This window comes from Rousettus aegyptiacus, unplaced genomic scaffold (assembly GCF_014176215.1).
Source record: "Rousettus aegyptiacus isolate mRouAeg1 unplaced genomic scaffold, mRouAeg1.p scaffold_m13_p_3, whole genome shotgun sequence".
Taxonomy (NCBI): domain Eukaryota; kingdom Metazoa; phylum Chordata; class Mammalia; order Chiroptera; family Pteropodidae; genus Rousettus; species Rousettus aegyptiacus.
In genome coordinates, this window is record NW_023416306.1 from 61,852,467 (window position 1) to 61,924,555 (window position 72,089).

General features: G+C 39.2%; 3 protein-coding genes across 3 annotated transcripts; 1 reads left to right on the forward strand and 2 right to left on the reverse strand.

Annotated features, from left to right (window-relative positions):
* Nucleotides 1-7,618: 7,618 nt before the first annotated feature.
* On the reverse strand, nt 7,619-8,188 carry LOC107518587 (interferon alpha-4-like). Its single transcript, XM_016160415.1, has one exon. It carries the CDS (start codon nt 8,186-8,188, stop codon nt 7,619-7,621), a length of 570 nt encoding a protein of 189 aa, XP_016015901.1.
* Nucleotides 8,189-21,551: 13,363 nt separating this feature from the next.
* KLHL9 (kelch like family member 9) lies at nt 21,552-25,861 on the reverse strand. Its single transcript, XM_016160433.2, has one exon. The coding sequence runs from the start codon at nt 25,344-25,346 to the stop codon at nt 23,493-23,495; it is 1,854 nt and encodes a 617-aa protein (XP_016015919.1). The 5' UTR covers nt 25,347-25,861; the 3' UTR covers nt 21,552-23,492.
* A 41,499-nt stretch (nt 25,862-67,360) lies between these two features.
* LOC107518592 (interferon omega-1-like) lies at nt 67,361-67,918 on the forward strand. The gene has a single exon (XM_016160420.1). The coding sequence runs from the start codon at nt 67,361-67,363 to the stop codon at nt 67,916-67,918; it is 558 nt and encodes a 185-aa protein (XP_016015906.1).
* The last annotated feature ends 4,171 nt before the right edge of the window (nt 67,919-72,089 follow it).

Consider the following 72,089-nt stretch of genomic DNA (forward strand, 5'->3'; position numbering starts at 1 on the left):
CCCGGGGGCCCCTAGCCCAAGTCTTCCCCGGCCAGACCAATAAGGTCTTGGACGACTGGCTCAGGTTGGTATTTTCCTTTACGAAGTTGATCGAACTTCGTCAGCCCTTCAGATGTCCTCCCGCAGTGGGGACACTCGTTTTTCCAATGGCCGGTCTCTTTGCAGTAGGCACATTGTGGCATAACGGTGGTCTCCTTTTGGTCTCTCCCTTCCATGGGGGAGCAGTCTGTTATACCAGGCATGGGTTTCCTGACGCGGCTGCCAGCAGGGACACCATTTGTTTGTTTCATCCGCTTATCAGCTATCTTTTGGGCCTCCCAGTCAAGGTTCACAAACACCGTGTTAGTGACCTCCAGCAGCTAGGTGGTGTTCATCCCAGCAAAGCCCTCTAATTTCTGAAGCTTGCAGCAGATGTCAGTGTAAGATTGACTCACAAATGCCGTGTTGACCATGCGTTGGTTTTCTCATGCTTCAGGGTCTAAAGGGGTATACACCCAGAACGCTTCGCATAGTCTCTCATAGAACTCCGGGTAACTCACCTGGTTTCCGGCGTACCTCTGCCGTTTTGGACATGTTTGTCGGCTTTCTGGCCCCAGCTTTCACCCCCTGCAGTATGGTCTGCCAGCACCTGTAGAGACACTCTCTTCTGTTTGGGACATTGAAGTCCCAGTTGGACCTGGTGTCCTTTACGAAGGCCATCCTACCTTGAAGGCAGGCCATTCAAACTCATAAAGAGTACAAAGTTTTCCTGGGGTCAGTTTGACCTCATAATCCCCTGGGAAATATTTCTTAAAATTTTTCAACATACAATTTAAGACAGTTGGCTTAGAGGACTCTCCATCCATATTGCCTTAGGGAGCTTCCTAATGGAAGGGGAAAATAGATCTTAAAATTTCAAGAAAATAATTTGACAGAGGGCTTCTATGTCAAAAAGGCCATTTGGAGATAGACAATTCTTAAGCCAATTCAGTGATTAATTGTCCTCCATCTCTGTGTATCTCACCCTGTGTTGGTGGCACAAAGACAAACAAGGGTAGGCGCCTCCTCTAAAGAGGAGACCACTCGGGTGCTCGTCTGGCCACGTCTTGAAAGGGTTTAGGTAGCGCTTGGCCTTAGGGTACTCAGCTTTGACTTACAATCTAACACTAGTCTAATGCCACCCTCGACTGTATGTTCTACATCACAGAATCGCAGAGGAGCCCACTCAGACACCATAGCCTTTAGGGGACCTTATGGGTGCCCCTCCTTGGTCACACCTGACCAAGTCAAACTGGCTAGGCCGCTCATTCACTCACACATTCACACACCGGAGGTTAAAACATTGCCTTCCCCCTTCTGGAAGGCCCTGACCATTGTCTTCCTCCACTGGGAATATCCTGATGTCTTCCCCCATTGGGAAGACCCTGGCTTCTGTCTTCGAACTGAACACTTTAGGAGGTGATCAAGCTCCTCTTCCGTCTGAAGACAGAATCTGACTGGGATGCTGAGACACGGGGCCTTACCTTATCCTGTGGCTGTTCCTGGTGAGTTAGTCCGTCCCTCCTTTGAGACCAGTCGGGGCTTGGCCTTCTAGAAAGTCGAAGTGCCGGTCCGAAAGAGAACCCGGAATACCATCAGGTGGCGCAAATCCTCGTTTGTCTCAGAGCCCCTCCATCCCGGCCTGGCTGAGGCACCAGTCCAGTGGATCAAAGGACTGGCATGGTTGGAATCTCACTGGGGCCTCCAGAAATGTCACAGAAAAATCAGACCGACCAGAAACCAAGCGCCACTCAGAGAGTTGGAGAACTCAGGTTAACTACACCAGCAATCCCAGAAGACCTGGCGCTCTGAAAATCTGCGCCCCAAACTCAGCGGTAACCTTATTTTTATAGGGCTTAACAAGCAAAGGCAATACATTTGTTATCTAGACAGAACAAGGAAAGGGGAAGGTGAGTCTTCAGTTGATCTCCAGGACACCTTGCCCTTCAGCAGGCTATGTGGCAAGCATGTCTACAGAAACAGAACAAAGAGCTGATTACAAGGTTAGCCATTTGAGTGGAAAATTCCTCTTCAGAAAAACTGCCAACTTACTATTAAGAACAATTTGTCCTTCAAAGAGGACATATTTCCTGATTTATCTTGTTTCTCCTCATTTATCCAGAAAGACAGGCTTTATAGCTCCAAGTGACCTACAAGGACAATAAAGGGACACATGATTCAGGAGGCTCTGGTCAGCTGAGCAGCCTGGAGGCAAGAAACACACACATTCTGACCCTTTCTCTCCATATGGCTGCTGTTTTCCCACAGAGGTCATGCCCTGTCTGAAACAGGGGGGATTTTCTCTCCCCAAGATCCAAACACTAAGGAAGTGAGCTTTGCCAACTATCTTTCAGAACTCGGTTCTTTCCAGGACAGAGTCTCTCTGTAGCTCTGAAGAAGTGAGTAAAAGGGCTCAGCCTTTTTTCCCAGGACGGGAAGAAGCCTGCTCTCTGCAGACTTGGTGGATGTCTTTGTCCACTTTGGCCAATAGGTGGCGCGCTTCCTCTGTAAATGTTTCCATAGTTCCCACAGTAAAGGATCCATCCCACTTTTAGTTCCTTCACTACAGCTACTATTACATCATTGTAACAAGGAAATGTCTCATTTCCAAAAACACTCATCAGAGGGGAAAAATTGTCTCTAAAGCAGGAGTTTCTGACAACCTGAAACTCTCACTTAACTTTTGCTCTTAATCGGTGGCTTCGTGCTCTTAAAGGGAAACTGGTGGCCAGATACCACAGAGGAGCAGCATAGGCCTCTGTAAATGGGCAGAGCAGATGAAGGCCTGAGTGAGGAGAGCACGCTGGGAATTTCTACCTTGGCAAAGAAAGAAACGATGTCATATGGGAATAGCAGATTATGATTTAGAAAAGCAATGAAAGAAGGCCGAAGTGCGCCAGGAAGTATTAAGATGTAGGATATATGTTTCACTTCCGTCTAGAAGACCAACTGCTCCTCCAGATATTTCAGCAAACCACCATTTCCTAATTGAATATACAAATGAGACTTTTCTTCCTTGTGAATAGCGACAATAGTCTGCACAACACTTCCCAGGCTTTCATTTTGTAGCTGTCATGTTTTTGCAGTGCCTCACTGAGAGGTGGAAGAGTTTGCTGTTCTCATATACATATCGATATAAAAAGATGAAGAAAAGTTGCCAGATTTAAGCCCTACTTCTGTGGGACTCTTTTAAGTGTTTTAATATGTTTTAGTTTGTTGAACATTGACACTAACTCTAGAAGTATTTCCACCTTGTTTTAACTTTGAGAATGCTGTGGCTCAGAGAGAAAGGTACGTGAATTTCTTGAGATCACACAATTGCTGGAAATCAATATTTAAACAATAATCTTATATTGCATATTAGAGGTAATCGGAAAGTTTCATATATTAGAAATTAGAATACAATTAGGTTTTAAAATAGACTTTGATCCGCAAATTAAATTCCCTTGTCTTCTTTTTATTGCTGCATGCTATTATTTTGCTTTGTTTTACTGATTTTTACCTATTGTTTATCTTAGATGTTCTGGATGAGAGATTCCTTGATCCACTTTCACCATTCAACCTGGTGAAGGAATTGTCCCAGGCTATTCTATTCTGGCCATTTGGTTATGTGTGCATGCCCAAGAGCCTGTGGTTTTGGTGAAAGGGATGCTCTCCACATTCTGGATGAAGTACACTTAATCGGAAGAAATGCAAATGGTGTTGGACAGTAGAGGAATTCTTGGCACATGTGTCTCATCTAAAAAAGGATGTGAGATTATAGTAGCAATACTAAAAGAGTGTGATAAAGGGAGAAATTGAGTAAACAAATTATTAAAGCATGTGTTTTACTATCTGAAATTGTATTATCTGTATTAATGAAAGTAAAGGATATGTCTGGTACAAATATGATGGAAAGAAGTTTTCAACAAATAGTTAAAGGATGATTAGCCAGCTAGAAGAAATCAATATAAAAAATCTGTTCAAATGTAGGCAGGGCTCTGACCAAGCCCAAGCTGGAGAGGAGCAAATCCAAATCGTGGTATGTAAGGAAAGGATGTGACACCTCTCCACATTTGGAGGCCTCCCTGTGCCATCAGCAATTCACACACTTCCTGGTGAAATACCTCAATGAAAAGATTGTGCTAATTATAGAAATTCCTCTCAAATTATACCAAAATGGATAAATAAATAAAATGTCACTAGCGCTCAGATAACAATGACACTATTTATTCACCTTCCTTAGCTTGTATCAGACCTCTGTTTTGCTACCCATGCAGAGGTTTTACTACAGTGTGAAAGAGGTGTCAAGATCTTTATTCCACGTGATGATGAGAATACACTACTAGTTAATAATGGTTGAAGTTAGATATTAGGAAAGAATCTGTGAGACTAAAATGGCACTATTGAGAGTTATTGAATTAATGTTAACAAGATTTTCCTGCTTACCATTGAGTTCCATTCCCAGATTGGCAGCTCTACCTGCCCCTAGAGTCCCGTAGCACGTGGAAGGTGTGATTCATAGGGAGGCTGTGGTCTGCCTCCACAGAATAGGACGTGAAGAGGAAACACATCTTTCTCTGTCCCTTTCATTGCTGGAACCTGTAGAGTCCTGAAGGTGGACACTTGGAGACTCTTTGTCTTTGTAATAGACAAGGGGTTAGGAAACAGGCCGTTGACATCATCTGAATCTACTGTTGCCAAGAAGTAGCCTTATTTGTAGCATGAAGGGACATCCCCAGGCTTGACAAGATTTCTGCCTAGAGCAGCAGCCAGCCCTCCAGTCTTGGTAACCGCCCTTGTCCCACGTGTCCACCAGGGGGCTGTGTACCCTGAGAGGAGTTGCTTGGCCCACCCAAAGTTGTATCCGCTTTCAGTTTCCTTTGAGCTGTAGCTACTATTACATCATGCTCCAGGGACTTTAAGGAGAGTCCCTCCTGCAGATGTTTCTGCAAAACCTAGAAATCTTATTTAACTCTGGCTTTCTACTTGTGATTTTCTGCTTTTTAGAAAAATCTTCTAAGCTGAAACCACAAGAGAGCAGGAAGCAGTTAGTCACGTGAATGGGCAGAGAGGTAAAGAGAATGAATGACTCTGTGGGGCTTTCTGCCTTGGAGAGAAAGGAAACTACTGTGATATGAAAATGTATCCTGGCTTGCTAGGAGGGAGGGAGAGCAGAGGTGTGCCAGAGGCTAGAATCCCTTTAACTAGCATGTTCTTTTGCCCTTTAGCTAGATGTTTATTTCCCTCTCTCAGATATTAATACAGGCCACCGTTTCTTCACTGAAAAACTAAGACACTTCTCTGAATGAGGAACTATTTGTGAGTCTTTCCTTGAATTCCTGACAGAATTCTGATTTTTTAGGCTGTGTCCTTTGGAAGTCAGTTACTGAAAAGTACAATATAGGGCCTAAGAATCTTATAGAAAGATGCAAATCCCATTCTCATATTTAGCTGTCTGAAGAAAAACAGGAAAATGCCTACCATATTTTAAGTCCTTTCTCTATGGAAAATGTGATACTAAGTGCCTTAAAATGCACGTGTTCATTTAACAGTCCTAAAATCTATATAAATATTTTGATTCCATATTATTGATGGAAAAACTATGGCTTAGAAAGATAAAGTGGGTTGCTCAACATCATACTTTATGTCCAAGCAGAATGGAATTGCAATGAAAAATCCTTTCTTGTGAGTTAAGGGTGACTTGTGTCTTTTCCCTTCTGGATTTCTGCTATAATTGTAAAATCTATTTATAGTCCCGAATTCTGTACAAGTCTCTCTTGCTCTACGGATTTCCATTGTTCATTTTATAGTTTCATTTGATTTTGGCCATTTTTTTTACCTTAATTATTGAGAAAGACATTACGTGATCCAGCTTCTCACCTTCTTTTTGTAGGAAGTCTGTTTGTCTTAATGTCCAAGATAATTTGCTTATCTTAGAATTCACATGCATTGTCATATTCATAAAATTAAGAAAAATTGCTAGTCATATTAAAAATAGCATATCATACATAGATTTTCAGAAATAAGATGTATTATAAAGTTACTGTAGTTAACCAATGTCACATGATGTAAGTTAAGTAACTTCGCTAATAAAGACAATAATTGCAGGAATCATTGTTTTCACAGCAGTAATTAGATATTTTGATGAAGGATTGAAAGAGTTATCTATTTCTGCCTAACAAATTAACAAAAACTAAGCAGCTCACTTATATACAAAGTAATATTACTAAGACATGATAAATTATCATTGTAGGAATTCAATAAATCATGATTTAAAGTAAATACAATATTAAACACATTAATATGATTTACTAATACATCCATTACACGAAATCATCCAGAAACTAATATACAACCCAAAAGGGAAAACAGATCACAGAAAGACATACCCACATTTTTTCCATTTCCCACACTCTTGCCTTTCCACATCAGATTCACTGTCTTTTCTTTTTTTCTTTACACTTTCATCGACTTCAGAAATGTTTTCTCCATCAAACCATTAAGGACACCAATGCCTTCCTTTTCCTGATGTGTTGGGCAGTTTCAATTTTCAGCTTCCATGAATCCACTGATGTTCTTCTAAGTATATCTATTTTCTTAAATGTACCCTTACCACCTTTCTGTCTTGTCCTTCTAATGTGCAGTTGACCTTCCTCTGTTCCTATATAGCTCTTCCCTCCTCTCCTATTAAAGGTTGATGGGCCTCAGAATTAAGTTTAAGTCTTCGTCTCACTCTACACTGTCCCCATACCCACACACATGACCACATGCATTTCTGGCTTTCTCTCATCACATATGGACCTCCAGCCATGGCCTTGTAAATTGAAACGTAGCTATCCAACTGTCAATGGACATTCGCACTTATATCGTTTACCAGTCAACTCTAGAGGATATCTACTGCTTTCATTTTTATTTCCTGGCATTTGTCACTCTAACTGTTGGCGAGAGAATGCATTTGTTTTTTTCTTTTTCTCACTGTAGCATTGAACAAAACTGATATTATTTTGATTATTGTTCTTAGGCTTCTTCCCCCACAAAAATGAAAGATATAAGAGAGCAGGAAATATATTTGTTTTGTTTACCTCTCTATCCTGAGGGCATCACACAGAATTGGCTTAGAGAAAGTCAATCATTATTTATCATTTGAATGTAAAATAATGAGTAAATGAATTGTGCCATCCATTCTTCAAATACAGCGACACAAGCAATCTTGGTGCTTCTTTTTAGAATAAACAAATGCAAGAAGTCCACAGTGGTAAATTTTTAATAAACACAAAAATAACAAAACGACTAAATAAAAAGAACATATTATATCATCACAATGTAAAGATGTACATGCATATTATATGAAAAAAATAATTTAAATATAATAAATGATAAATATATACATACATAAATAAATAAATAGCTATTTAAATAGATAGCAAAATAGATAAATCATCATGGACATCTATAGAGTTGAACATGACATCGATTGATGTTCCTGAAAACTTTTGACAAATTGATTCCCTTCATGTCATGATTACAGCAGGAACAAAACAAGAAGGTCTCTGACATGGCAAAGCAAGAGGAAGTGTGTCATTTAGTCAGTGAGCACCACGTCCATGCTGAACCGCTGTCAATCCTTACTCCTTGATCTTTCCTTCAAGTGTGTTGATAAAGCATAGGACCTCATGATCTCGGCTCTGACAATCTCCCAGGCACAAGGGCTGTGTTTCTTCTCCTGCAGATAGAGGGTGATTCTCTGGAAGTATCTCCTCACAGCCAGTGTGGAGTCCTCATCCAGCAGGGGAGTCTCCTCCACCCCCACCTCCCGCGTCTGACAGGCTTCCAGGTGGTTCAGCTGCTGATAGAGTCCAGTGCAGAATCTGCCTAGCAGGGTCTCATCCCAAGCTGTGGACGAGGCCTCTGTGCAGAAGAGGAGGAAGGTCTGTTGGGTCACCTCATGGACGACAGTGATGGCTTGAGCCTGCTGGAACTGGTTGCCACGAAACACCCCCTGGGGGAATCCAAAGTCTTCTCTGTCCTTGAGGCAGGAGAAAGGGGAGATTCTCCTCATTTGTCCCAGGAGCATCAGCGCCCTCTTGTTGACCAGGCTGTGGGTCTGAGGCAGGTCACAGCCCAGAGAGCAGATGGAGTAGCAACTGAGCACCACCACAGCCACCAGGAAGGAAAAAGGCAGGGCCATTGGGGATCTCGCAGGTGATGCCAGCTTGGCTGCACTGGATGAGACTGCCAACCTTGGCCTCTAGTCTCTGAAGACCTTCATGTGTCATATATAGGGAACATGTGAATTTTCGATTTCTGAAAGTTTCCCTTACTTTCTACTTCTGCTTTTGTTTTCCTTTATGCACTTTCTAAATGGGTTTAGAACACTGCTTCTCGATCATTTTTTTTTTTTCATGATTGGTCCTTACCCATGGAGTTTTTCAGATGTTTTCCTAATTGAACCATTAGGAACCTTAACACAGATATATGGTATAAGTATTTATGTAATGTATTTTTATCTATACTTTATACATAATAAACAAATTGTAAAGTTTACTCTCTTTATTTAGTGAAGAATTAAACATAACAAAACTTTTACGCTACAACGTAAATTTAAAAAGGTTGGCATTTAATGTAATATAATTTAAATGTCCATTTAATTAACATTTGACTTAACTTTAAATAAAGTAATTTACTTTACTCTTATAACTAAGTTTGCAGAATAGTAAGGTATCCCATTGCATGTGCAAATAAAAATGTATATAATCCTATAAAATAATACCCATGTATAGATATATCTTAAAATCATTCAAAATTGCTCAACATCATTGAAAAATTAAATTATTTTCTTAACATTTACTTTAGGTAAGTACTTAACTTTCAATATTGCTTCATATCAGAAAGTAATTTTTAACTTCACTGGCTGCTAGATATTTATCTGCGTATGTCAACAGTTGTTTCTGTTTAGACTTTGACATAATTATTGATGTGTTGACTGGCTTTAGGAGAGCTAAATAATAAAATATCAACTGCGTTGAATTCTCACTGTGCACGTCACAATGAGGCTCAAACATAAGCAACGTCCAGAAGGCAACCAATGGCTATTCATAAGTAAGCAAAAGCCACTTCTCACAAGAGGACTTTGAGATAGAGCACATGATGGAAGGAAAGATTCCAGTGAGCCATCAAGTCACCACAGGTTTGCACCATTGATCTTGCATACATTTTCTCTGTCTCCCTTGAACTCAATGTCAGTGCTTCTCATATGATACACAAGAAAACCCAAACCAAAAAATATATATTAAGGAAGACGATTCTGTTGGATAGGGTTGAGCTTTGGAGCACCACAAAACATCGTAATATCTAAGATTTGTTCACACTCATAAAAAATAATTTTGTACCCTTAGGAGCAACATTATACCCAACATGAATTCAAGATTCTGACAATACTATTTAGTTGAACCTTTCTTTGTATTTCAAATTTCCTAAAGTACTTTCAAGTTTCCAGTGAAGTCTATTCTTCTGAAACAAAAGAAAACTATCATTGGAAATGATCGAACTGCATAAATAGTAATTATTATTATGTAAAAACTTAACTTTCAGCTTTGATCCCAAAGTCTTTTTATTTTTATGAGAAGTTATGTTGTCTCAGCCCTCCAGATTCTTACTCCTTAAATGGTAGGTACGAGACCATCCTTGCTAAGTCAGCTCTCTAGTCACTGGACCCTGTTGGATTCACTGTGTCATGCTTGGCACCAGACCCAGGGCGATCACTCATGAAGTAAATTTCACTGAAGCAATTCCTCAGATTTTCTCTTTCTACTGGAAGCACTGGTGAAAAAATCAGCTATTTTGTTGCATCATGTCCATTTTTGCTATGATCGTAATAGACCATGGCTAGTATTTCCACTCTAGTCATACAGGTATCAATATCTACTGAGTTTCTTACTAAAGCCATGAGGATTCTAACTTTTAAGATGCATATGGCACTGGGCATTTAAATTGTTGGAACAGCAGCATAATGTGCAGTCTTTGCCTAGCACTGTATAATTCACAAATATGACTTCAACTTTAATTTGCTCTCTACTTTGTCGTGATATAAAAATAACCTGTGGGTATCACATAAAAGTCACCAATCTTTGGAGACCCCTCACAAAGATTGATAAAGATGATACGCTTTCTGTTATCTCCATCAATCACCTTGGACTACTGGGCTCCACTTCTTGATTTTCAATAATTCTGCATGTATAATAGGAACATTAGTTGGTCAAAAAACAAGAGTTTGGATTCTGAGTCCACAGTCTACGTTTTGTTTACCAATCTGCTCATTCTTCTTTATTGTCTACACATGGCTATATTCTCTCTTTGAGATACCAGGCATGTAGGCTTCGGTTACCTGCTATGGTCTGAATGTGTATGTGCCCACCAAATTTATATGCTGAAGTCTCAAGCCCCAAGTGATGGTATCATGTGGTGCGGCCCTTGGGAAATAATGACAGGTGAGGGTGGAGCCTCCTGAATGGAATTAGTGGCCTTATCAAAAATACCTGAGATATATTTGTCCCCTTCCTGCCATTTGAGGATACAGAAGAAGTCAGTAGAATGCAACCAGGAAGCAGGCTCTCACCAGAACCCAACCTTGCTGACACCCTGCTTTGAATTCCAGCCTCTAGAATGTGAGCAGGGAATGTCTGCTCCTTACAAGCTACTCAGTCTGTGTTATGTTGTTAATGGAGTTTGAATGGTCTAAGATATGACCTGACCCGTTTTCTCTTATAGTACATCCAGGAGTCTGGAAAATACCTAAAGAGAGGAAAATCCTTTTACCCAACTGTGTATACTAGGTATATAATCCAGTCCTTGTCATTTCAGGAGCTCATTCAACATTTATGAAGAGTATAATCAAGGTAATGGTAGAGGAAAGAACAACACCAACATCTATTAGATAGTTATGAATCGAGAGAAAAGTAGATCTAAAGATACCTTGTAAACTATTTCTAATCCTACGAAGGAAGTTATGATTGTATATTGTGTAGAGTAGTACTTAAAAACATTTTTGGTTGCAGATATATTTTCTTCAAGTTTCTATTTTCAATATTTGGGATATCAGGATGAGAATCATAGGCCTGGTCATAAATGGAAGACTTGCCCTCCACTTTGAGATCAGTGATCCTCAAGGGCCTGCAAAGAGCAACTTGACCATACTTCCTTGTCTCCATCAGTGTGTTGTGAGACATAGTCTCAACATTTGTGGAGCCACTTTTCAACTTTTTAGCCTGTGCCTTTGGGAATCCACCTGAATGCTTCCTTCAAAAGATCAATGATGTTGTGAATTCTAACTAGTTACACTCATGTTATCTCCTGCAAAGTTTAATTTCTGAGAAAAGACTTTTGGTACTTGTTTTTGGGGTTGTTGATAAAGACACACACTGTTTTTGTTTTGTTTTGTTTTGTTTTATTTTTTTCTTTTATCACCTAAAAGAGCAATGGTACAAATAGCATAAAAATAAAGAGTGGTCTTGTTCAGTGAACTTGTCTCTTCTTCCATTAATCGCCAGATTAGCGTCTATTGCTCAACTTCTTTGCACTTTAGCATCTCTTGAAATCAATTCAGTTAAGTCAATGTGAACATAACTGTTAATGCTCTGTATGGTCGTTGTTTTATAAAGTATTTCATATGCTCTATCATAATGGTACCACAGACAAATTTGGCATCACATGTTGAATACAGCAGTGTAATAAGGTAGAAAGGACCCATTGCTTTGATTCCTATTAGCAGAACAGCCAACCAAAAGAGTCATCTGATCGGGAATGCTTGCATTGTGCTCTTACACAAAGAAAAAATAAATTTATATAATGATCAAAGTATGGATAGTTTTCTGGATAGTATTCTGTTATTCATTTAGAACAGCTAGCATTAACTTAATTGACAGATATCTTTAACTAAATACCATCCTGAAGATCCTTTCCATAAAACAACACGATTTTACACTTTGAAACTGCCACATACTCTTCTACAATTTCTCGTGTCTCCATGCCAATCTTAAATAATTTTTTACTTTTACATTACAGAAACATCTTTCACAGAACTCCACATTTACTGTATTGTTTAAAAGAAAAGTTAGTGCTGTGTACAAGCAGTTGAGGATATTTAATAGGTTAGATTTTTTTTAACTTTCTTATAACAGAAAGAGAAGTATACAAATTAACTGTTGGTGTTCAGCATTTTCTATAGACTGAATGGAATTTGCCTTTTTTTTTTTTTTTTTGCACAAAACTCCCTTCCTTTGTAAGACTTTCCGGAACTTGCAAATGCAAGGTGATTTCATGTCTTTAAAATGTTAATCTTTTGTTCATCATAGATGTTTTGGCACTAATTTTTGATTTTAGTATTGCATTAAAATATTACCTCGATTACTTATATTTGGTGCCTTCTCAAATTCTGTGCTTGAGAGAAGGACTCACTTACTTTATCCCACTGCTAACACAGGAAACAGCTTTTGAATTAGAGTGTTGTGATCTGTGGTTAAAAATCTAAGAATATCTCATTTCCTATCATCCAACTCTCACCTTTTAATTTTTTTTTTACTATTTTCCTGGTCTTCACAACTTTTTAATTTAATATATGCCTTAACATAATATCACCACAGAGAATCTGAATGTAGAGACGAGGGAAGGGATTATTTTACTCATATTTATGATTCACAAAAGAGCCATATTTTTGGTCAGACAACTTTTCTCCACAATGGTTCTCTACAAAGAGCTTTAAGTGGGCTGGAAGGTTCCTATTCAAATGTGCCAGACACTGATCTATGATTGGAAATGGAGGCTCTGTTTCATCACACTCCTACAGACAATCCCCACTCCCAGAGTTTTCGTTTGGGGAGACCACAACATGAACACCCCTGAGACTGTTAAAGAAGCTGCACTCAAAGCTCCTCTTGCCTTGGCTTGACTGAACATGGACTGTTCAGATTATCGTGTTACATTAATACGAAAGGCAGCTGTCCTTCACTATGTTCAGATTCTCAGCCTGTCATTTGCAAATTTTATTCTATTTGATCTTTACAGTTTCCCGTGTGACCACTACTGAAGTCGTCTCAGTGTTTTAGAAGAGGAAATGAAAATCTGATGTCATTTAAACTCAGGAGCCATAATAAAGAATTTATACAACTGAACAACAAAAACACAAGTAATCCAATTAAAAAATGGGCAGAAGACCTGAACAGATACTTCTCCAAAGAGGAAAAACAGATGGCTAATAGACATATGAAAAGATGCTCAAGGTCGCTAATCATCAGAAAAATGAAAATTAAAACCACAATAAGATATCACTTCAAGGCTGTCAGAATGGCTATCATCAATAAATCAAAAAACAACAAGTGTTGGTGAGAATGCGAAGAAAAAGGTACCCTCATACACTGTTGGTGGGATTGTAAATTGAAACAGCCACTATGGAAAACAGTATGGAGGTTTCTTAAAAAATTAAAAATTAAAAATGGATATGCCTTTCAACCCAACTATTGCACTGCTGGGTACTTATCCAAAGAAAACCAAAACAATAATTCATAAAGATCTATATAGGTACTCCAATATTTATAGCAACACAGTTTACAATAGTCAAGATATGGAAGCAACCCAAATGCCCATTGACAGACAATTGGATAAAGAAATTATGGTTCATATATACAATGGAATATTACTCAGTCATTAAAAAAATGAAATCCTACCATTCGCAATGATATGGATAGACCTAGAGGTTATTATGATGAGTGAAATAAGTCAGAGAAAGACAAATACCATATGATTTCACTTATATGTAAAATCTAAGGAACAAAAAGAACAAACTAATCAAAAACGGACTCACAAATATAGTGGACAATTTGGGGATGGGTATATGGGAGAGGGGTTAAAGGGCTGGGAGAATGGGGTGAAGGGTTAAAAAAGTAGGAATTAGTAGTTGATAGCTGGTCACAGGGAGGAAGAACACAGCAGAGGGAATGTAGTTAGCATTAATATGATGGCTAGGTGGAGGGTCAGGGGAGGGAGGGAGCAACTGGGAGGGGGATCGTTTTATGAACTATATAGATGTCTAACCAATGTACTGTATACTTGAAACTAATATGAATAAATAAATTTAAAAAAAAAATTCAGGAGCCAGATTTTTGTCAGAAAGTGAAGCTTTCCATTGTCTTCCAATCCTTCTTTTTCATTATTTCTAAGTACTTGCTCTTAGCAGCATTGAGCATGTTGGTGCTTCATTAATCCTCATTATATCTTTAATGTCTGTTTCCCCTGGTCCCTAGAGGGCAGTCATCATTCCTCTCTTACTTTTTCTAAATCCACATTGGGAAGCAATATATCACATTGTGCAGTCAACATATTTGGGGAAACAGAAGGAAGAGAACTATATGAGTTTAACCCTTTAGTGTTCAGTTTTATGCAGCTCTTATCTGCAGACTGCATCAGAAAACATGAGCTATGGCTCCTGTAAAGAAGTGTGGATGAATTGATATCTAGTGCATTAGCCCCTTAAAAGGAAAATGCACAGAGGTGAGACCACTTCAATTCCAGTGCAATTTACGAAGGGTTGCAATGGAGTCCAGGGTCAAATCTCTAAGTACTCTTATTAGAATTAAAAACAGATAGATTTGAGATGTGGGTGTTTATTTCAATGTTGGTCTCATCTTGGTGAGCACATCTTATTGAATTGAGACCTTTGTCATTTTCCATTCATGAGTTTGATTTCCATTGTAATAATAAAACAAAAGAAGTATTGATATTATGACATTATGAAGCCCACAAATAGAAGAGAGTTGGGGAAAAAGTATAAACAACATAGAGATAAATACAGAAAATGATAATCCTGGCCTATCAGAGGATCTCATTTGCAAGAAGGTGCTCAGAGCAGCAGCTAAAGGCTCCCACAGCCGGTCATTTATTTCACCCAGCTCACCAGGAGCCCGCCTACCTCTTCACTGATGACACCGAGAATGATGTTCTCCAGCTCTGTCTGTACCCTTAGCTGAGACCTGGCCCAGAATCATGGCCTCCCAAAGCAGGAGACCTTCACAGTTATGCACCACATGGGGGAGATCTTGCTTGTTTTCCAGGCTTAAGGACAAGAATGTTTGCAGGTTTCCCCAGAGGGAGCTGGATGGCAGCCAATTCCAGATCTCAGGCCACCTCTTTCTGCATATGATGATCCAGAAGATCTTCAACCTCTCCACCACAAACAGTTGAAATTCCTCACTGGATCTGATCTGCAGCTGGAAGATCTGGAGACCAGTTTGGTGCAGGAGATGGGGAGGAAAAGACCATCCAGGGCAATGGGGACTCCAGCCAGGCTGTGAAGAGATATTTGCAAAGAGCTGCGTCTAACTGAAAAAGAAACTATACAGCTGCTGTGCCTGTCACATTATCAGCCTGGAAGTTAACAAATGAAAATCATAGAAAACCCAGGAAGTTGGAAAGGATACTTAGACCCAATCTTTCATGGTTGAGTCTTATCTATGTATAAGTCTTATATACTTATAAACCTCAAGCTTATAAATATTCACTCAGTTCAAAGAGTTTTTTCTACTCAATTGTAAAATGCATTGAATCATTTTGGCTGATTGCTTTTCAAAAAAAAAAAAAAAGAGGAAACAACTTTTGAATCAAGAGAAAGTACATTTTTAATTTATAATAGAATTTTTCTATGATGATTATTGTATTTACAAAATTTGTTCTTCATATTATTTTGTAGTCAACTTGGTCTTCTGCTTTCATTCTCTTAAGGGTGTAAAACTTATATTTTAAATATTAGACCTTATTCATACTCTAAAAGAGATACAAAGTGTCATAATACTTTAATCTGCCTTCACATCCAAAGGGAACAAGAATAGTTTTATTGATTTCATTAATTCCTAAAATACTTTGAAATATCTCTGCTCTGAGTAATTTACTTGTGTTTGTCAATATATTGGTAAAGAAAACAAAGATATAACTTTCTTTAATGGGGCACTCTGGCAGAGAAGACAAGCCTTAAAGAGTAAGTAATCAAGTGGAATCCTTCCTAGGGTCATGAAGTGTCGGGAGCCATTTTGAGAAGCCATTATGAGGCACCGAAGAAGTCACGTAGCTAAAAGCCATGGTATGCCTGATGAGTTTAATACAATGGTCACCTTGGTAAGCCTCATAAAGTCACCTTTTAAGGTAATGGAATGTTATACTACCATGGAAATAAGAACGTGTAGGATCTTATGTAATTGACAAGCATTGTTTTAAATATATATCGTGTGCTTTGCTATGGTAACATGGTGATTGATTATGGTATTCAAAAATCACATAAAAAGGCTATGCTAAATAAACTCGGGGCTGCAGCTCTGACTGTATGTCCTCCCGGAAAGATCTTTTCTGTCTTCTCTTTTTTCCCTTAGGCTTCACGCCCCTCTTTCAGGTACTGATCGACTTTAGCCGGCTGGCTCCGGCAATGAAGGAGACACTATGACAGATTATAGCATCAGTTTTACTTATACTCTCTTGCAGATACTATGTTTAATGGTTGTTGACTCATGTTTCAGTTGTTGCATGAACTAGAAACTAAAGTGAAATAAAGATTCATGAAATTTAAATTTCAACAAGTAGGTAGTGAGTATAGTCTCTATTTGTTGGTACTGTGGTGGGTGCTGGATACAAGGCAAAAAGTAGACACTTTGTCTGCTATCACAGAGCTTCTTCCAGTCTGGTGGGGATGTGGGTAATTGCGCATAGAGGCTGTGACAGAGAAAGCACAGGATACTGGGAGCATATAAGGCTCGTATCATTCAGGGAAAGCTTCCAGAGCAATTAACTGCTAAGCTGGCATCCCGACGATCTGTAGGAGTTAGCCAATAAATGCATAATGGTCAATTTTGGACATGTTAAGTGCAGGTATTCTAGGGTGACAGGTAGAAATAGGATTTGCAGATAATGACTAATGTTTAGAGATATGATTCTGGCTAAAGATGTGTGGAAGTTGTGTCATAGAGATGGCATTTATAACTATTTGGGAGGTTGAGACTGTATGTGCAGAGAGAATGACATGTGGCACCTAGCTTTGAATTTTGAGGAACTCCGAATTTCCTAAGATTAGAGCGGGTAGTCAAAAAGGAAAGAGAGGAGGAAGAGCAGAAAAGCAGAAGATGGTGTCATAGAAACCAGATGAAGGTCAGACTGAATGAAGGATGTGGTCAAAATTGTCAGATGCTTCTGAGATGTTGGCCATGGTGGATTGACAGTGATTTCTTGTCTCCGTAAGACATAGGTTATTGTGAACCTTGGCTGAACAGTTTCAGGAGAACAGGCCTGCCAAAGGGACATTACAGTGAGTTGGGAAATGAGCTGTATGTGAAGTAGTAGGGACAGATATTGCAGAGAACATTTAAGAAGTTAGGATATGAGCAAAATGACAGGAGCAAGACAATATACGTGAATTTCAGTATCGCGAGAGTCACAGGGTTGAGGAATGGTCATGTTTAGGATGGAGAAAATGAAAATTAAGCACATTACTGTTGATTCAATTTAGCCAGTAAAAGGGAGGGTGTTGATATAGGCAGGACTGGAAGTAAATGATAAAGCATGAGCATCTTACTAAAGCCCCCTCCCTCTGGTTTCCTTTCCAGGGAATCACTCTCAAAAACTAAGCCTTCTGGAATTGTCCCTTTGGTGTCACAGAGATTTTGCCTTTAGGGCAATGTAGCATGATGAGGCTTGGGATGAGTAAGAGAAATTTTGTTTTATAAAGTATAAAAAAGATAAAAGGACCAAATGTGAAAATGGAAGAGGGCATGGAAACAGGCCAAACTTCCTTCTTTCTTCTCAGGCAGATTAGTTTTTCTAGAATGTCTATCAATGTTGAGGATATAAAAATATGTTCTTTAAATTCATGTGCTTGTATACCCCTGGATATTAATCATGTATCCGCAGGGATATCAATGTCTAGGTTTGAATACTATTGTATAATGGAAGCCAGTATTCTGTGGTTTCACTGGTCTTTACTTACCTAGTTTCTCTTTCCTTTGCACCACAAATAAGAAAATCAAAACAGTGATTTTGGAAGTTTTAAGACATTGTTTCCCTCAAAAGGACAACACAAAAAATTTTTAAACAATTTTTATTCTTTATTTTTTGAAAAAAAATTGATGGCCATTTCATCAATTGTTCTCTAACCATGGTCTTGTCTAAATATTTGCATCAACCATTTCTTTAATCAATACCCAATCATAAAGGGTGCAGTGAAAATAGCTACTTGTTGCATTTCATGTACCAGTGAAAGACAGTGAGGTTCAGTATTTCAAAAGTCAAAATATTTTTCCTTAATTCCTGAATTTTCCCGTCATGGATAACTGGAGAGCCAGACTGAATAGTTAGACAACTCTTTCCCTAATCTTTGAGCCCAATTATTTAATGCCTTCAAATGTATCTGTACACATGTGATATATGGAAGTTTTTGTGAAATCTGTTCGTGATTTTTCTCATCTGGAGAAGGATGTAGATTAATTTTTTAAAAACTGAAGTGAACATTTTGCCTCGTATGATTAAATAAATGTTATGACTAAATTAAATTAGGATTTTACATTATGTTTTGGTTCATGATTTATCATGAGTTAGAGTTTTTATGGATTATGGATTCATTTCTGGAAGAATGTTTTGACTTTTAAGTGATAAACTACACTTCCCAAACAAGATAAAGAGGTTTGACTCAGTCGAAATAAGACCTTCTGCCCATCCACACTTAAGCAGACTCTGCTGACTGGCTCTTGGGTTAAATGAAGCAAAGAATGATAAACCTGTATCTCTATATTAACAGTTTTCTGGAAGATGGACCAGTAAAGAGACAGAATACTCTCTGGACTTACAATTGGAAAGGGGGCTGTACATGATGACACCTCTGAGCTCAGGTCCCAGACCTTGGCTGCTATCATAAGCTTTATACTCATCTTGTTCTAAGACTGCATGAAATATTACCTTGTTCCTTCAGTTCTATCTAGAAATGTGGGGCTATGTGCGCTCTAGATACCCTTCAGGAGGCACTATTAAGAGGTCACCTGTTTTCAGTTATATTCCATTCTGAGGGAAAGAATGCCTAATGTGAGAATATTTTGCTCTGAGTGTTTTGGAGAATGAGGAAATGGGTAAGTATGCTACTCTTACAGTTCTCATGCCAAGAAACAGGCTTTCTTTGAGCCCATGGACAGTACTAAAAAGAATTGATCAGCTGGTCCAGAAGTCATTGTGTATCACATGTATATGTGCTTATGTGTATTGCTGTTTGGGCTAGATTAGAGCTATGTGGTTATAGTAGTGATCTGATTTTAGCATCTACATGGGGAAACCAATATAAAAAACTCTTAGAACATTATGTTTGTCAGATTTACTTACACCTGGATATATTGCATATTACATTCTGTCATTGAAAAGATTTACTCTGTCTTAATGATGAGGCTCTCTGCTAAAAAACAAAAACAGTAATGGGGAATCCACTCCAAAAATAAAAATACCATATAGTGGATGTGAATACTTAAAATCTGGATGAAATGTTACAGATTTTTGATAATATTCAAATTATATTAATTTATCAATAAAATACAGGGCAGAACAATTTTAATCTGTATTTTTGTTATCAAAAAAATGTTCTTTGATTACCTGATCCACTATGTACACCAAAAGTTAGCATAGGTTTTTTTCATATTTATGTAACTTGAGTATGATCTGAAGACTTTGAACTTTCATATATGCTATAACAATTTCTGCTGGGTTTACTGTTTCGTTTAAAAGAGTTACATTTTTGGAATCTATCTAAAAGACTTAATTTCAACCAGTAGATGGCAGAATAACATCAGCTTCTTAGAAAGTGGTTGTTCAGAGACTGTTCCCAAGAAAATAGAGAAACTATCATTAATTCATTTGGTTAAGGAAGTCAACTTCGACAGTTTTGCAGTAGGCAGTCATCTTTAATTACTATCTAAGTCTTTTTGTTTTAACCATCATTCAGCCATTCAAATATACACTTAACAATAGATAGTAGAGACATAAATAATGTATCAAAAATCAAGAGTGGAAAGAATTCAAAACAATTCCGTTTTTAAAGGAAATTTATGGAACATCTGATGGGATCACATTAGGAAACATGTATCATGCTGAGATGACCATTTTATGGCTTACTTTTTTTTATTATTAACTCCAGAAATACAATGAATGCCCAAAATGTATGAAATTTGGAAGATAATCTTTTACTGTTCTTGCCAAATTGCTTTCTAAACTATGCAGACTAATAATGTACTCAGCAATATGAGTACTTACGAACCCAACAATTGGGGAAAACTAAAAAACTCTTCTGAAGTATCTGAAAAGAGAAAAATTAAACTGCCACCTCAATAAACTTTAAGTATTTGTGATGAAAATATGAATCTCTCACTTTAAGACACTCAGTTAATGAGGAATAGAAAATATTTCGGGATCGAGAATATCTCTTTAACAAAGAAATTCTAATACTAGAATTATCCTTATAAAAATTTCCTATTAGATACAATGTCTATGTCACTGTAATTTTGCTGAAGTATGAACCAATGCTTTAAGAAATAATAAGAAACAAGGTTTTTATACTATGCAGGTAATATGATTCTTTAAGGTAAAAATACAAAAGAATCTACCTAAAACACTGTTAAGAATCAATGAGAGTAAAATTCCATCCAAAAAAATTGTAAGAATCAATGAGAGTGATAACAGAAAATCAACATGCTAAAACTATGTATTTCCTACTACTGTGATAAAGTTTGGAATATAATGTGAAAACAAAATACCATTTAAAACGGCAATCTATATAACCAAGAAACCTTGAATAAAAGACCATTGGAACTGAAGAAAAATACCCTAAATTGCCTATGTTATAAATAAAATTTTATTATAATTTTAAAATGCTTAAAAATTAAGTGAGAAAGTGAAGATTATTCAAAAAGTGGTGATGGAACAATTGCATAATAATTTGAAAACATACATTAAATTTTATACCAGAAGTCTGGTAAAAAGTTTTATCCATAGCAATAACATAATACTGGGATAATTACACCATCTTGTTATGGGAAAAAATTAAGCAAGAAAGCATTAAAAAATAGCAAAGGAAAAATTAACTTCACTACATTACAAGAAAATGACATATATTAAGAAATATACTTAGAGAAAAAAGATGGGAAAATATTTGCTGTAAACAACGATTACTATTCTTATTTAAAAATTAATATTAATATAAAAGGAATTTTTATAAATTTATAAGAAAATTCATCTCCATTTCAATCAGGAAGAAAAGCTATTTAACAGGAGACAAGCAGTAATTTTGACCTTAGCATGTTAATTAGCACTGACAAAGTGATACATAAAGGACAAAGAATTTGATATCAATACTACCTTAAAAAGAAAGCAAAATTACCCCCAAAGTGTCAAAATGCAAAAAAGATGGGCAAATTTGATCTCAAAAATTAACTGAATGTCCCTGCCTCTGTAAAACTGTATTAGATTGAGAACAAATATCAATACAAGCAAACGCCAGTTAAATTATATTTATTATATAAAGAGATCCTAAAGCTTGATATGAAAAACAAAGCAATGCCAAAAGGTATTACAAAGGTAAAGGACATGAACATCTGATCAAAGAGGAAACACTGCTGCCCAAAAAACACAAATATTTAACCTCATTAATAATCAAGTAAATTATGGGATGCCATGTCTTGCTTAGTCAATGCACAAGGTTAACAGCAATTTCTACTTTGTCTATATTCTAAATGTACTCAAATGTTATTTTTATTAATAACAAAAAAAAAACTGAGTCATTTAAAAAAAAACATAGAAAGTACGAAAATTTCTGCCAATGCAGAAATTATAAAAAGCATTAAAATGAATCAACACTTGTATGAGCAGTACAGTTCAGATTCCTGGAAGCCAATTCCTTTTGTCTTGGTTCCTGAGTTTTATGATGGCATTGTCAACAAAGAGAAGGCTGTTCCTAATACACTATGACAATCTCCCAAGTATAGGAATATATACATATATATGTAAATTTATGTACGTAAATTTTTCCTTCAAGTAGACATTCCAGGAAACTCTTTCTTCAGAATCACTCAGTACAGAGGATTCCTATGATTCCATTTGCGGATAGGGTCCCATTAAGATCTCCCAATGTGGTTCTCAACAAGCAAAGATGCCCTTGGTATTGAAGAGGCTGAAGAACTACTTTAGTACTGCCTGCAACATAGCAGTGTAATTGCCTCTTTAGGGAATTCTGTAGTTGTCCCTTTAGGGAATCTGAAGTTGGTCCTGTCCTTTAGACATTGCCAAAAGGACATTTTTCTGATTACATGCAGAAAACAGCACATCTCCTGCTTGCTCAGATCATAGCATTGAAGCAAATCACACAAAGCTCAGGATGCACATGGGCTGGAGAAGCACCAGGTCAAGCACTCTGAATAGAATAATCTTGTTAGGATGACTAAACTGGGAGACTGAACTTAAAATTCAGCCTATTTCTTTCTTTGCTTTTACGATGTTTTACTACAAAGTAAAAGTAGTAGAACCTAAATTTACTGAGCAAAAGCAATTCTCTGAAACCAGAACTTTGCTAAATATGTATAAAAGCAACTCTACACAAAATAACACATAAGCAGAAAAAGTAATATGTTTCATCTGAAGTAGCAATTTAGTCAAATGAAAAACTTGGTTGTCAATTTAATGTAGTGTTTATCTATCTCAGTTCAGTATGACTATACAGACTTTTATTCTCTGGTACTTAATTCCTATTTGAATAGAAATAGCTGCTAGGTAGGAAAAGAGAATTTAAATTTAGAAACAATATCACTTTATCTGAAGTGCCAATCACTTGTGTATGTGTGTATATACATATGTGTACATGTACATGTGTGTGTGTTCTCTCTTCTCTTCCCTCTCTCCAGAGATAAAACTCTGATTTAGGGTTATACTGTTTGAGTTAATATGTTTTAATTTATTATTTCTGCTGTCTGCTTAAGTTACTTTACATATTCTGAATAAACCCACACAATCTGGTAAGTTGGCAGCTATATCAAAAACTCTATGAAAAAAGGGAGGTAGCTAATAATACTTGGTGACTTTTTAATATTTTAGATTACAGCTGGCAGCCTCCCCTTGATGTTCTGAAAAGATGAAAACATTCAACTCTGAAGCAAAATGAACATAATTATATTTACTATAGTCACCTACACTTTGACTTACACATCACCACAAAAAGACACCTAACATTTATTTTAGATCTTTTTACATTTGTTAAAACAGCTGGCTATATTGAATACATTTTCAGAAGGCATTTAACCGTTTGATAAACATACTAAGTCAAACAGTACAAATAAGATCAGTTACCTTTTTATCTAATACCTTTACTAATCCTTGGAAAAAGATACAACTGAGGGAAAATATGCAATCACCATGATGCACTGCAAAGGTATAACACCTTAGTCCTAAGAATGATCTGAAGGTGCTGAAAGAGGTGATTCTCTAGAAGGTGACCCAGGGTTTTCTTCAGGTGGAAAAACTGTGAGAGTACAAGCTCGAATGCCACCAAGTGACTCTGGAAGGTCAAAAACTTTATGCCACTCATCCTTTTCTGGGTCATATTTCTGGACAATTTCTACCATACAACGATTATTCCAAGAATATCCACCTACGACATAGATTTTATTCTCAAAGACAGCAACTCCAACATCACTCTGACCTCTTAACATAGCAGCAATTGGTGTCCACTGGTCAAGTGTTGGTGAATAGTATTCACAGCTTAGAACATCATCATAATCACTTGTTCCTCTGAAGTGATTGCCACCAATGACATAGAGCTTGTCTCCAACTGTACACATGCAATGCAAACCTCTGACTGTAGTCATTGGAGCTTTCTGTGTCCATTTGTCTGTATCTGGGTCAAAACACATGAGCTCATTTTGGAAAGTGTCATGTGTAATCCCTCCTGAAATATACATTAAGCCTCCATACACTGTTCCAGCATGGCCATAGTGGGGTTCACTCATTTTTGCAACATAGCTCCACTCATTCATTCTTGGATTGTAACATTCTACTGTGGCCAGTTCACCAGCTGCGCTGCGCCCACCAACAGCATACAAATGTCCTTTTAGGGCGCTCAAGTGGAAGAAAGTGCGCTTTTCATTTAATGATGCAACCTGCATCCATTTATTATACCGAGGATCAAATCTGAAAACTGTATCGACGGCAGTTTTTCCTTTCGTGTCATAATTACTTTGACCACCAACTACATAAAGAAAGTTTCCAATGACAGCAATGCCATGCTGATAACGCGGAGCATCCATGGGGGCTAAAGATCTCCACTCTTGTGCCCTTTCATCATACATCCTTAATTCTTTACTGACAACCAGCTGCTGCCTCAAAACTCCTCCTAATGTAACCAAATGTGTTGAGTCTGATCGAATGGCAGTTCTATCTGACTGCATCACCGGCTGCATGTATGGCATCATTTGGTAATTGCTAGCTTCCAAAAGCAAATTGACACAGGTATTGTCTGTTCTCATGAAATCTACTGTCTGCACGTAATTAATGAGGTCCTGTGGTGTCATCAGTGGAAAACGAATATTCTTCATTAATTTTGCAGCATAATCCATACGAGGGTCTTCTAACCTTAGCCAGCGACAGGCAGCCTTGAAGAGTTCAAGTTCAGTACAGTGCTTAAGGCTATTACTGGAAAGCACAAAGGCAAGCCTTTCAAAAGGGAGTTTTAGAAACTCCCCAGTATTCAGTAATGCAGGAAAATTCTTCAGGATAAAGTTATTGACGTATTTATCCACTTCTATAAGATTATAGGTGTTAGCTATTCGCCCAACTTCAACACAGTTATCTAAAGAGACTCCTGAAATAAGAAACACTTTACAGAAGTCCAAAACAGGTAAAATTTGTAAAAAGCTGGCAGCTTCGAGCGTGTCCTGAAGATTATCCATATTAAGAGAAAGTTTTGCAGTATAAATAAAATCAATTATTTTCTTCAGACCAACTTTGTTCACCCCATGAAGTTTAATGCACATTAGATCTTGTTCTTTCATTCCGCCTGTGAACATAGCCTTGAAATAATCACTAGCAGACGCCATCATAGCTCTGTGAACGGGGAAGATTTCATCTCCATCACCTGGTACGAGAGTCACATCACAAAGTAATCCTTCTATTCTAAGCTGATCGAAGCCTTGCAATACCACCGAACTGTGGGTATTGCTGGTAAAAAATCGTGTGGTTCCTGCCTTGCAAGGCTGTAAATGGGAGGAGACGCCCATCTCGCCGTTACCAAGAGACACTTTCATGGGAGAGCCTCTTGAACAAAGATGCCGGAGAAAGAGGTTAAAACCGGAATGCTTTCAAGGAACCGGGGGAAACCAAAGAGCAAGAGGGCTCGCTTCCTTGTCAAAGACAAGCAGTCACCGTGGCACCCCTCAGAATACACCAGTCAGGCATCCACTTAAAACTGCTCTGCAGCAGGACCACAAAGGGCTGTGGTCCTCAGCTCTGACTGTTGTTATGCAGATGATTCATCATCTAAAGGCAGTTAAGCGACCCGGTTCACCTTGTCCGGCCTGCGCTGCCGCTCCTCCAGCAGTTCCGCTCGGGGCCAAGCGGCAGGCACCGCCACGTACTGCGGCTCCGCGGCTCGCTGGCGGCGAGGCCGGGAACCTCGGCGAGCGGCCCGTTGCGCCCTCCGCTGTCACCGGAGCGTCGCCGCGGCTACCGGCCTGTCTCGGAGGAAGGGTCTGGAACACGGGCCGGGAACACGGCCTAGCGGCGGACGCCCAGCCGGTCCTTCCGGAAAGGCCTAATCCCAGGATCCCCCGGGCTAGGAGCGGCCGCAGCAGGGACTGCGGCTGCGCGGCCTCCGGCCTCGTCAGTGAGTGGGCGGGCGTGTGCGGGAGACGGCATGGGTGGGGGTTGGGGGAGCGGAGCTGCGCGGGGTGGGCGCGAGGGGGACATAGTTGGGTCACATTGTGTGTGGGACTAAATAGGACGGAATTGGTGCACGTCTTTTATGCTGCACGTTTGGTGTTGACTCTTCATAGCGTCTGAGCTCTCTCGCCGCAAATGCATACTTTTTCTTTAAGGTTTTCGCTTCCTGGCTTCTGCTTTTTGAATAACAATGCATATGGTTTTTGTATAAATTGAAAGAAAATGGCACGGGGGAAGATGCTTAAATTTTTTCTTCTATAAAACACTTTGTATCCCGCAGCATTTAATGGACACCTCAATTATAACTTCATATTTTCAAATTTTTAATCATTTAAAAAACATCATTTTTTGTTTTACCTAATTGTAACCATGCTGCGTAAATAAACAAAACCTGTATTTTTTTGCCACGCAATGGAATTCCAGCGTCAGTAACTTTTTCATGCTTTTGTTTTCCACTCAGATTTTTAAATGGCTACAATTGTCCAATAACAATGCAAACTAGTTTTCCTTTGCCCATTTTTTGTTCTGAATATGCACCTTCTTGTCCTCCATTGTTTTATAAACTGTAATAAACTTACAGAGAATCTGGGCACAAAGCTTTCCCCTGTTTTTGGATAAATTCTAAGTGCAAATAATGATTCAAGATATAAAAATTTCTTTCTAAAATGTGTCACCAGAAATGTTTGTGCCTTTCTCCTCTGTTGACCTTTCCCCTTATAGGTATTTTATTAAATTGCATTTCTTTAATTGCTAGTAAATTTAAATTTGGCATATGAATAAATGTATACTTTGACATAATGCTTCTCATGTTTTCCAGTTTGAAGTTATTGCTCTTTTAAATTATTCTGGTTTATTAATGATATGCAAACTAATCAGAATATAATTATATGCTTTTTACACACTTTATTTTTATAAAAAGGTAGCACACCATACTCACTGTTCTGCACGTCTTTTTCACTTGGGAAATCTTAGAGAACTTATTTATCTTTTTACACAGTTCTGTTGTTTCTCAGTGAATGAGTGTGCCATAAATTATTTAACTAATCTCCTACTCCTGGACATTTATCTCGTTTCCATTGTTTCTGGTGGATGGCAGCAAGCTCTAGAAGGCTCAGACCACTGCTGTCCTCCACCAGATGCTTCAGCTGATCTTTGATCTGCTCAGCATAAGAGGTTGATTGGAATGATATTGGCCTGGAGAAATTCTTCACATGATTTTATCAGCATTGGGAAGTGCTAGAGACCTGCTTGGTGTCTCAGTTGGGGGATAAAGGACTCTCCTGAGCTATGAGGATTCCATACTGATCTTAAGAGGTTCTTCCAAGGAATCAGTCTCTCTGTGGAAAGGATAAAGCAGAGCTGCTATACCTGGGAAGTTGTGAGAGGAAGAAATAGTGGTATGCTTCTCTTTATTACAAATTTACACAATGATTAAGAGCTAAGGAACCAGACCTATGCTCTTAATGAAACAGTAGTTATAGACGGATCCAATTCATCATACTCCCACATGTTTAGTTGTTTCAAAAGACTATTTTTTCTGCTTTCATCATGTAACAAATTGAATCAGATTTGTCACAACACTTATTGATAGTGTTACTGAAACACCTCCCAAAATTCAGGTCCGTGTACCCAATGTGCTAATAAACCAAACACTGAGATCCTGGTGCTTGAAGACAGAAAGTTTATTCAGTTTGGCCAAAGGGACACAAAAGTAAGATCTCTCAAATCCATCTTCCTCAAAAAGCAAAAGCAGGGCGCTTTTCTGGGGCTAGATAGTAGAGAGGGGGAGTTTCCGAGAACTGAGAGAGAAAGTCTATATTTCTTCAGCTACAGATAACATTTTGTGCAACCAGACTTCTGGGCGTCAGCATCTGGTTGCAACGTTTATTCCTTTTGTAAGACGAACTCGTAAATTCTCCTTGTGACCCTGGAGTTACCTCCTCCTACTTAACAAAAACAGTACATCAGCAACTTAAAATTATATGATGAGAACAAGGAGTGCTGGGTTGAAGAACTAAGATTCTGCAAAAATATAATTGTGTGTCAGCGACATTATCTTTAAAGCAAAAAGCAGAAACTAGACATCTTGTGATCATTGCCATTGTTTAAGGCATAATTGTTTTGTTCTTAAATAGCTATATTTTCTATTATCTCAAGTAAAGTATACTTTCAAAAATTTCTCCTTAAACTTTCTTTACTGGCAGGCCTTCATAACCTGACTATAATCTCTGACTATAAGCTATGCGACAACCAAAGCAATTGAAACATTTAGTTAAAGCCTATACCTATATCTCAAAACTCTATGATCTAATACCTAAACCTGTTTTTTTTTTTTTTTCGTTATCTGCCAGTTTCAGTAGTATTAAGCCACTCTAAGTTAAAGCATCCAGTTTACAGAGGGCACCAGCCCATTGTAAATGGCTTCTTTAATGTAACTATCTATTTTACTGTATTTATTGTATTTCAGTATTTTTCCTAGCATATCATGCTCACCTGTACATTGAGATAATTATATAAAATGTTTAGCTTTATATTTTTAAATTATTCTCTTTATTATTTCAAGTTTACTTTAAACCTTTTTTTCATATGCTTGTTTTAATAAATCAATTCCAAGACTGATTTTACAACCTCAACTGAAGGATGCATTTCATTCAAGCTACATGTAACACTTGAGTATTTAAATAACAGGTTCCATGACTCCCTTTATAGGATAAAAAGCAGAAGAAAGAAAATGAAGTGTCAGCCCTCTTGGAAATATAGAACATGTAGGCTTCAGTTGCTAAAGGAGAGAGAGAAAACAAACAAACAAAAATATGAAGTACAGCCCCAGACACACAACTTCCTGGAATGACTGGCAAAGACTTGGCAGGAACTCTGCCTTCACTGTTTCGCCTTTGGAGCTCTTGAGTACTTGCAGGAGAGTAGAGACTTAGCAGGAAGGAAACATCAGAGCAGAGCAGGGTTGATTGCAATAATGTATCTTATATTCTAAACTATTTCCCAAGTCATTAAGTCTAGAGTTTCCCTCCTCTCTTTCATTTTAAAGTTAGCAAACAATTGAAGTTTGGGCTCACCTTGCTTCCTAAAATAGAAAAACAGCTTGGTAGGTTAAAGATGGCCACGATTTCTTTGACACTCTTTCTATTCCTTTTAACCTGAAGGGGCTCTATGACTGCTTTGACCAACCAGTTTCACTTAAAATGCATTCGCAAATGATCTGGTAAAGTCCTGTAGAAACTCTGGGAAGTGGGCTGGGCTGGAGATCATATAGTAGGCATGTCTTCTCTCAGGCCAGGGCTCTTTCTACTCTCACACTGTTCCCTTTGTCCTCCTCTAAGATAATTACAGGAGGAGTTGTCTTACTCACCTAACGTCTAAGGGTCAAGACTTTCCCCTAGCCTGCCATAAATGCTCATGGGGATAACTGCCTTGAGACAGACAACAAAAGGGAGTGCCTTGTCTCTAGGATGCCTGTGTTACTCTTCCCCAGAAGGCAAAGAGCCTCGAGTCTTTCCTCAGCAAATTAGTTGATAAGATTAACTAATGATCCCATGGAAGGTTAGCCTTGAGGCAACAATAAAAGAGATGTCAGGAGTCACAGAGAAGCATCAGTTGCTTAGTTAGGCATAACAGAAAGCTGACAGAGAGGAGACAGAAGGAGCTCTAGAGTGAAAATTTGGAATAAGAATCTGTGTTTATGGAGACAAGCTCACCGATTGAGGACTAGGTACTGAGAAGCAGCTAGGAGTACATCAGAAGGAAATAACTGCCACTTAGTAGTAAGAAACAAAATGAATAAAACCGGTTATTTTACCTGAACGTTAGGGGTTTCTGTTTGTTTATTTGTTTTGTTTGTTTTGCCATCAGCCTGCCTGAGCCTCAATATTCCTACCTGTGAAATGAAAATAATTCCATTTTGGGGGGATGTCTCATGATGTTCTTCTGGGAATCAAGAGCGATTACATGTGTGCGCACTTAGGAAAAATCAGGGTGCCCTACCCCTACCAGGCATTTTTTGGAGGGAGTAGTATGATATAGCAGCAAGACTCGTTTACTAGGTATCAAAAGGACTGGCATCCGGTCCCACTTCTGTCTCTTGCTAGTCACTAGACACCAGACAAAATGCTCAACTGGGTCATTTTCTGTAAAATGAAGTAACAGTTGTGCTATCCCAAGAGGTGTGAAATACCAATGAGAAGCTTGTGGGAAAGTGCAATACAAACTATTAATTACTATTTAATGTAAAGTAATATTAGGATTACGACACATGTGCATTTCCAGACAAACCCCTTTAATTAAATATTGCCTTATTTGTGGACTTCGAGCTCTTCAAAACGACCTCTATAATGACAGTATCATTGTTCATACCAGTCTGCTTTTATTCACAATGTGAATGCATTATCTTGTAGTCCTCGTGACTGGCTCCCCAATATCTCTGTTCCCTCCCAAATAATTTACCCATGCTATTCACAATTATCTAATTCTCTTTGCTACTGTCTGGTCTAAAAATTAGCAAGTGGTCCAAGTGCTGGCCAGTGAAGGATGTGACAAATTCTGCTGGGGACTGATGTCCTTGCTTCTAATTAGGAGACAAAAGAAGGATAATCATTTTCTACCTCTGGACACCTTGGTGCATGACTGTGATGCCTGGAACAGCAGCAGCAGTGTCTTGAGCCCATGAGCGAAGGTGCTGCGAAGTGCCATGTGGTACAACTGATGCGTTGTGGGTGTCAGAGGGAAGACTTAGAAAGAAAGAACCTTAGACCCTTGAGAATCATTGAACTGTTGAATCAACCATCCCTGGAGCCATCCAACATTTAGACCCCTTGTCTCCAAATATGATACACTTATTTTCCGTTTGAGTCAATTTGAGTTTTTTTAAATTGCTGCAGTAAAAAGCATCGTAACTGATAGACTTTGTAATTTGACCAATAAGTTTGTAAAATTCTTGATACTTTTTCTTATTAGTATTTTTTCTTCATAAAGCATATCATCCTCCTTATTATAAAAGTGGTAATTGTTAATGATAGTGGACTCGGCAAATATGAAAATGTTTAATGAAGAAAATATAAATCATAATGACCTCCCAGCTTGGAGAAAGCCATGGCTAACATTTTGGTCAATTTTTCCTTGAAGTTCACTTTGACTTGATTTTACTTGGTTGAAAAGATTGGAGAGAGAAGGAGGAGGAAACTCACAAGAGAATTTGTTGGACTGTGTCCTTCCAGAAGGGATGCTGAAAAAGGGAGAAGGGGAGGGGCAAATCTTGGAAGCCTTGTTGGAAGGAGATACCCAAGAGTGCAAGAGGTTTGGGAAGAGGGAAGTGAAGAAGAAATTCTCAGAAACAAAAAGTAACCTTTGAGATTTTCCCCCAAATTTGGTCATGGCCCTCTGGCTCTCCTTGCCATGATAAGGAAGAGAGGCCTTTCCTTTTCCACTATCTTCTTGCTGTGGGCTCAGCCTGGCAGAGACTAATCCTGAACCCTCTGTCTGGAGGAGGTGAACACTGGAGCCAGCTGGCGTTTTGCTTATTTGGAGCAGCTCTTCCGGATGCATCTCAGTGATGTCATTAACAGAGGTGAGAGCTGTGCTTCCAGGAATCAGGCCATGAAATTTACATAATGCTCGGAATTCAGAAAAAGGCAAGAACTGCAAGATTTAGTTTATGGGAGAATTTACAAATTGACAGCCTCTGGGCTGTTAGTGACCCATGCAGGCATTTTGTTAGGCTGCACAGTATTGAAAAATTGGGAAATTTTAGATACATTCCCAGATTTCACTTTCTTTTTCTTTTCTTTAAATGTAAAGATATGGCAATGTTGAACTTGGCTACTTCTTCATCCAGGATATATGCTTGCACTTAGAGTAGGTGTGCAGATACTGATATCCCACCCGTTTTACTTATTCCCATGACCAGACTGATCCCTGTTGGAGGCATTTGAGTTTTTGTTCTATAAGGTTTACTCACACAGTTGTCAGATTAGATCAAGTGGTACTGGCTCCTAAAGGGTTGTATTGAAAGAGATATTCTGGGGCTCATTAGAAAAGATCCATTATTGATTGGTGATGTCTGCCATGGGCACCAGTCAGGGGGCTCACTGTCATTGGTATTCTCAAGGTTAACCACTAAACATTTTGAGAAGAATTGTAGAACAAGTTAGGTAAGGAAGAGAGTAGTTTCCCAAATAGTTTGGAAGAAATAGTGCTCCAGGCTTCCTGAGTTCTAATTCTGATTCTACCACTGCCTGGGCAGGATGAATTATTATTCCAGCTCACAGTTTCTTCACTCACAGATGAGGTTAGTGATCCTTTCCCCATCTACATTACAAGCTTGCTATGGGAATAAAGTATGAAGCTGTGCATTGAGGGGCTGGAATAACCATAACATATGCTGCTATTGTTCTCTCATACTGATTTGGCTTAAAATCATTTCTTGTGTGTCTTCGTTATTTAGCAAAATTTAGAATTGGACCTCTGCCCAAGATAACTTCTTTGTTCGAGTTTCTCTGTCGCTAAATAATTCTATAATACACATTTTCTTTTATTTGAACATGGAACTGGGGAGAGAATCTATATGGATCAGTCTATTTCTGTGTAAGGCCTATTTCCTGATTCCAAGGAGTCAGTGTTGAGAGTCAGCTCAGGTGCTGTGATCACTTCTTCCTTACTTCCTATTAGACATAATAAAAATCATAGTAATAATGAGGATAGCATATGATATTTTTTCAGTGCTTACTAGCAGTGAAAACATTTCATATGGATTATCTCATTTAATTATTTTAATAAACCTATAAGGTATTCATTATCTCCCAGATTACAGATGAAGAAACTGAGGCTCAGAGAATTTAAGTAATCTTTCTATAGTTCATGGCTATAAAATAGCAGAGCTACGATAATTATGATCACAATTAACATTTACTGAACACTGACTGTATGCTTGGCACTATCCCGAGTGTTGACATGCTCTATTTCATTTGATCTTGGAGGCAACAAAGTCAAGTAGGTACTTTATTATCCATGTTTTTATGTTAGAATAAAAAACTGAAGCTCAAAGAGGTTAATTAACTTGCCCAAAGTCACACGGCTTCTGTGACTCATAGGCAGCAGGCATATGACTCCAGAGTCCATCACACTTTGTTGTCGTGGCCTGGAGCACAGGACTGCCGCATCTGAGCCTGCACTTTGTCCACTCTGCTCCCTGGTCTGTGCTGTCTGTGGCTATACACCGAGCTTCTAGGAGAAAAGGAAGAGAGACCAAAAGGAGGAAGAACCATCGGCAGATCTTTGGAGAAAACGACTGTTTTCTCCAAAAGGATCCTTTATTGTTTACGACGGCCCTATAGGAACTCTGCCATGTAGGTGCCTCAGGAAAACAAACACCAGCAATACAGTTGTACATCAGATTGCGATTGGGTAGTCATCTCATTCCTGATAGGAGGAGAAAAGAATTCTCAGAATTCTGCTTGTGAGACAGAGCCGGAGAAATGCTTTCTTTGGGGGGATTTTCTCCAACATGTATTATGCAAGACAGAAACATTCCTGACCCATAAGATGCACATTGTGGACTGGCGGGAGCACCACAAGAGTTCACTGCATTCACCTCTGGTCCAGCTGTGGATGCCTCCCAAGCCACTGCTTAGAATATTCCATTCCGTCTCAGGAATCTGAAGCCGAGTTTCAGAGAGGTTCAGTTGATCAAGAACACACACCTAGTGTGAGAGCTGGGTCTAGCATCTAGATTATCTGATGTCCTCTTTCATACTCTTTGCTTCTTACACAAGTGGACAGTCAGGTGAATCTAATCAAGCCACATTTCTTGAGGGCTTACACTGTGATGGCATCATCTGAACACTTTGTATGTAATAATTCATTCTCATGAGCATATTGGGACGTGCTATTATTATTCCCATTTTACAGATGAGGGAACTAAGACTCAAAGAGTTTGGAAAACTTTTCCGAGTTCGCACAGTAAATGAGTGGCTGCGAGCCCATGCTCTTAACCGTATTGCTATGTGGCCCCTTGGTTCTTCGTGACAGTCACCTGGAAAGGCTCTGAATCTGGAAAACAGTTGATGATGGGAAGATGGGAGAGGCAAAACTGTGCTCTGTGTGCTTAGTTTCTGATGAGAGTCTGTTGTTACTGAAGCGAGAATGACATCACCGTGGGATTTGCTCGAGAAGAAAATGATCTCTTGATCCTCCAGTGGGCCTCACCTAAGGTATATATTCACGGAAATGCCTTGATTTTTTATGCCACTGCTGAAAAATATTTTCAATATAGAACTCCGTGGAGATTTAATGAGATAATAAAATCAGCTGGGGTACTTAGCAGAAGGTGCTATTTAAGTTCAAGATATCAATTGTCTCTAATGTTGTTTTTCTGTGAAGGGAATCTCATTTTATAATGCACGCTGTATCACACAACACGCTGTACAGCGGTCATTAGGAACAGAGAAGCAATGCAAGGAAGCCATGTTCTCTGGAAACAGATGGGGATCCTGGTGCCGCTCTCCCCTTTAAATGGCTGAGCTAGAGCAGCTTTCACTCAGCAGCTGTCTTTGGGGGTGGCGGCTATAGCTGGTTGTGGTGTGAATGCAAGGAACCCTCATGGGCGCTCCTGCCAGGCCACCAAGTCAGAGGTGTGTTTGTGAATGGCGTGCCTGGTTGTGCAGATAGTATAACTGAGGCCCAGAGACCAGGGCAGACCACAAGTCCTCATGTTCCCTTCCTCCCAGTGTTCTTGAACTCTGTGGTTTAATCTCTCCCCTCTTTTTCTGAGGGGGCTCCACATTCTGTTTATGTGTGGTTAACCCTTCATTACTGATGTCTTCCTGTTAAATGCCATCAACACAACTGACTGAGATGTATTTATTATTTCCTAAGCCCAACACATGTGCTGAGTGGTTCATAAAATCAAAACGAACTCTTTCTTCCCGAGTGAATTTTTACACTTTTATTGGGTGTTTTGTTATAAGAAAAGCCAGTATGAGTAATTTCAGAATTGCAAAAACAGGTACTTAAGGGGTGATTTATTTGTTTTATAAAAGGAGCTATCTCTCAGTTATTTAAAAGAGTATATGTTTAGCTAGGTAATGAAAATTACTTGCTTTACTAAAATTTTGTATATTTTTATATACAAAGTATACATATACTTTGCATTGTGGGAGCTCAGTAAATATTTTGATGGTGTCGTAACTCCAGCTCTTACACAAGGCCAGGTATATAATAAATGCTCAAGAAATAGTTGCTGAATGAATGAGTCATTCTCCAAGTGCCAGACCTATTTTTTCCAACTATTTATTGGACATCTCTGTCTTGCTATCTTACAGCAACCTCAAAATTTGCATCCACACATAATCTCATTTCTTTGTCTGCAATATCATTCTGTGAGCAGTCTATGTACTGAGTGTCCAGGGAGACCAGGTGGCCCTACTTTGAATCATGGCTTCCTCATTTATTAATTTGTGACGTTGGAATAGTTAGTAAACCTCTTTGCCTCATTTTCCTTAACTACATAATGGGTATAATAATAATTTCTACCTATAGGGCTGTTGTGAAGATTAAATTAGAATGGGCAGCATGGTTGTAGCACATAACCCACAGTAGATGCTAGCTATTGATATTTCCAATTTTAGCTGAGTACCTGGTTAGCAACTTTGTTAGAAACTGTGTTGTCGAGCTCACCTCCTCCTCCTCCTTCTCCCCAGAGCTAATCTGATTTCATCTCTCTTCGATTTTGTCCATCCTAACACTGCCATAGTTGAAATGGTCCTACTTTAAATCTTGACCCCACTCTCACCCCCAGCTTCTCTTCCAACACAATCTCTGAAGACAAGGATGTTCTTTCTAAACTCCGCATTGCTTGGGAGTCCACCTTCCATAGTACAGCAATCCAACTCTTTGATGAACTGCTTTCCAGCTCCAAACACATATTCCCAGTTCATCTTCAGCCTTTGCTTGCTTTTCCTAGTCTCCATAGTCTAGCCACACTGGACTCCTTACTGCTTCTGGAAAATATCCCAGATTCCACTCCTCTTGGCCTTTGTTACCTCTCTCTGGGACTTCCTTACCTTTCTGGTTTCACCAGTATCACCTATATGTAGTTATCCTTGATATAGTGAGTCCTACAGAAATAATTGCTCCTTCACATATACCTCACAGAACTTGATACCTAACTTGGGTACAGCACCTATTACTTTGTTTTCAATGCAGTTATTAGTTTACCTGCCCCTCTCCACCTGCCTTATGTCCCTCGGAGATGCAAGCTCCTCAAGGGCAGGAGCCGGAGACCATGAGATCTGTCTTTATCAATTTTCGTGTTACTGAGACCTTGTATATGAATGCAGTTCAATAAATTATTTTTTCTATTTGCCTATTATAAAATTAAAGTATCCTTGTGGCAAAAAAAGAAAAAAATCTCCATAGGAATAAATGACTGAGAATGTGAAAGTCTCCTGTAATCTCTGTATCCATTGATATCTCCTGCCAAGATTTATGGCTATAATTTCAGACATTTGCCTAGCAAACACTAACACAAAGAAATCTTTTCAAATAGAATGGGAGTTAATATGATGACACCCTATCAAAAACAGATTTTTCTGGTGTGTGTAAAGGGGTAAAATTTTACAATGTTTAGATGGACTTCGAAGCAAATTTCATATCTCTGTTTTAATGAAAATATAGAAAGACTTGTTTCTATGAGAAGCCATACTGCTATTTTGAATACCTTCCATTTTTATAAGATACTTCCTATCATAATGTCTTTTTCCACTTAAAGGAAAATAGTACCAATGCACAGAGAAAGGGTGGGGATAGTAATTACTCTTTTGAACGTAAAGGGAAAGCACATGCTTCTACCAAACTTTCATTTAGCTTTGAAGGCAGAACGATTTTTCATTTAAAATCCAAGCAGAATTTCAAAGATGTTCAGCGCCTGTGCTCCCTCTCTGTGCCTCGCTAAAGGCGGAATGTAAATCTGGCAGGCGCTGAGCACTGCACGCATGCGTTTCACAGGAGGGCAGTGTGTTGGGCTGGGTGGATCCTCTGGCTGGCGGAAATGGGGGCGGGCGTCTGGTCTGTTTTATACATCACTCTGCCTTACAGACTCCCTTTCTGATACTGCTTCTGTCTTTCCGCTGTTTCAAATGCTGAAATGACCACTGATTCGTCCTTTTTTCTCACCGACCTGAATTGTCTCCTTGGAAGCTCATACTCATTTTGGAGTCTGGCCCACAGTTGTTTCCAGGTTCATGTTTTATTAAACTGATAGTTTATTTTTAACTCCTTTCTTTCTTTCTTTCTTTCTTTCTTTTTTTTTTTTTTTAGTTTATTTTTCTTAAAAACTACCTTAGCTGGACTGTGAGAGTCAGGGGTGCTCCTCAGAGGTGTGGAGCCTCTCAAGGGATCAGTCTGAAGCTGCCCAGACTCCCTGGGGTTAACTTAAGCCCTTCTACATGACAGGTTAGGACAGCAGCAGGATATCCTGCTTGGGTTTAGAAATCCCTATTTGGTCCCCTCGTTCCCGTTACTTTTTCCTCCTGTCCTTCCTCCTGCTCACCAATAAATAGAAAAACCTGAGAAATAATCTCTAAAAGAACAGACTTCTCAGGACTTGATTGTCACGCTGTTCTGGAGCCAAGCCCAAACCTGCCTCAGGTGAACCCAGGAAGGGAGCTACTGGAAGGCAGTAAACGCACCCCCAAGGGAGATCATTAACGCCCTCACCCTCAACAAACTCTCATGTGCTCTGCCTTCAGCTAAAAAAAAAATTAAGTCTTCTAAGACATTCTTTAGGCTAGCAGTAAAACTCCAGAATGCCTTCCTCATATATAGAACAAAATTGAAAGAGAATGTGTGTATTCATGTAAAATTTTTTGTGTGTGTGTGTGTTTGTGTAAGCATGTTTACAACCTGGCTAGTATTATCCTAGGTTGAAGGTCTCCTCAGTTTCTAAAGGTGATATTTATCATTTCTAAGTAGGTTTAAATATTTTTAGTATGTCAATATAAGAAAAATCTAAACCTGTAGAGAATTTTAATAAGTTTATTTGAACCTAACCGATGACAATTGCCAGTAAGCAAAATCTCAACAGCTTAGGAAAATTATCTGGAGAATGGCAGTTTTGCAGCTTATTTTATACATTAGAATCAAAGGAGATGTAAAGAGAGTTCACTGGTGGTAGATTAAAAGGTGGGAGAAAGCAAAATGGGAAAATCTCTGGGATTGGATAGAAAGTAAAATGGGGGGACGCATACTTCTTTTACATTGGTGGGTATGGGAATTAATAATTAACATTTATAGCACATAGAGATGATATGCGAAGAACAAGATAACCTTAAGGGGTGCTCCGGTGCAGTGGGTTGTGCCCTGAGGGGTCTGGAAAAAAAGGGGTTACTCCAACCTTCCAGGGGTATGTTGTCTTAGATGCAAAAAGAAAATAAACAGGCTTACTTAGGGTAAAGACTGACCTTTGTCAAGAAAGCTATACACCCAGGATGTGGCTACTTGCCATGACCTGCTTTTAGTTAGAAATTTTTATGTTCAGACCATCCTGTGTGGTTACCTTCAGTCTCTGAGTTTATAGGGACCACCATGCTGGCCTCCCCTGAGCTTGTCAGGTTTAATATGTGGCCTTTTTGTTCATCCACAATGTGAGTGCCAGGCCTGGCTGGCCCAAGGTCTGGCTGTGATCCAAGGTCTGGCTGTTTCAAGGCCTAGCTGATCCAAGGCCTGGCTGGCCCAAGGTCTGGCTGTGATCCAGGCCCACAGGTAGAAATAGGACCCCAGACTTAGAAAATATGTGAACATATTTCAGCTTATTGTATCACGCATGTGTGGCTGAAGGCCACTTTTGTACTCTGCTATATGAGGAGTCATGCAGCTCCCTGGAGAGCAGAGAAGGGGAGAGCAAAGGAGAGCAGAAGGGGAACACAAGAAAGGCGAGCAAAAGTGCACACAAGACTGCTTGCCCCGTGCAATAGACTGCACTCCTCAGTAGAACTGCACTTCCCAACAGAAGTGCACTCTGCATAATAAAGTTGGTGACTGCCATTTCATCCTCATGTCTGCCTCTTGTGCATTTGTCCAACTGAGCCTCACACTATGAACCTTCCCTTCTGGGTCAGCAATACTCCTGACCCTGACACACAAGTACTTAGGTATATAGATATCCACAAACAATATCATATACTGTTTAGTATACTATCCTGTTTTATAAATAATATCTCATTGTATTAGGTAGCTAGTCTGACAAGAGCAACAGGGGAACAAAGGAACAGAGACCCAGCCCAGAGACCACTCAAAGAACACCCTAATGGTAGTTTAAAAATCCCTCCTGCATCCCCAGAGGCAAAGGACTGGAAGGCCATAACTTATACCTGGTTGAATCTGGCCACAAGTTGGTGCACAGAAGGTACTACCCTAACCTACCCAAAACCTCGTCCTCATTATACCATCATTATAATACCAAGTTTATGCTCAGAAGTTCATGAATCTATTTATAACAGACTGAATTCTGGGTAAGCCTATGTGCACTAAACAGTTATACAGCAGCCAAGTGGCAATCAAAATGACCTCATGTGCCAATCACCTAGGAATGCCTTTGTAACCACCCATACAGCCCTAATATAATACAGATCTTACTGTTTCTCTGTCGTTACAGCTCTCTTTGCTGAAAACCTGCTCTTCTCTTGGGGTATACTGTCTTTTATCTTATCTTTTCACCTCCCAAATTCCACAAGGCTGTAGTCTTCCTAACCATGGCTCATCTCCTTCTAAAATATGCCTTTAATAAATCTTTTTCTAGATCTCACTGACCTGTGATTCTTTGCTGAGTCAGGAGGAAGAACTGAGTAAAAATGCGCATTGCACATTGCATCTTTCCCCTACTCCCACCGCACCGTGATGCTATACCAGAGCTCAAATCGCCACCAAACGGTATATATCAAATATTTCATAAACATAATCATAAAAGAAAAGGAAAACAAGTATATCAGCATTCTACTTATGCTCTTTTTTTTTCTGATTGTAATAATCTCATGAAAAGGGGGTTTTAATGCATTCTCACTTGAAATAAAGCAGATCCCCATCACAAGGGAATGAAGTTGCTAATTTATAGTTTTTTTCTAATCGTGCAGGAAAAAATTAAAAAGAATGTAAGTGCAAACTTAGCAACATGAGAAGTGAAAACTCAATGTGGGGGTGAGAGTGGAGTCCTTTCATCTGTAACCAGGGAGGTCTGTAAGAAACCACAGAAGGTTCTGCTAATTTGAAATTCTACCAGCTGAGAAATAAAACAGTGTGGGTTATTTAAAAAAGGTCTTAGGATCTTTGGAAATATGGTAGAGTGAGAGATGTCCCCAGATCTCTCCCCTTGAAACAACAATAAACTTGAACCAACATCTAAAACTCAACAAAAAACACCCAAACTGCACACCAACACGTCTGAGCATGGGATCTGCGCATAAGAGCTACCACAAGTCAGAACCCTGGATGTCGGCCAGTGGACTGAGAGAAATAATGAAGCTGCCTCTAATAGCCACTGGAGCTTGCTGCAGGAGGAGGAGAGGAGGAGTAGCGAGTTCCTGCAGTGAGTTCCCTGAACAGCCCTGCCTGGGAAAGCTGTAGGGCTCTGAACAGCACTGCCTTGGAAAGCTGCAGAGCTTGGTCATCAAGGCAGAAAGCAGAGAAGCGGGACGGGACTACAGAGGAACAACAGTTGATTTTTGCCCGCCACATTTGCAAAACCAAGGCTGAGCTGCGGCCACCAACTCCAAACCCAGAGGGTCCCTCCCCCTATACCCTGCGAGACCAATCACCGCGGAGCCCCAGGAGAATCCAAACAAACACTGCCAAGACCATTGCTGACACTGACAGGGACTGAAACTGAGGATAGTGAGTGTGAATAAATATCTACGAGAAAATTTGAAAAGCATCATTAAGACTTTATATAAAGCAGGGATCCAAGAGGTTTAGATGCCACCTACTAGAAACCAAAAGAAAAGCACTTTCTTTGCAACAGGCTAAAGAGAGACCTTTATATAATAAATTTTCTTTCTGGAAAAACAGTAGAATTCACTTGCGTTAATGCTCAGGCAGAGAAATAGTTCATTAAACACCATGAACAACCAAGGTAAAAGGCATCTCATAAAAAAAGAGAAAAATCTCCAGAAAATAACCTTACAGACATAGAAATATGACTCAAATGACAGAGAATTCAGGATTGTATTTCTTAAAAAAAAAAAAAAAAAAAAACTCAACGAGATCCAAAAAAACTCAAATCAACAATTTCAGGAATTGAAAAAACAGTTAGATGAGCAGAACAAGGAAATTGAAACTCTCAAAAAGAACCAAGTAACTTCTGGAGATGAAGAACACACTGCAAGAATTAAAAAATGAAATAGCAAGCTTGGGAAATAGAGTCGACCAAATGGAGGAAAAGATCAGTGATATCAAATACATAAATCTAGAAATAAATCAGAAGGAAGAAGAGAGAAACCAAAGAATCAAAAATAATGAAAAAAAATTACAAGAACTAGCTGATACCATCAGGAGAGGAAACATAAGAATAATGGGCATTATTGAAGTTGAGGAAAAGGAACAGGGATTAGAAAGCATTTTCAGACATATAGTGAATGAGAATTTCCCAAATCTAAGGAATGAGCTGGAGCTTGGAATTCAAGTAGTCAACATAACACCCAATTATCTTAACTCAAAAAGTTCTTCACCAAGACACATTGTATTAAAATTATCAAAAATCAATGACAAAGACAGAATTCTTAAGGCAGCCAGGGGAAAAAAAAATGGTAACTTATGAAGGTAAACCCGTTAGATTATCTTTGGACTTCTCATAGGAAACCTTACAACCCAGAAGAAATGGAATCAAATATTTAAACTATTAAGTGAAAGGGACTACCAGCCTAGAATAATGTATCCAGCTAAGCTCTCCTTTAGATATGAAGGAGAAATTAAGACTTTTCCAGACATACAAAAATTGAGGGAATTCTCCACTACGAGGCCTGCCCTATGGGAAATACTGAAAGAGGTCAGTTCACCTAAAACAAAATGACCAAAAAAATAATAATAATAATTAGGAGTAAAATGAATATCAGGCAAATAGAAGCAGAGGACTGCTACCCTTACTAAGAACATGGCATTATAAGCTTAAATAATAAGAAGAGAATTGCTATAGCAAGAGAGTAATGAACATTCAGCATACATAGGGACAAATTGAGAGGACAGTGACTGAAAAAGGGAAAGATTCAAATTTCCAAAGGGAAATGGAGATAAGTCAGATGCAGAAGGAAATGTACGATTGTATATATAACTATCTTTTACATATTCACAATAGTAACCACATGACAAAGATTCAGAACTGAAGTATATAACATAAAACAAGAAGTACCAGAGGGAAAACTCATAAACACATACCAAAACAAACAAAACAAGAGCACAAGGAGAAGGAAGCAATGGAAACACTGAGCTTCCAGAAAGTAAAAAATAACATGGCTATAAGAAGATCTCATATTTCAATAATCACACTAAATGTAAATGAATTGAACTCACCAATAAAAATGTACAGAGTTGCAGAATGGATCAAGCAAAACTCAACCCCTTGCTGCCTCCAGGAGACACATTTCAGCTCCAAAGACAAATATAGACTCAAAGTGAAAGGGTAGAAAATGCTATTTCAAGCAAATGGCATTCAGAGGAAAGCAGGAGTAGCGATACTAATATCAGATGAAACAGACTTCAAAATAAAAAAGGTAAAGAAAGATACTGAAGGACACTTCATAATGATAAAGAGAATCATGAGCCAAGAAGACATAACACTTACTATCTATGCTCCCAATCAGGAAGTCCCCGAAATATGTAAAGCAATTACTAACAGAACTAAAGAGAGAAATAGACCTAAACACCATCATAGTAGGGGACCTAAATACCCCACTGTCTGACATGGACAGAACATCCAAACAGAAAATTAACATGGAAATAACATCCTTAAATGACACATTGGACCAACTGGACATAATTGACATTTACAGAGCCTTCCATCTTAAAACAGTTGCTTATACATTCTTCTCTAGTGCACATGGAATCGACCACATACTGGGACATGGAGATAGCCTCAACAAATATAAGAGGGTTGAAATCATATCAACCATATTCTCTGATCATAATGCTTTGTAACTAGAGATCAACTGCAGAAAGAAATCAGGAAAAAACACAAATACATGAAGATTAAACAGTATGCTACTGAAGAATAACTGGGTCAGAGAAGAAATAAACAGGGATATCAAGAGATACATAGAAATGAATGAGAATGATAGTACAACATATCAAAACTTTTGGGACATGGCGAATGCGGTGAGATAGGTCATATCATTACGGGCTTATCTCCAAAAACAAGAAGGAGCCCAAATAAACAACCTAACGCTTTCTCTTAAAAAACTAGAAAAAGAACAAATGAAGCCTAAAGTCAGCAGACGGAAAGAAATAATCAACATTAGAGCAGAAATAAATAAAATTGAAAACAAACAAAAAAGATAATAGAAAAAAATAAATGCAACAAAGAGCTGGTTCTATGAGAAAGTAAATAAAATTGACAACCCCTTGGCTAGACTCACTAAAGAAAAAACAGAAAGGACACAAACAAAATCAAGGATGAAAGAGGGGAAATTACAACTGATATCGCAGAAATACAAAGAATCGTACAAGAATACTATGAAAAGTATATAACACCAAATTTAATAACCTGGAAGAAATGGACCAGTACTTAGAAAACTACAACCTTCCTAGACTGAATCAAGAACTGGGAAATATAAATAGACTGTTTAGCAGTATGAAAATTGAAACAATCATCAAAAACCTACCAAAAAGTGAATTCTACCAAACATTCAAAAAAGATTTAATACCTATTCTCCTCAAACTCTTCCAAAAAATCTAAGAGGAGGCAATACTTCCCAATACATTTTATGAGGCCAGTATTACTCTGATACCAAAACCTGGTAAAGGTAACACAAATAAAGAAAACTACAGACCAATATCTCTCATGAACACACACGCAAAAATCCTAATAAGATACCAGCAACCCGAATACAGCAACATATTAAAAAGATTATACACCACAATCAAGTAGGCTTCATCACAAGGGCACAGGGATGGTTCAACATATGCAAATCGATTCATGTGATACACTACATAAACAAATTAAAAAATAAGAATCATATGATCATATCAATAAATTCAGAAAAAGCCTTTGACAATATTCAGCATCCATTTATGATCAAAACACTTAACAAAATCGGTATAGAAGGAAAGTACCTCAACATAATAAAGGCCATATATCACAAACCCTCAGCTAACATTACACTTATAGGTGAAAAACTAAAAACCTTCCAAGATCAGGAACAAGGCAAGGCTATCCAATGTTATTCAATATAACATTGGAAGTCCTAGTGAGTGCAATCAGACAAGAGAAAGATATAATAGGCATCCAAATAGGAAACAAAGAAGTCGAACTGTCACTATTTGTGGATAACATGATTCTCTATATAGAAATCCTAAAGACTCCACAAGAACACTACTAGGAACAACAAACAAGTACAGTAAGGTCTCTGGATACAAAATCAATGTTCAAAATCCATAGCATTCCTATATTCTAATAACAAAGCATCAGAAAAAGAAGTTGAAAAAATAATTCCCTTTGCAATTGCAGCAGAAAGAATAAAATACCTAGGAATAAATTTAACAAAACAAGTGAAAGACCTATATAATGAAAACTATAAGACACTATTAAAAGAAATCAAAGAAGATACAAAGAAATGGAAATACATTTCATGTTCTTGGACTGGAAGAATCAACATAGCTAAAATGACCTTATTACTTCAAGCATTATACAGATTTAATGCAATCCCCATCAAAATCCCATTGGCATTTTTAAAAGAAATAGAACAAAAAATCATCAGATTTGTATGGAAGCACAAAAGACCCTGAATTACCAAAGCCATCCTGAGAAAAAAGAATGAGGCTGGAGGCATCGCTCTGCCTGATTTCAAATTATACTACAAAGCGACAGTAATCAAAATGTCATGGTATTGGCAGCAAAACAGACACATAGACCAGTGGAACAGAATTGAGAGTCCAGAAGTATGCATATTTACATGGGCAAATAATTTTCAACAAAGAAACCAAAAGCGTACAGTGGAAAAAAGAAAGCCTCTTTAATAAATGGTGCTGGGAAAACTGGAAAGCCACCTACAAAAGAATGAAACTAGATTGTTGTCTATCACCACACACCAAAATTAACTCAAAATGGATTAAGGACCTAAGTATAAAACTTGAATCAGTAAAATGCATAGAAGAAAACATAGGAACTAAACTAAGGACCTTGGACTTAAAGAGGATTTTATGAATTTAACCTCAAAAGCAAGGGAAGTAAAAGCTAAAATAAATGAATGGGACTATATCAAACAAAAAAGCTTCTGCACAGCAAAAGAAATTGTCAACAAGGTAAAGAGACAACCACCCGAATGGGAAAATATATTTGCAAGCAATACCTCTGATAAGGGCCTAATATCCAAAATATACGAAGAACTCATACGACTCAATAACAAAAAAAAACACAAATGATCCAATTAAAAAATGGGCAGAGGACCTTAACAGACACTTCTCCTTAGAGGACATACAAATGGTCAACAAATGCTTGAGAAGATGCTCAATATCACTAACTATTAGGGAAATGCAAATCAAAACCACAATGAGATACCATCTCACATCTGTTAAAGTAGCTATAATCAACAGGACAAGTAATAATAAATGCTGAAGAGGATACGGAGAAAAAGGAACACTCATACACTGCTGGTAGGACAGCGAATTGGTATAACCACTATGGAAAACAGTATAGAGATACCTAAAAAAATTAAAAATTGATCTACCATATAATCCAGCAATCCCTCTACTGGGTATTTACCCCAAAGACTTGAATACCCGTATCCAAAAAGATATTTGCACACCGATTTTCATAGCAACATTATTCACAGTAGCCAGGATATGGAAGCAACTGAAGTGTCCTATGATAAATGATTGGCTAAAGAAGCTGTGGTACATATACATGTATACAATGGAATATTACTCAGCCATTTGTGACCACATGGATGGACCTTGAGATAATCATGCTAAGTGAAATAACCCAGATAGAAAAAGCTGAAAATCACACGATATCACTTATATGTGGGATATAAACCTAAAAGCAACAAATGAGCAGGACAAACAAATGGAGACTCATGGACATAGACTATAGACTAGTGGTTACCTGAGTATTATAGACTAGTAGATACTAGTGGGGTTGGGGAAGATAGGTGGGGGAAAGATAGACAGGATAAAGGGGGTCAAATATAGGGTGTAGGGGGAAGGTGAAGTGGGTAAAGGGGATCAAATATATGGTAGCTGAAGGAAACTGGACTTTGGATTTTAAACACATAATAGAATATACAGATGTCAAATGATAATGTACACCTGAAAATTATATCATTGTATTAAACAATGTTCCCCCAATAAACTTAATTTAAAAAAAAAATTTTAATAAAAAAATTTTAAAAAGGGTCTTCGCACCTTAAACAAGGGAAATGAAATCTCATTTTGCAACTGGGTTGTAGATTTGTCGTAATCTTCTCCCTCCTGTCTTTCAAAGGCCGAAAAGCAGGCTGGAGTTAAAGATGTGGTTTATAGATATTGCCTAGTTGACAGCAGATTAATAGTGAAAGACTAGCCATTTTGCTCACCTAGTGGTAACACTGAGGTTTTCTTGCACCTATTCCCATCAGAATCTATGAGAAACGACTCCCTTAAATGAATACACAACTTTTCAGCTTGAATGAGTTCTGAAGTCCAATAATTAAGCACACACTACATGCAATAAAATAAGCACTATGCAAATTACCAGTTCAGTTCAGCAAATGTTTATGGAGAGTCCACTAGGGAAGCAGGCAGCTATGCATGGGCAAAGGAGGAGGGTAGATCTGAAGGGAGAAGAGGGAGGCTGGAGAAAGCTCCACTTTTGAAGAAGTTAAGACTCATAAATCTATGCCTCGATTTACATGTATATGGCAGAGAGGCCATCAATACAGTGGTCTTTCATGGGCAGAGACACCTAACTTGGAACTTGGTTATGAGAGACCATCAGAGGTGCCGAAGAGGCTGGTAAAAGCATCATTATTATTACTGTCACATCAACCAACAGATTCCCATCTGCACACCCTCTTCAGAGCTCCATTTCCTGGGATCCCCCTCCCATCCCCTCACCCCTCAATGTAGAACCACTTTGGCCTTAAGGGCAGGCCAAGCCCTCTACCAATTCCGTAGTTTTTTCATACCCTGTTATAATCATTTTAAACCCTGCTATAACCTGTGAAAGTAAGGAACTTTAATGCCTTAGGGTTAAAAAAAAGTTTATATTCCCATTAAATCACCCAAGTTAAAAAGAAAGATGCTCATTTCAGCCAGTTTGGTTTCACTTCTCTACTGCTCACTCCTGATTTTTAAGTAGAAAGACACTCTGAGTCAGATTCCATGAGGCTGTGGTTAGGAGTGAGACTGAAATAAAGAGAAGACTCTTAGCTCTCCTGAGGTTCCAAATTTATTTACTTCCTCCAACATACAGCACTTGTCTTAGGGTAAGCTTCCTAGGGATGAAATTCTCCTTCAAGGCAGACTCCTCCCAAGACAGAACAACTCTGTGAATTGAGTGAAAGACTACCTTATAGCACCTCAGGCCAAGGAAGGTGGCTGCTCTCTCTTCCTCCTCATCTCCTTCCCTTTCTTTTTCCCCACTTTCTTGGAAAGGACAGTGCCCCACCTACCCACCAGGCCTTAGAGACAGGCATGAAGAACAGTTGGGGGAAAAAAGAAGAGAAGGGGAGAAATGAATAGCAATTCCTTGGAAGAGATCAAGTTTCCACCTCTCCTGTAATACTTAGCCCCAGCCTCTCCCCTTACACTTCACCAACAGTGGCCCTTTCCTAACCCAGGTGTGAGCAATGTTAACACAGATACCTTTTCCCAATTCAGCTGAGGCAAATCAACTCAACAAAAAAGAAGGTTGAAAAATTCAAAGCATTTCCCTGGCATAGATCTCTTTTCGGATTATAATGAAAGTCACTAGTATTGAGACATAACAAGGTGTTGAGAATGGAGCTATGGTTTCTTAGAAATATTCATTCATGTAAGTCTCCATTTTATACATAGTTCAGAAAACTGAAGCTCAGAGAAATTAAGGGATTTTGTCCAAAGCCCATTATGGTAGAGCCTTGATCTCTTTATTCTAAAGTTCAAACTCTGTTATTCTCTGTGACCCTTTCTAAGCCTCTTGTTAGAAGTAACTGCCCTTAGGTCTGGGGAAGAGGGGTTCCTACCCCGGGCCTGTCACAGAATGAAATGCTTGCTCTCTCAGCTTCTAACCTGCGTTTCTCCCATAGTCTTCAAGCTAATACCTCCTGCTATAGATATGCTAATTAACTAGAGATTGTCTGCTTTAGGCTTAAGTTTTTGCAATAACAGTGCCTGTCAGAAGGTGCTTCTCCTGGAGGCAGAGGGCACATCTACAAAATAATAACTGTTTATCAAAGACTTACAGAAGCCACAGGACCTAAGTCAGATGGGGGAAGATGGGATTGGGAGGGAGGTGGCGGGGATAGTAGTAAATGGACTGACAGGGAGCAAAAAGGTTTATAGAGATTTCATGCTCTTCCTTGGATCCCTGTCTGTGGTCCTCACCCCACTCTTGTTCTGCCCCTCTTCCCTTCCCTTGCCCTAAAAGCCTGAATTCGGGGCTCTCTTAAGATGGATTTGCAGAAGCTTTAGGGCCCTTCTTGAGCTGGTGCCTTTTTGATAAATAAACCTTACTCCAACTCTGATGTTTTGTTTATTGGTCTTTGAAGCATCAGGCATACAAACCTTGAATCAGTAACAGGCCCAGATCTTTAGAGGGACCAGAAGGCTCTGCTTATTCAGGGCCCACCTTCCCCTACCCGGCCCCCTTACCTTTTAGACTCTCATAAACCAAAATTCCCAAAGAGGTGCAGAAAAGGAGAGACTTCGGGTGAAACAGTTTACAAAGTAGAGAAACACAGCAGTCAGTCAGAAACTGAAAATGTGCTCCATGGAGAAGAGTGAAAGAAGCCTTTTACAGAGAAAAATTCCCACCCAGGTTTCCAATAAGTCCATTTTAATGCAAATAAGGTTTCCAAATTCACACATTTTTGATTGCTCAAATCATGTAGTCCTAATTGGCTAGTATCAAGCATTCTGATTGGTCATTATAGAATAGTTCTGATTGGTTGGTATAGATGCAAATGAGGATATAATTTTGAAGTTCTGATTGGACAGAGCAAATCTCAGTCATTAGTAGAAAGACCAAGCCAGGGCTTCTCTGCCATCGGTGACTCAGAGGGTGTAAACAAGCAGGGTATAGTCTGGGAAGTGAGAGTTCAGTCTGAGGTTCTTCCTGGTATGCTGGGTAGTGAGGAGTCCCGGTCAGCAAATGACCACTAGACTTATTTAGAAAATGTGAGTCCTTGGTTGGCCCTGGTGAGTCTACCTCAGCAGGTAAATTCCTTCTCGGGGTTCACATTAAATAACTTTCTTCTTGGAGTTCACCCCCTTTTTTATGTTGAATACTTTTGGAACATGAGGGCAGCCCATGCGGTTCAAAGGAAGCAGAAAATGAGACCCAGAAGCTGTGGGCTAATAAAGCCCTTGCAGGAAAAAGAGTCCTCTGCTAGCCAAGTTTGTAAAGGGCAGGCTTCTGTTCTGTGAAATGGGCTCTTTTAGGAGAATTTTCCTCCAGAGACCATAGGAGGCTCTCTTCTTGCAGAAATGGACTCTAATATTGGAATAAACCTCTTACCATAGACTCTGTTACAAAGAGAACGAATCTACACCTTTGGGCCAGGGGCAGCTAAAGTGAGAAAAAAAGAGGCCAAAATGTGTTTCCTTCCTCCAACCTCTGTGCAAATCCAGGGCTCCTGACTGATGACCTGCTCCGCATACTGACACTAGGAGGTGGATAGAACTTAAAATATAAGAAGAAGCTGAGCTGCAGTGATCTCAACAGGGCTTTAGCTGATCCCAAGGGAGCCCTTAAGTTGGGATGACCCCTTAGAGGTAGAGAGAAGGGGCTGGGTCTTTATACCCCCACATTGACTGGTAATTAGATGAAGACTGCCCCAAGGAGGGCTAAAGGTCACTTTAGCTAAAAGCAATTTCCAGAGAGGCCTTATGCAGGAGGGCTATCAGCCAAGCAGTTCTATCAGCAGCTAGAGGGAGTGGGTCCACAGGTCTCGAAGGGAGATTTGAATGGTAGGTACATCGAAATCTCTATTATAAATGCCCAAGTGTTGGATTTTATTTATAGGATTATAGGAAACAGCTAAATCTTAGAAATGGTATGACTTGGCTTGTATTTGTAAACTAAATATACTTGGCTCCATCCTTGGCCCCAGGCACTGACTTGAAGAATAAAGTAGTCTCTCTCTGAGTTTCCTTAAGAAAGTGCCATGGGAGTTGGACAGGATGGTTCCACAGAATAATCTTGTTGTGGTGTGTTCAAATCTGAGACCCACGGAGCCAATTGAGATTAATTATGAGCCTTTATTAGCCGGCCTGCGACTGACCCTCCCTACTAGAGAATCAGCCCCGAGCTTTCAGAGGAGGTAGCTTATAAAGCCTATAATTACATTAAACAAGTAAGCAGGTTTACAGTAGCAGAAGTTATTCATTAGCATATTTTTGCACAGGATAACTACACCCTTAACATTAGCATATCTTTGCACAGAATATCTCCTAGAACTACACCCTGGTTAAACATTAAACAAGCAAGCGGAAGTTGGCTATTTGAAAATTTCCCCCTCTTAACAATCTATAGCATTTTTCTGTAGAGATTTTTCTATCTACAAATTTTTAAGACATCTACAAACATAGCACCATCTAATCTTATTACTAGGTACAAGACCTCAGGTTCCTTTAATAAGTCTAACAAAATTCACAAGAAATATGACTACATAAACCTGGCCAGCTGAGGATTGAATAAGCAATGAAGAGAATGTGTTTTGGGGAAAAGAATATAATACTATCAATATTGCCTCATTATCACTAGCACTAGAAATCAGTGCTGCGGTATTTATAAGGCGTTTGTTCTTTTTCTAGGATTGTACAAAAAATGAGTAACAACACTTTATGGTTCCTTTTTTTAAAAAAAAAAAAAAGCTTTTTTCTTTCTTTTGATTTTTCTTCTGTTCTATGGATTTGGTTATTTCAAATTTTCAACTTGGTCCTTAAGTTGACAAAAGGCATAACAGGATTGTGATGGACAAAGTGTACTCTGAGAATAGTGACCTTCTCTATTAGAAGCACTTTATGGATACAATATCTGTGGTGCAGATGGAATAATTGAATTAGGCACCTTTGAAATAGTGTGAATGGGAAGGATTTAGATGCTGGGAAGCCAAGGGATGAAATGTAGTAGGCCCTATCTGTTTTTACTGCCTTCCTTAAGAAGTGCCCTCCGGCCATGACATCAGCCGGGGAAGCTATATTGATGCTGCCTACAGATGATAAAACCAGTGTGAGCCAATCAGAAAGCTAGTCTTAAGAATTTGACTCAAGAAAGCCAGAACCTTAGACTTAGGAGCTAAATCACATTAATGTCATTGTTCTGAGGTTGCTGGTGTTTAGGTGATTCTTACCTCTTTTGAGGTTTTATTGCTTAATCTTTATGAGGATTCTGTGAGATATCGTAGTATTCCTGTAATAATTACCTTGCAACACACATTGACACAGATTGTCACATCTTCCTCAAAGAATGTATGTGTGTGTGTATATTTTTATAGGACAAATCATGATGTCCCTTTAAAAATATAAATAAATAAAATTTTTAAATGCTTCATCATAGATTTACTTACCCATTTCAACATTTTTTACAAGTATATACTTTATAATATGTACAGTATTTTATAACTGTAATATATATATATATATATATATATACACACACACACACACACATCATAAATAAAAATAAACATCAGAGGTGTGTGCTCAACATGTTTTTCTAAGTGGCGTATAAGGTGAAGTATTGAGTATCTGTATCTCTGTTACTAGGGGTACTCTGACTTCAAGATGTGGGTAGACAACCTCTGGGATTCAACGTACAGGCTAAAAGTTGAAAGTTTTGTTTTGGTCATGAGGAACAGTACAAGATTAATATACATACAATTTTTGACCATGATAAATGTACCCAGGAGAGCTAGACTGTGTGTGAGTGTATACCCACAGCACTGAGTAAATGTCACAATCCTCTCCCCCAAGGTGGCTCTTGGCTACCAGAAAAGATCAAACACCCACAAGTCACCTCTTGTGGAGCCTCTGCCCTACTCTCCCTGGGCCTCACTTCTTCCCCTAATTCTCCTCTCATCTTCCTACATTATCTGCCTGGGTTACTAGCAAATCTATCATGGGCATGAGTGTAATCTATCTCAGGCTCCTTTATGGAATCTGTGGGTTCAAGTAGCATCCAAATATTCAGTAGAGAGACAAAACCAGTCCAGGACTTCATACAAATTTAGCACCAACCACTTGAAAGGGGTGAGTGGGGCCCACTGCAGAGAAAGGATTCTAACTCATATATACAAGCCACCTTGCCTCAGTTTTCTCCTGTCATCTGTCATAATGGTCCCCAATCTGTCTTGTGCTCAAATCTGACCCTGTTCCTTACCAGCTGTGGCCCTAGGGCAAGTCCTCACCCTTCTTGAGCTTCATGACTCTCCACAGCTTTCTGAGCTCCTAGAAAGAATATAACCCGAAGAATGTGTAAAACCATATGCAAATTGCTATGTGGAAGTGAGCCGCTATTCTTCAGCTACTCTCTACCTGAACTGCATTTGAATGCTCCTTTGGGAATCTATGTCCCCTGCCAGGTCCCAACAGCCTGGGTCACAGGTGCCAGGTCTATGGCTGTCATTAACCCTGCCCTAGGCTTTGTCTATGGGGGTGACCCTTCCAACTAGCCCGAAAAGTCCTCTTCAGTAATCTCAGAGGAGATTTTTTTTTTCTCACTAAGGTGTTTTATTACATTTAGAGACCATCACTTAATTTTTATGATATCACATCCTCTGCAAAGGATGGTCTCTGATTCTCATAAGCAAGGACATTTATTATTCCCCATCTATACTTGTTTTTCCTAAAGGAGGGTGGTGCCATCTGTCTCTGTCATGTTTAGGGGGAATCAGGGTACCCCATGAGCTTGGATTTTGGGAAAGGAAGGGGTCGTTTCAGCTCTTACTGAGAGCTGGCTTTGGCTTACAGAGTCAGACAAAGGTTAGGAAAGGAAGTTGACAATGATATTGCTGAAAGACAAGCATCCTGGTTTCCTGCATTTGTATTTATGAAGATAGTCCACTTTAAAAATTCATTAATTTTTCATATTGTCATTAGAAATACAAATATCTACTAAGCGATTTGTTCAGTGCTTATAATAGTGAGAAATTGTAACAGAGACCACATGCCAGTATCTGGACCAATCAGTCCTTTTCTTTGGTTCCCTCATTACTTTGAATATTATATGTCACGGCATGGAGTAGATCAGGTTACGCATGCCTCATAGGGCCACAGCTTCCTCACTGAGCATCTAGGAGTAGTAAGAGAAAATAAATTTCACACATCCCAAAAGCAGAACTCAAAATTTTGGAGTAGTAAGGCCTTGAGTTCAGAAGGGTGAGAAAAAAAATCCGTGACCATGAATCTATGGTGGGGCATGGCTTCTACCTGCACCCAAGGCTCCCTTCTCTTCCCAATGGTGAAAGTTGAAGAGGTGAGCACTGCTACTTAATTCTCAGTCTTAATGAAAACCTATAGCTCATCATAGCACATCTCCTCTCCTCATCCATGGGACATATGCTGAGCCAGTGGGGGACATGGAACTGTAGGCTCAGTGTTTTGGTAAGTGGAGGCAGTGGTAGAGGCAGTGACCCAGGGTCTCAGCAAAGCTGCTGTGGACGTTGTTCACCTCCCTGATCCACAGAAAAAGTGTTTACAGGTTATCTACTTTCCTATTCTATCTCCACATGAAAGAGGCTGTAGAAAACCCTGAGTGAGTGGCACAAGTACATGAAAGTGTACAGTCACCTCAGCCCTTGGACTGTTGGGGACTGTGGACCCAGGGTGTGTTGAGGTTGATAACGCAGGGTAAATCCTCTGCTCTTTCTCCTGATGGGCGGTGGCTAAACGACAATAAATGGGTTTAGAAAAGGTAGGTGGGGAAGGAGAATATACTGCATAGGGTTGGGGAAGAAATCTCCACATATCTTCAAGTAACACTTGTGTCACTTTGTAACACACATGTCACTGGAAGGGAACTGGATTCAAAGATAGGAACATGAAAATTGACCCATGACCTGGGTGACCTCATCTTCTGCCCAGCTCTGAAGCCCAGCTCTGAAGGGGTTTATAGACAGAATAATTATCCTTTGAAAAGTGGCTTTTTAGGTGTTAGCAAAGTAGCCATTGTACAGTGGACACAGAACTGGGTGAGTACAGGGTAGAGGATGGGGGATATTGCTATGCTGGATGTTAAAGTGGATATACTAAGGCCAATGCTATGGTAGGTACTAATTAAAGATCAGCTATATGTATGATATTCATCTGCTTTGAAACAAACTTTGACTCAGAAATGAATTCTTCCTGCTGGTTGGTCATCCTGAGCAAAGAAACAGCTCTTCACTGAGAGTACACGTTGCCTGGCTCAATGACAGCAATGTAGGGCAAATGGTCATCGACGATGGGAATGTTCACAATGCAGCCACGCAGCACCTGCAGAAAAATGAGGGGAGAGTAAAGAAAAGGTTGGGGGTTGAGTGAGTAGAAAGGAGGGAAACAAATGAGGGGAAAGGACCCAGTGGGTGGGGAGGAATGGGAGCATCTGTCTCCATCATCACTAATCAGCCCACTTCCTCCAATACCTGGCTCAGGCTCCATCTGCTGGCGACTGACTAGAACACTGAAAAGGAGAGATGGTGCCATCCTGGCAAGAGAGTGCATGTGTGTGTTTGGAACAGTTGGTGATAGAGGGAAACAGTGTCTCTGAGCACAGACAATGCCTACAGGGATGTTCTTAGGCCTGCCAAACTCCTTTTTGGGCAAGTGCCTTCCTTCTAGCCATTCTTTCTGACATTGTGCAGGATCTTGTACTGAATATAAACAGTTGGTATGTCAGGGCTCAAGTGTCCTCTGTGATCATTATAAGCTTGGCAGAGTCATGGGATAGCTTCTTCAGGACATACACTGTGCACGCACTGTAGGTGGATTCCACGTTTTATGACAAGGGTATAGTTTTTCTGGGCTCACCTTGGACCACTGTTTAGCCCACTGAAGGCAACATGACCAAATGCTCTCAAGGACTCTCCATGCTCCTCTATATCCATCTGGATCAAAGGCATTAAAGGGCTGAGTGGAGTGACTGTTGAAAAAGAAGAGTCACAAAGAAGTAGCATCACCAAAAAGGAAGAGTCTCCATGAAACAGAGAAAAGAGGCACTGAAGCCACTTGTGCCATTTCCACCTGGATGAGAGGAGAGGTCAGTTACGGTCAATGTAGCTCACCAGGGCTTCACTTCGGTCTTTTCACCTGCCATGATGCTCCCACATCGAGGCCTAGAGAAGCAGCCTTTATCTCTTATAGAGAGGTTCGCTCAGAGCAAGGAAAGCCTGGAAAGATTAATGTCTGCCTTTTATTTTACAACTACTGATATCACACATTAATTTTTCAAATTTGATACTCCTAACTAGAAATTCAGACAGGATGAGTAACCATATAGGTAGAAGAGAACAGGACTAGAGAACTTAGAAGAGGTGACTCTCAGGACAGTGACCTTTCTCATGTTCCCATGACCAAACACTACTCATCCAGGGAGAGGTGGTGGCTTAAAGCGCTCAAGACTGGCCATGGGTCATATGACATGTTACACCTGACTCACGGACTTTTGCTGTTCACTAGATGCTGCTCTGCATTCTGAAGTACTACAGTAATGCAGTCTAACAGCCCACCCTCTGACCTCCACCTTCGGTTTCCCCAAATTTCCCTTCACATGTCAATTTGTCAGGACCTACATTCTACTGGTCCTTACAGTTTTTCCCTGTCCATCGGCAACCTCTGGCCTTTGTTCTCTCTCTCTCCATGGTAGATGTTATGGGCTTAATTTTGTCCCCCATCCCTCAATTCATATATTTAAGTCCCAACTCCTCAGTACCTCAGAATGTAACTGTATTTGGAGATAAGGTCTTTAAAGAGATTACATTAAAATGAGGCCCTTAGGGTGGGACCCTAATCCAATATGACTGGTGTCCTTATAAGAAGAGGAAGACATACCAGGGATGGCCACACACAGAAAGAAGGCCATGTGAGGACACAGTAAGGAGGAGGCTATCTACAAGCCAAAGAGAGGCTTCAGAAGAAACCAAATTTATCCACACTTTGGTATTGGACTTTTAGCTTCCAGAATTGTGAGGAAATAAATTTCTGTTGTTTTGGTATGGCAGCCCTAGCAAACTGATAGAGTAGATTTCATGGTTCATCACTTAAGCAACATTTTAAACACCTCCCCTCATTCTTGCTTCATCCTTCCTATCTGACGAAAGCTCGAACCCTCTGCCTCTTCCACATCTGACCTCTAGTAAGTGGTTGAAACCTACTAGGAAAAATCACATCACTGAGTATATTGTGCCACCATAGTTCTATGGCCTAGAGCTAATGGGCACCTCCAATACTGCATGGAATTTATACTTTCGGTCATCCCATATACTTGGTAAGTTCCTTCTATGTGTACTTAGGATACATAAGTGAAGAAAACTGACAAAGCTCTCTGCTTCTTGGAGCTTATATCATTGTTCTACTGTCACCTCTCTTGTCTTTAACTAATCTATTTCAAACATTCTCCACTCTCACAAACTTCTGTCCCCTCAGACCTCAGCAGATGTGCTAGATGACATTTCACAGAGGAGAGCCACCAGGAGAGAACTTTTCTTTACCAGACTCAAAAATATTTGTTCTCCTCGGCCCTTCCTTCCTGTTAGAATGAAAAATATTTCCCAGGGTGAGTCCTTTGACCTTTCCAGCTGGGAAAGGTGCTTACTTCTCAAGTAAAAGTGTCATTAGAGGCATACTTTTTCATTTGGGTTATGACTTTTGGCTTAATTATCTATCTACTTACAGAATATGGACTCCTTGCTCTATCACCAGTGTTAGGTGCTTAGCTGGTGCTCAAGAACCACATGGGAAATGGATGAGAAATGAGAGAGCTAGCTGGAGAGAGGGCCCACCCAGCATGTCCTAGGACAGAGCCACCAGAATAGAGAGAGGAGTCTTGAGGGGTGTCCACCTAAAGCTGTCAACTGGAAACCACCACAGTTTTCGCCTTAGAGACCTGTGCGTTGTCTCCATGGCTTCTGGAAGGCAAGAGCTGGAGATTTAGACACTCATACAGGTGAGGTTCTGGTGAGGCTTTCTGGGCATCTGAAGAACCTTGCTGTTTCTCTTGGCAGAGGGACTATTCTGACGGTTTCTATATCACTGTTTGGGAGGCAGGGCTCATCTCTGGGGCCTCTGAGGCTGCTCTACCCAGGAGCTCTACCCAGGAGTGGCCTTAGAACCTCAGATCCTCCATGAATGGCGTCTGCCTCAGAATTTCTTCAAAGAACTGCTCACAGTTTGGGCCTGCTGGAGTGGGATCCACCTTCTTTGCATGCTGTAGGTAGACCCATGAAGATAACAGTGGTAATAATAGTTCTAATATTTAATATGGGAAACTGAGTAGTCAACTCCCAAATTTCATCTACTAGTGAACAATATTCAAATATACTAATAACGTGATTGTGAAGATTAGAACGAATAGGTCAGCACTTTATCCAAAGTCAAAGCCTGACTTTGCTAACGTCACCTCATGGACTTGGCAAGTAACACTGTTCAAAGCCCCTAAGAGTCACAGTGCTCTAGAAATATCAAGACTGGTCTAGAGGACAATGAGACTTTAAGGTGTCTTCTATACACTAAAGCTAAGGGGTTGACATCTCAAACTATCTCTGCAGGGCAAAGTATATTTTGGATATGCTTGGATATAATTACACCAAAGGCATCACTGTACCGTTTGATATTTTTTTATAATATGTATCTTTGAAATCTTTCCATGGCAGTTCATATAGATTGACCTAATTTTGTATTTTGCATGAGATATAGTTTAATAGACTGACAATTTCTCAGTTGTTTGTAAGCTTAAGGGTCAGGAAAGTTAGCACCTCCCAAATGGGACAGAAAGTCGTCTGCAGGCTATGAAGGAGCAGAGCATAGGCCACATTGTTAAGGCTGTGCTTGGCACAAGAGGGAAATTACACAGCACACCTGAAACTCTTTCTGGACAACCCAAATCAACAAGATGTTTGTCAGATCATAGCCATTCTGAAATGTATAAATAAGTATTATAAGTAATCTCTTTCCTCATCTTCATTTAGTTTCAGACCACTTTTGGTGGTAATGTTTAAGGTATAAGAAAAACGATAGTATAAAGACAATGATAATTTGTCTTGGGAATGTTCTCTAATTTTCAAACATAATTTTCAACCAAGGAAAACCACAACATTTGACATCAAAAACTCTTTTCAGTGTGAGTATTAGGTTTAGGCAAGTTAGGAACTTGCCTCAGATACAAATTGAAAGGGGGTGCCAAATGATTTTGTAATGAGGAAAAGTAACATATTAATGCAGTATTTTAAAAAATCAAAGTGAATAAAACATCCTTGATGGACAAAATATCAACATTTTAAATAGAGACAAGATATGGTCCTGCAATAACAGAAGCCTAAAGGTTGTACAAGTCGGTGAGGGGGGCAAAGAGAAAAATAAAATTTTGATAAATCCCATTCAGTCTACAAATTTCTCATCAAAGAAATGGAAATGTACATACTCGCTAAACATCCTGGGCAAGTTTCACACCACACTGCTTAAAAGGGGTATGATTTGCTTACCTATGATATTGAAGCTTTCATAATAAAATTTTTGTCACTTTTCAGTCTCAAAACATACAGAAGCACTTGGTGAAAATTTTGATTTTGTCAAATAGAGATAGCCCCTGAAAAATGTGTCAAAAAGATGATTATCATTGTCGCCAGCCAAAGAAAAGATATCAAAATGTTGGCCTGCCATAAAATCATATTTTCAAATTATGAAACAGGAAGAATACCTCCAATAATTTGGAAATACATTAGGGATCAGTTAGAAAAAAGAATTTATGTAAATCAGAAATTTATATGCTGTTTCGCTGAAACTATTTCAGTATGCCAAAATTAAGTTATTTCGAATGGCAATTCTTTCAATTGAAAATGAGATAAACAAAGAAATATTTCTGACAATATTGATGAATTTGCTTTCAATAAAGCCCAGGAAATAAGTTCTGGTTAAGGAAAACATTTAAAGTTAAAATAACCCGAGTTTTAATTCACCTAAATTTCAACATTTTTCAACTATTTTGACGTTGTAGGAGAACTCAACTGCTGAGATTTAATAAAATCATATATATAGATAGATAGATTCATGTCCATACTGAAGATGCGTTTCCCTTTCCCCTGAATTTGTCTTTCTCTCCAAAACGATCCTGAATCTGAACACACACCACAGCACGCTCTGATTTCGAGCTTCGACCCCTGAATGAATGGGCACCTTCGTACACCGGTCTGGCTGAAACCCTCCCGGGCAGAGAAAAGGATCGCCGCAGGGGCAGGTCCAGAGAATGAAAGCTCCGTGCGAAGCCCAGCAGAGCTGCCCCGCCGCAGTCAGGCCCGAGAAGGGAGACTTTACTCACGGTTGCCGCGGCCCCGGGGCGCCTCGTCCAAGCCGGGGCTCCAGCCGAGATCGCGAAGCTCGGGTTCTACCCGTAGACACTGCGCCCAGGTGCGCGGCGCTGAACCCTGAGGCAAGTACTGCGGGGTCTGCAGCGCTGTTACGCGGAGTTCGGGCGCCCCCTCCCGGCGGTTGGGTGGCCACGCGCTCATTTTCACTGTGGTTCGGATAAAACACTGAAATTCTCGACTACTGATCTCCGTCAGTGGCAACGGTGATGCTTTGCTGTAGCTATGACAATTCCTTTGGCTGGGATATACTTTGGAACCAGAGCCTGGAAAATAAGGACATCTTTGTGCTTTTAGGCATCTTAAAAGGAACGCCTCTAAGCTACGTTCAAATGCCAAAGTCCATGTCAGGTTTCCTGAGAAAAGTGAAGATATCATCAAAACCCAAAAGATATAAGCTCCCAGTTTCTGCCATCAGATTCTCCAGCAAATCTTCAACATGTTAGGCATAGAAGACTACAGCGCTGCTTAGGGTAAGATCCTTCTGGATAAATTACCCTTTAGCCTTGAACACAAAAATCCTGAAAATAGAAACCCTTCAGATTTGTCTTATTTGGTATTGCAGTCCAAATATTCTTCTGGGGCATCATTCCTTATCTGAAGGACTAGGAAGTTGTCAGAATGAAAACTGAGTTGTACTCTTCCATAATTAACAATCCCCAGAGGGGAAAAAAAATCGTGAAATAAGAATCTTACACCAGATCATCTCTAATTACTTATATTATTGTTTGCCAAACGGGAAAAAAAGCAATTGAAAGTTCTTTTTGGATACTTATGGCAAAGGAGCAAAGAAAATTGAAGCCAGAAACTTGTTTCTCATTTGATAGTCTACATCTTGCAAATGCAAACTTGAAGAAAATATTCTTGAAATCAAGTGGTTGTTTAAAAAAAAAAAAACCCTCAAAAATCTTATTTTATAACTTCCTCTAAACCATAAATAATTCACATTGTGTCTTCTGATCAATTTTTATATTCTCTCAAATCAACTATATATACTTTGTGTTGGTATTATGCTATTTTTATTATTACCATGATTATTCTCTTGATTAATATTGCTTGAGCTCCTCCAAAGTAGCCACTGGGCTAGATACCAAGGAATCAAGGTTTAGTAAGGTATTTTTTTTTTGCCCCACGGGTATCTTACAGACTTCTGGAGAGCTATTCTGAAAAGAAAAATAGAACATATCTTCAAAGGTTATATCAATGGCTGCTAGTGGTGAGAATATAGCCATGCTTAGTTCGTAGAGAGTGCACATGAACAGGCAAAGGAGTGGACCCGAAATGATTATGTAAATGCCATAATTTTGGAAGTTCAAATTGAAATGGAGCCTTCATGTGAATGGATGGAAATGAGAAGTTTAGCGCTCCGTCAATATGCAAAAGTCAATTATATGCGCCCAGTAGCGGAGATGGACTTCAGAACATCCCGAAATGCTTCTGGTCAGCCTGAGAGGGAGCATAGGGAAGGCAGGGATTGGCTCCTGGTGCCCATGGATGGGCTGTGAAGGATTGCCGTGCAGCCCCAGCTGGAAGCAGTTGAAGGTTTCCAGCCTCAAGAGGGAGATTGTGAACACGACCACGCCTTCACCCTTTCTGCCAGCAGATTCCTGCGACGCAGAGGTCAAGCCCATTCTCCCTGCACGCCCTATCCTGTGACTTCCAGGATGATTCTGCAGCACAGGAAAGACAGGGAGCCCTGCCTACATGTCTACACCCAAAAAATCCAGGAGCTCATCTGTGCCTTTATTTAGGTGGTTCCACACTCTGATTCTACTAGGCACAAGATTCTCATTTGCTCAAAACAACAACAACAAAAAACACAGTGCACATCTAAGAAACACTGAGGAGCTGAAAGCAGTAGACTGAGAACTTGGAAGGAAAACAGCTGTTTAATGCATCCATTGGAAGAGCGGCAGATCCTCAGGAAGTGGAACAATAAAAATGGACAGCACTAAGTCAGCTATTTTTCTAGATGATTCTGATTCAGAGGGCAAGAAGATTAAAGTGGATGTTGAGAACACATAGTCCTCCCACAGAGACATGTCCAACATCAGTGTTACCAGTACCCATGACACAGATACCACAGCAGCCTGCTGATTGTTGGAAGGGACAAAGATTACTCCAGTGGCAGCTGCAGACTTTCGTTCCCTCCCTAGGAACAAGCAAGTCATCACAGTACAAGAAAAGTTATTCCTGGGGCTAATGCAATCCAAGGAAGCTCTTAAATTCAGGGTATAATGCAGTTCCTTTAAAAACAAACAGTATTTGACCAAAGTGGTCACAGGCACTTATATGAGTATATTTAGCAACAAGTAGGGCAGAGCCTTCCCAGCCCAACATATATTATGAATGTACATATTGGATGATCACAATTACTAATAGTAGTAAAGCCTTTGTGAAAATTCATTTATTTAATTTAGTTAATTGAAAAGAGGAGATTAGTGGATCGATTCTCTTTTTGTCTTTTTTAAAAAATTTTTCTTTTCTTTTCTTTTCTTTCTTTCTTTCTTTTTTTTTTTTTTAAGTTGGTGAACACTACACTGAATAGGTGCATTTAAAGTTAGAGCTTGAAACCACTTCCTAAGCATCAGGGTCCAAAACATGAAAAACATCAAACCTATGTAAATAAAAATTTAGAACCATTAGCCATTACTGTTAATATCTAACAGGCTATTATTCTGTAGCCAGTAACAATCATGAATGGATTATAGTCTATAAAAAACAAATGAGGAAACAAACAAAATCTAATATCTTGTTGTATAAAAGAAAACTCCATGAAGTGTGTGAAGATCGTCATCATGTGCTCAGCTTTCTGTGGATTCTGTGCCAAGATTGCTAATCTTATCCTGCACTGATAGCAAGAGAGCAGCACCAAACCTCAACAGCTGTCCAGACTCCTGGACAGTGAGGTGATGGGTGAAGCATGAGGGATTTTGCCACACTCAGACTGTGAGTGTGGAGTCTGGGGCCAGAGGAAAAAGCACCATATATCTCTGTGTGTGTTATAGATTCTGAGCACACGGAGAGGCAGACCAATACCTGAGCCAAGGGTTTTTATTTCAAACTTTATAACTGTTTGCAAAATCAAAATGACATCTTGGTAAAGCTTACTCCTAAGAAAAATGAGTGACAGACAAAATGTAAGAAAATCATCTATTTTAATGTATTATTTACCAGTACTAAAACAACTGACCCCTAGCATTTTACTATGCACAAAATGAATGAGGTTGGGGCTAGGAAGGTCAATGCCAATGCTTTTAATTTTTTTTTTTAAACTATTGCCCTTTGCCAGCTCTTAACTTTTTTTGGTATCAATAAATATGCTATCACAATTTTCATAGATAAGTTTAGCACTCATTTTAATGTAAAAATTACTTCCATTTTCCAATAGCTGTGTTTCTCAAAGTTGTACGAGAACTCCTGAGACACTTTCTGTGGGTCCACAAAGTCAGGCTAATTTTATTATAGTAGTAAGGTTTTGTCTTTTTCCCTCTCCTTCTCCCACATATGTCTGGTGGACTTTTCCAGATGTCCAAGGCTTGATGATGTCATCACACTAACAGTTCATAGAATGTGTGCTTATATAATCTTATGTATTAAAACTTTCTCAGTTTACATTTATTATGTGGCAAATATTGATAAATACTATTCACATGAAAAAAAAAAACTTATCAGGTCCTCAATAACTAATTGCTCATAATGTAAAGTGGTCCTGAACCGAAAAGTTCAAGAAATGTTTTCCTACAAAGTCCCTCTCCCCTTCCTCATGTTTCCATTACATAGGAAATGTGGTTTCTTTTTGAATATTAAAGTGAAATTTCTAGCCTGCTTTTCGATGATTCATCTTTCTTTTGTCTTTATACCATGACTCCCACCGGGCCCTCGTCTCTTGCCAGGAAACTTTCTTGGACACCTCATCTCTGGCTTATTGAACTTTGTAGAGAACTGAAATTATTTAACCAATACAAATAACACTTTTATTGTTTTTTTAGTAATGATGATTTTAATGATATGTTTAGTTCAGCCTGAAGTTTTATTTTATGATTTTTAAAATAAGACAAGGCTAAAAAAATAAAGAAAACTAAACTAAGCAGTGTGGCTGAGTTTGGAGTTCAGGCCAGACTCCTCTTGGTAAGGAGCCCTTTAAAAACACTCACTGCTACTGTCTAGGATATACACAATACTCCTTCATCTTGGTCATGCGTAGGTCTCTTCAGCCCTCACATCGAAACCACTTGTTGCAAAAATAGAAGAGATTCTTCACTGCACTCTATTAGTAGACAACAGGAAGTCCAGTTTAAGCTGCAGGTGAGAAACAGAATTGTGACCTCTGAGAATGAGAACCACTGGCTGACCCGAAGAGGTCTTCTGTGGAATCAGTGAGGTCCTAAAGGAGAAAAGTCAGAGCTATATGGCTGGGCTACCTCTAGAATGGAAAAATTTAGGTGTGTTTTGTTTATTCTTAAACTCACAAGAGAACCTTAGAGTCCAAAATTATAATTTCCAGAGTCAGCAGTTAATAGGTTAAAAAAATTATTTCACTGAAGAAATTTTGGGCTTTATGTTCAATTGTCAGAAAAATATATTCTCTTATGACTATTTAAAATGTATGTATCTACTTTTCATTAGTACTTAAAGTCAGTCAGTTCAACTCCCTTATACCAAATTCTCTGTTATCCTACAAAGTAATAGACAGCAAACTCTTAGGCATTTGAGGTAGAATTCAGAATCCTTGGTCATTTCGCTCTTTCTGCTACTCTGATTTAATCTCCTCTCTTTGATGTTAAGTCCTGTGTCATTTCCATTTTCTATTTCCTTTATTGGGCCCTTCTAGACAAGCCATGATCTATAAGGGTTTTGGGTATATTTGAAACACACAGACCTCAGAGATACTGTGGGTTCCATTCCACACCACCTCAGTAAAGCAAGTATTTCAGAAAAGTAAGTTACAACCTTTTTACTAGTGGAGAGTCTTGACTTCAATTTGTAAAAAACACAACTGTGAAGGACAATGAAGTGATGTATGCCTATAGTTCATCCTTCCAAATTTATAATTCTTTCAAAACAGTGTTATAAATGAGTAGTAATATAAACAAATAGGTTTGTGAAGAGAATTGAGTCATTGCTTTGTGATCTTAAAATAGTGCCTGTCCCATAGTTAGTATGCAGTAAAATTTAATGTTATTTTTAAAATCACGATTGTTATTTTTATCATCCAGATTAAGAACAGAATCCTTTGGGATCATCCATTTTCATTTCTTTTAATTCTGGGTTTCTCAAAGTAATCTTTTCATTGTTTTGAGTGGATTTATCAATTAGGTAGAGTGATCAGGCAAGGCTTATAGCAATTGTTTTGCCAGAGAGAGTTGGTGTTCTAGCAGCTGGGGTTCTGGTTGTCACTTTCTTGTGAGCTGGTTGGTATGATTCCTCTTCTCACATCAGAGCTCATCACGTGTTTATTGAATGAAAGACCAATCAGGTGGCTGGTCTTGCAAAGTTGAGAGCACTTCACTGACCCAGAAGAAGAAGAGCATAGAAGTTCTTGTTTAAGCTCTTGACAAGAGCAGCCATTTTCCTGCCTTTGTGTAATTCAGTAACAACCTTCATTCTTCCCCTTTACCATAGCCCCTAGTACCCAATTTTGTTTCGTCAAATTTTGCTAATTTATATTTTGCCATTTTTTTAGTGGAAAGGTCATTTCCCTTCTTTCATTTTCATGCCATTCAGAACGTTTGTTTTCTTTTTTGCCCACATGCAATAGTCGAGTTTTGCTTTCTAGGAAAGTTGAAACAAGAAACAAAAAATCTGAAGTCTTGAAAATTGTAGAGACAAATGATGCAGCAATTTGCCTTTCTTTGATTTCTTTTTGTTTGTTTTAACCTTAGAATGAAGTAGAATGTAATGAGGGAGCAACAGGACAAACCTTGCCCTATAAATCAATACTTGGAAAAAAGTTACAAAAATTTAAAATAAAAAAATCATGAAAGAGTAAAAGTAAGAAGGCTGTTTTTTCCCAACTTAGCAACCTGGAGGCCTCACTGCTTTGTGTCTTCAGTGTGAGAGAGACATAGACAAAAAAAGAAGCTCAATAGAATCATGCTGACTGACTTAAGTAATTAAAGGTCTTAATTCTGTAATACAGACTTTTGTCAGAAGATATTGATCATAAAAAGTGTCTAGTCATTTTAAGTAAAAGAGTTCAACAATAAAAACGATACTGGCAAAATGAAAATTATTTGCCTACTAAAGATAAAATGATTACATTTGGGTAACTAATTCTTTTATCTGCTTACACAAAATTAACTTTGCCATCAGCATGCTGACACTTTTGATACTTGTGGACATGGGTCAGAAGAGGAGGAGGTCACTGCTGACAACTAGTGTCCTTTACTCAAACACTCCAGGAGGAAGGGCAAGGATGCTGCATGGTTTTTTATTTTACAGACAAAGACACGAGCCCTCCAGGGCAGGGGAATTCTAGAGTCCTCAGGATGAGGTCTGCCTGCCCTCAGGGAATGAGTCCAGGAGAGTTTGGGTTGAGGACACTTTGTCATTCCAGAGGAAAAGGGTTATTAGAAGTGGCATCTCCCTCGTGAGTCAGGTGGTACTGAGAAAATAAAATGATCTTGGGATTACAATCTCCACACCTACACGCACCAGAAGAGAACCAGAATTCCTCTGAAGTATCAGCACGGATGAGTGGTACCCCTAACCAGCTACACATGGTGGAAAGAAAAGGCAGTGTATATTGTAGCTCTGACTCTATGGATCTCGTGAAGCATAACCACACGGATTTTCAAGAATGTGTTCTAGAAAAAAGAGAATCATCCCAGAAACCCATTCACTCATGATCATCAGCCTCCACTGTGAGTTAAACAGTAAACGAATCCCAGTCCTTGGTTCTAACGAGCTTATTCGCTATACATGGTCTGATACTGAACAAAACACACAAACCCATAGGACTGAAGCAGCCTGTCACCCTATGTAAAATAAGGAGGGTAAAAGTGCTACCCAGCTTCGAAGCCAATTGTGTTTCTAACACAGAGAAGACCAATTTTTATGTATTAAAAAATGTACATTAGTATGTGCATGTGTGCTTGTAATTACATACCTACACACACTTCTGACTGTTAGACAAAAACTTTTCTCAATTGATCGATATGTATTTACTTGGAGTGATACATCTAAAGATTCCTGGGAAAATTAAACTTCTATTGCAAAATTAATAGTGTAGGTTGATGACGTCTTCTTAGACCCCACAGAGAACCCATAAATGAAAACGAAAAAAGGAAGTAAAAGTGTAGAGAAATGTTTAGAAAGTGAAAATTATCGTGTTCTCTATTTAATGGCCATGCTTAGAAGGAATGTCATCAGAGAACCCAGAGTCCAAGGCTCCCCAGACTTGCAGCTCAGCCAGACCAGCAGCAGCCTGATTCCTCATGGCTCTCCTGCTCTCTCTACTTGCTGTCCTGCTGGTGTTCAGCTATGGCCCTGGGGTGTCTCTGGGTTGTGACCTGTCTCTGGATCACATCCAGGTCAGCAAGGAGAACATCGCGCTTCTGAACAAAATGCAGAGAATCAGCTCTTTCCGCTGTCGGGGGGACAGAAAGAACTTCGGATTCCCCTGGGAGATGGTGGATGGCAGCCAAGTCCAGGAGGCCCAGGCCTTCTCTGTTCTCCATGAGATGTTCCAGGAGACCTCCAACATTTTTGGCTCAGAGCAGTCCTCTGCTGCCTGGAACACGACCCTGCTGCACGGGCTCCTCAGTGGACTCCATCAACAGCTGGAAGACCTGGGCACCTGTTTGGTGCCAGAGATGAAAGAGGAGGAATCTGCCCTGGGAATGAAGGACCTTACACTGGCCGTTAACAGGTACTTCCAGGGCATCTGTCTCTACCTCAAAGAGAAGCAATACAGTGACTGTGCCTGGGAGATTGTCAGACTGGAAATCAAGAGAGCCTTCTCTTTATCAACAAAGTTGCTAGAAAGGTTATGAAATTAGAATGGAGACCTGAGGTCACCTTGAAATGATTCTCATTGTTGGTTGTGCCATATCAAACTTGCACATATGTCATCGGTCATTTCTAAAGTGTCTTTCTGCTTTAGTCACAGGAATTACTTAAGTTAATTCAGCAAATCTTTTGTCAGACTATTAAGCAAGACTATGTTACAAATTCAGCTCCTGAGGCATCAGTGCCTAAGAGGTGACTGCCTTATGTTATTTATTACTTGTTTATTTATTATTTATTCTTTCTTTTTATAATATTATATATTTATACAACTGATATTTGCCCTTACATTGTATTAAAATTTATAAAACAAGTTTACCACTACATGTTATTAAATTTACATTTTATTTATTAAATTATTATCAAGGAAAACTTGAGTTTTTTTGTTCTGAAAACCTAAATCCTGATTTTATCTATGTAAATCTCAGATTAGTATTTTTCTATTAAGTCCTATAGTACAGTTCTACCACTTGTTAAAAAATGCTCTTTAAAAGCTAGAATTCCATAGAATTGAGAAAAGCAATGGAAAATATGGAAAAGAGTCAGTACCTAGGTCAGAAGCATAACTGATTTATATTCAGTCAACAGAGAGCGGTGGGTAGCAATATCTGAGAGGAGTCATCTCAAGTGAGATGGGAAAGACAAAGGATGTTTACTGGCTGATCCTACCACCAGGTACTCTTCTTCCCATCCTCTCCCAAGTCCTGCTTTACCAAATGCATTCACTCCCTTATACAACTGCTTCGCTCCCTCCACCTCACTGTCACCCACACAGGTGCTCTGGTTCTGTTGTGGTTTCTAGCTTCCGGATTTCTCTTCAGAGTAGAAAGCCAAAGGGAGAGAGCAAGGTTGAAAGACAGTTCTGTTTTTCAGAATTGTTATAGGTAGGTTTGTTTATCTGAGTGTCCCAATGAATATTTTGGGGACCCAATGATGAAATAGGTCCTGAAAGTAAAAGGAATCCGCTGAACTCAGTTCACTTTGTGGGCTAATGAACTCAGATGGGGAAGGTTCCCTCCACTGGCCAATGTGACATGGCCGACATCAAATATAGGAGAGCAGGCTTCTCTTTCATTCACAAGTCCTACTTGGTCCTAAATACTCACTTACAAAAGGAACTTTCTGGGGCAAGAATTGACCTAATACTTGAATGTAACAGTTTTTTAACTTATATCATTACAAAAGAACAAGTGTGCAGCTTCAGACAGGGCAAGGCCTCTGCGCAATGGGCAGCTATGGAGAGAGAAAGGGACTAAAACGCATTTCCTGCTCCAGCCTGCTACTAACCATCCTTATCCACACTGCAGGCTGCAACAGGACAAACTGGGTGTGGAACTGCAGTAGCGTTTTAATTAACCAAGAATGTTATAGCTGATGGTGTTAAATATCAGTGTAAACGGTAAATTTCCAGTTTCACAAATTTATTCCAAATATCTGATTTTGACTGTCCCACTGGAAAATATATTCATAATAATGTCGAATGATGACATTGGCAGCCCTTCAGAGTTCAGATATGTTTTATGAACTGTTAGAGAATTCTAATATTGCCAACTGACAACCAGAGGCTTTTCATTGAAGTATATAACTTTAGGCAGAATTCTGGAGGTGTTACCATAACCAAAACAGTATTATACTTGACATAGGTAACCAGGAATTGTGTATGTGTGTGTGTGTGTGTGATATGTTGTGTGTGAATTGCTCAGGCAGCAAGGAGAGATGTCAGGATTTGTCTCAGGTGACCTAGCCAACACTTAAGTTTGCTTCTTTATAAATTGTGGGAGGGGAGGGTTTTAGTAATATTCAGTAATATTTTAATAAATTATTTTCCTTTATCTTTCTATCCTCTACTTCTTCTGCACGGACCAGTTTAGCAACAGGAGAAAGGTTTGCCAATTCTGGGCTTCCTCTGAGTCTTTGATTGCCAAACACCTTTCAAATATTATGATCCTTTCTCTATGGGATGCAGCAGAAGATATACATATGATACACAGATTTGTATCTATATGTATATGTGTACGTAGATGTACATACATACCTATACATACATACATACATGTATAATTTTATTTACTTTCATTCATTTTGTTATGTCAAATTTGGTATAAAAAATTCTCCTAGAAAGCCCTGTACTGTCACTCTGTCCTGAAAATTTCTGTAGCCATATCATGTTTACTATCAATCAGGGAATTATTAACATACTTATGATAATACATTAGAGGTTTATGTATATTGAAAAGTATTGGAGACCCAAGAGGAAAAGTCGGCAGTGGCAGAGACTGGAGTGAGTGAGAGCTGAGCCACTGCAGCGCTGAGCTACCCGCCCAGCCCTCACAGCTTCTGCCCAACTCTGGACCTTAGCTGCACAAGACACGTGTGGCTGGGAAAGAGGACAAAGGGAGACCCAGGTCATCATTATGGTGGCTGTGAATGTCTGTGGAGGTCAGCTGGAGGCAGCTGAGTGCGAACGTAGTCACGCCTGATTTTCTGTGCCCATCTTGGGCAACACGCCACGATGACCAGCCAGGCACAGAAACAGTAAATAGAGGGAGGTACAACACCAGTGTGGCCCACACGTCTGTACCACACAAGCTGATAAAGAATCCAGGAGCTCATTGCACAGGTATTTCCATCCTTTGAGGTTCTGATTCTACCAGGAGGAGACTGCACCCATCACATGAGCTCATTTGCTCAATAAACAAAAGTAAGTATCAAGAACCATGAAGTTATAAGAGCCAGCAGCATCTGGAGAACTTGGAATGTAAGAAACTGGGCAACTTTTAGTATATAGGGCTCTTGACTTTCAGATTAAATAGATGTCAAGTGTGTTACATTTAAATTACAAGTGTGTTGTTTGGCCAAGTTGGAGGTGGCTGGTGTAACCTCTCATCACTGCAGGCTGCTACACTTACGGTCCTCTATATCCAGCTACATTTTAAGGCCAGTTGCAGGGTGGCCAGTTGTTGACCTAGCCAGGTTGACACATGAGATTCATCGCCACAAAGACTGCTCTGGAGAAAGGATGTTCAAATCTCAGTAGCCTTGTTGGTTCCTGTGATCACTGAAATTCCAAAAATGTTGTTTAAAGCTCAGATTATGGAGTCAGAAGTCCTAAATTCCAAAATGTTGCTATGACCTTGGGAAAGTTATTTAATCTCCCTGTAGCTCTGTTTTCTTCTTCATATAATGGGGATAATAAAAGGAACAACATCTGTCCATTTTATTAACTAATAAGTATTAAAATAACTAGAACAAGACTGACACATGAAGGTGCTTGAGAAACACATTTTACAAATGCATGTACTCAAAGGAATGTTCAGAGCAATGAACCACAAGTTATTAGCATGTCCATAGTGAGTAATGTCATCCTTATTCTTAATAGTCACATAATTTTCCAGTTGTACCATATTGAGTGTTGATATTGAGATGACCCACGTTTCCGAATGGATCCATCGATCATGTGAAATTCACATTGAAAAGCACTACTATTCATTACTCTGCCAGAATTATATCAGAAATTTGGCGTACTTTTATAAAGTGAGTCTCTTTTGAGTTGCTTGGCATGATTTCCCCTTCTTGTCCCCATACCGATTACATCTGGGGAAAAAATATGAAAGGATAATCATGCGGCTGGTTTTGCAAAGCTGAAGATTGGTCATTGGACAAGAATTACTATGTTCTTTAATTTTACTATGCCCTACATCCTTTCCTTTGCTGTAAGCCTTACACCCCAATTTTGTGACAATGATTTTAGCTAAATTATGTTTTGTTATTTCGGTACCCAAGGGTCAGCCTTTTGTTCTCTTTAGGCCTTCCACTAGTTAGACAAGAGCCACTGACATCGGGGAGGGCAATGTGCTTTGCTCACCCGTCTAGTGGATTGCTAAACATTGTATCTCTATAACCCGGGATACTCTGTATGAACTGGTTTGTATCATTTCCACCTGACATAAAGCCAATGTGTGAACATTCTCTGGGATACCTTGTGAGTGATTAAAAGATTTAATGTGTTGTTCTCGTCAAGAAGATTCTTCTCTTTTACAATGAGGGACTAGCACAAGGTTTATATACAATTTTTTGACAATTAATGTCACCCAAGAGATCTATATTATGTGAAATTGTGTGGACGTGAGAGAATACCATGATCCTCTCCTCCAAGGT

Coding starts and splice junctions, on each gene's coding strand:
- LOC107518592 (XM_016160420.1), top strand. CDS start 67,361: ATGGCTCTCCTGCTCTCTCTACTTGCTGTCCTGCTGGTGTTCAGCTAT.
- LOC107518587 (XM_016160415.1), bottom strand. CDS start 8,188: ATGGCCCTGCCTTTTTCCTTCCTGGTGGCTGTGGTGGTGCTCAGTTGC.
- KLHL9 (XM_016160433.2), bottom strand. CDS start 25,346: ATGAAAGTGTCTCTTGGTAACGGCGAGATGGGCGTCTCCTCCCATTTA.